This window comes from Apium graveolens, chromosome 3 (genome assembly GCF_009905375.1).
Source record: "Apium graveolens cultivar Ventura chromosome 3, ASM990537v1, whole genome shotgun sequence".
NCBI lineage: Eukaryota > Viridiplantae > Streptophyta > Magnoliopsida > Apiales > Apiaceae > Apium > Apium graveolens.
Genome location: NC_133649.1, coordinates 12,454,654 through 12,526,497, shown reverse-complemented (window position 1 = coordinate 12,526,497; position 71,844 = coordinate 12,454,654). Strand labels below are relative to the sequence as shown.

The 71,844-nt window shown below is 35.7% G+C and overlaps 6 protein-coding genes across 7 annotated transcripts; 4 read left to right on the top strand and 2 right to left on the bottom strand.

Moving 5' to 3' along the window:
- Window positions 1-28,158: 28,158 nt before the first annotated feature.
- Window positions 28,159-34,865, top strand: LOC141711709 (kinesin-like protein KIN-12F). Its single transcript, XM_074514358.1, has 16 exons — window positions 28,159-28,553; window positions 28,742-28,879; window positions 29,386-29,469; window positions 29,561-29,686; window positions 29,794-29,853; window positions 29,953-30,006; window positions 30,084-30,176; window positions 30,289-30,384; window positions 30,740-30,888; window positions 31,249-31,398; window positions 31,698-31,827; window positions 31,909-32,808; window positions 32,986-33,084; window positions 33,164-33,301; window positions 33,420-34,190; window positions 34,319-34,865. The coding sequence occupies exons 1-16, from the start codon at window positions 28,284-28,286 to the stop codon at window positions 34,571-34,573; spliced, it is 3,513 nt and encodes a 1,170-aa protein (XP_074370459.1). The 5' UTR covers window positions 28,159-28,283; the 3' UTR covers window positions 34,574-34,865.
- A 257-nt stretch (window positions 34,866-35,122) lies between these two features.
- Window positions 35,123-37,632, top strand: LOC141711708 (chloroplastic import inner membrane translocase subunit TIM22-2-like). The gene is made up of 5 exons (XM_074514357.1): window positions 35,123-35,453; window positions 36,268-36,332; window positions 36,456-36,528; window positions 36,611-36,664; window positions 37,125-37,632. The coding sequence occupies exons 1-5, from the start codon at window positions 35,243-35,245 to the stop codon at window positions 37,361-37,363; spliced, it is 642 nt and encodes a 213-aa protein (XP_074370458.1). The 5' UTR covers window positions 35,123-35,242; the 3' UTR covers window positions 37,364-37,632.
- A 577-nt stretch (window positions 37,633-38,209) lies between these two features.
- Window positions 38,210-41,167, top strand: LOC141711707 (small ribosomal subunit protein eS8). Its single transcript, XM_074514356.1, has 5 exons — window positions 38,210-38,341; window positions 38,479-38,551; window positions 39,197-39,527; window positions 40,348-40,517; window positions 40,897-41,167. Exons 1-5 carry the CDS (start codon window positions 38,338-38,340, stop codon window positions 40,973-40,975), a joined length of 657 nt encoding a protein of 218 aa, XP_074370457.1. The 5' UTR covers window positions 38,210-38,337; the 3' UTR covers window positions 40,976-41,167.
- A 798-nt stretch (window positions 41,168-41,965) lies between these two features.
- Window positions 41,966-49,380, bottom strand: LOC141711706 (glycerophosphodiester phosphodiesterase GDPDL3-like). The gene is made up of 9 exons (XM_074514355.1): window positions 49,093-49,380; window positions 47,838-48,131; window positions 46,807-46,919; window positions 46,214-46,715; window positions 45,119-45,157; window positions 44,682-44,960; window positions 44,009-44,151; window positions 42,833-43,316; window positions 41,966-42,528 (listed from the first exon to the last, which is right to left on the bottom strand). Exons 1-9 carry the CDS (start codon window positions 49,196-49,198, stop codon window positions 42,230-42,232), a joined length of 2,259 nt encoding a protein of 752 aa, XP_074370456.1. The 5' UTR covers window positions 49,199-49,380; the 3' UTR covers window positions 41,966-42,229.
- Window positions 49,381-57,722: 8,342 nt separating this feature from the next.
- LOC141713892 (putative lipid-transfer protein DIR1) lies at window positions 57,723-58,031 on the bottom strand. Its single transcript, XM_074517457.1, has one exon. It carries the CDS (start codon window positions 58,029-58,031, stop codon window positions 57,723-57,725), a length of 309 nt encoding a protein of 102 aa, XP_074373558.1.
- A 2,181-nt stretch (window positions 58,032-60,212) lies between these two features.
- Window positions 60,213-62,294, top strand: LOC141710600 (rho GDP-dissociation inhibitor 1-like). 2 transcript variants are annotated; one of them, XM_074513171.1, is made up of 6 exons: window positions 60,213-60,362; window positions 60,885-61,069; window positions 61,145-61,205; window positions 61,318-61,533; window positions 61,637-61,761; window positions 61,966-62,294. In XM_074513171.1, exons 2-6 carry the CDS (start codon window positions 60,887-60,889, stop codon window positions 62,041-62,043), a joined length of 663 nt encoding a protein of 220 aa, XP_074369272.1. In that variant the 5' UTR covers window positions 60,213-60,362; window positions 60,885-60,886; the 3' UTR covers window positions 62,044-62,294. The 2 variants fall into 2 exon arrangements, with proteins under 2 accessions (XP_074369272.1, XP_074369271.1); XM_074513170.1 differs by having other exon boundaries at window positions 60,214-60,362; window positions 61,315-61,533.
- Window positions 62,295-71,844: the final 9,550 nt, after the last annotated feature.

Here is a 71,844-nt window from a genome sequence, read left to right as displayed (position 1 = left end):
AAGTAGATTTCGGCCTGCAAAGAGAACCTGCGCCTGTCTTAATGATGACAGTTGTCCTGTCTCGAAACACCCCAACCCCATTTTAACCGATGAATTCCAAACGACTCAATCTCCACCGTTGGTTTCAAAACCAACGTCTCTTGGATCGTGGATCCCAAGGTTCCCTTATATATAATTACCTTCAATTACGACATTTTCCTTTACATTTCTGTGTAACTCCAAACTCTCTGCAAAAGTAACAACTTCAGGCATCCAATCACGGGTAATACGAGATCAAGATTCTGTCAACAGCCTCCACACTTTCCAAACACAAGTAAGCGATTCTCATTTTACTTTAATGTTCTATGTTTTCTGTTTTTTGCTTTTGGGGTATACGCTTTACATGTATTTCTTGTGGTAGCGTAGAGTATTACCGATGCGTGTTTCATGTCCCTTTTCTTCTATATTTTTTTCCTTTTACCCTCCCTCTCAGTTGAGTTAGTTTTAGGATAAACTTAGGTTTAGGAGGCTTCTTAGGGAAGGCAAAGTGGGTTGTTTCTAGGCTTAAACATTCTTCGACGTCTTTAAGCCTTGGAACAGTCCTCGGCCTTTAGAACATACTTCCGCGTCTAGGTTTTCACTTCACCTTTTCTCTTTCTTCTTCTTGTTCTTCTTTTATTTTTCACTTGGGGAATTGTCGGGATTTAAAGATAGCATGCAAGCATGTTGTGGGCCGTGGGCATCCTTCAGGATGCCTAAGCTTCGGAACATATCCTGGGAGCCGATCCCTCGAGTCCCCAAACCGATCCTGGCATGTTGTACTCGGCCGCCTTCACACAATTTTTACTTTTCTTCGATCATTTGGTCCGAGTACACGACTGATGTTCCTCATCTTCGAATGCAGGATTATGCATCGGATATCTATTAGAGGTCCTCCGGTACCTAGCGGTCCGACCCACTTCAACGATATTGCTTCTTTCTCGGCTGCAAACAACCCCACGCAGCTGAGGTCCGCAGACATATAGACGTTCTACAATAAGTACCAAACTCCGAAGGGGGCTTACCATCTCTATCAGCCCAAAAGTTTGGACCGTATCTTCAGCTGCCCCCCATCCCTTCACAGTGCAGAGGTCGTGCCCCAAAGTTCGCGTTTTTATGTCAGGTCGTTCCCTGGGAGGTTGTCATAACCGACAAAGTCCTGGATGCTCAGGCCCATATGAGGGCGGCTAGTCAGCTGGAGACTAGGTGTACTAAGGCCGAGGAAGAGTTCGAACAAGAGCATAAAGCCTGAGAGGTATCTGAAGGTCAGGCTTCGGCCCTAGCTACAGACAAGCGGAACCTGAAGGAGGAGGTGGCCCGTCTCAAGAAGCGTGTTGAACAACAGAATGCTAGACTGAAAGCCACAGGAAGATGTTCAGCAAGGAGAAGAAGACGGTGGAGCGAACGGAGGAACGTTGTTTTCAGATGGGCTTTGACGAGGCTGTTATCAGGGCTTCTGACAGGGGTTGGGAGTACAAGCTTCTGCTTGACGTCGGTATGGAAAATTCTGTTGGGAGGACTGGGGGCGACGGGCCTCTGGTTGTTTCCTCCGATTCCTAGGAAGACCTTTCCGAATAGTCTAGTTAATGTTTAAGTTAATCATGAACTTGTTGTCTTCGGGTTGAATTACTTTCGCCTTCGGGCAGGATTATTATTGCCTCCGGGCGGATTGTAATATTTGTATTTTCGATGTTTCTCCATTCTCTTTAATATCTTTAATATTGTCTTTATTTTCCGTAATTTATTTTTTCGGCCTCAAGTCGGGCCTTAGTAAAGTTTTAATATTTACTCCTTTGGCCTCAATTATAGTAACTTGTGATATGAGATCTTCTGCCTGATTGATTTCCCTTCTAACTACACCTCTGCTTGGTCTATTAGAAGGATCATCTTTATAAAGTACTTGAGAAATAACAACAATATCAACATTTGCTGTCTTTATGGAATTCTTGCAGTCTTCCTCAATTTACTTTAGTTGTTCAAGATCAACTCCGGGATTTTCTTTTGCAAATATTCTGCTACTCACCTCAGAGTCAAATAATTGAATCTTTAGATCCTTGTAAGGATCTGACAATTAAAGTTGATGCTTTTAGATGATTTAGCATATCAGGATTTGTAATCTTCTGTTTTGCTGTTTCCAGATGTGCAACAACTTGTGTTCTGGAAATAAGATATGTATTGTCTTTCCAATGAGCATTCCAGAGATTATCAGAATAATCCTACTTTTTCTTAGCATCTAACTCTTTCATTTTCTGTTGTCTGACATGCATAGGCATATTTTCAGGGAAGAAAAGATCATCCTTAGGATCTATAATAGCATTAGAAACATTAGCTTCTTCACCATTATTAGATTCTTCAACAGCAACCGGATTTTGCACTAATTGCTGAACTTCATGACCAGCTTCAGCATGTAGAATAGAATTAAAATTTGGTGCAATATGTGATCCAGGTAGCTTCAGAAGCTTCCACATCTTCAGTAGTTACTCCATATCTTCAAGTATTGTAGATAAATGAATTGGAGCTTCGAGATTAACTTCCAGGACTTCAGTTCTTGTCGAATGTTGTGGTGATTCTGAAATGGATGAAATTTTATGAATGGACTGTTGTGCTACTACCTCTTTAGCAACAACAAGGATTTCTTCTGATGATTGAAAAGTAGAGTAAATGGACTATTTTTTTAACAAAAATATGGATTGTACCATGTGGTGGAATAGTAAAATGTATGGACTATAAGAAAGTATCAGTACTTAGACTTGCAGGGAGATTAATATCCCTTAGTACATCAGAGTTTTCTTGATGTTCAACAGACTGTTATTCAACATCTTTTTCTTTAATACTGTGAGCATATAGCAAATAAAACTTAATCTCGCTATTCTTTTAAAGTAGTCTCACTACTCCTCACACCACACATTTCATGAATTTTAATAGTCAGAGCTTCATCACAAGGATTACTAAATCCTATCTCTCATCTACTTCTACTTTTTCCAGGAAGGATCCTGCTTCTCTTAAATTTTATTTTTCTCTCAATCTTTTCACACATCTTACAAAAAAAAGCTCAGAAAAATTGTCCTACAGAAATAAGAGGTGGCTAAAGAAGGGTGATATGTGGTCATACAACTAGAGATAGTCCTTAAATAAGGTCTAGGAGTAGGCATGCTAACAAGATTTTATATCATGAAAAATAAAAGAAATGCTGAAAGAACTAGATCAATATTTAGAATAAATGATGATAAAGTAATAACAATAATATATCTTATATGAATACACAAATAAACTCACAGTTGATACTATGGTTATGACAGTTGTTGTTCATTAATAATGAGAACCTTCATTTGAATTGGAGAGGATTTGATCAGGTTACTGTGATGTACCATGATCTCAAACCTTGTTCTTCTTGCAAAGAACTAACATTTGAATGTGTTTATAAAAAGCTATCACAGAGTCTTCAGTAAAGACTGATGAAACCTCTCTGTCTCTGTTAGTATCATTAAGATCTACCTCAGCAAGTAGTCTATAACCAACTAAATGTTATTTCTGAGTGGTGAGCACAATTCAAGAATTTTGTCACTTGATTTTTGACAACATTTGAGAAAAGAATTCAAGTGTTTCAATTGTGAGAAGAAATTTAAGATGTAAGATGTGTAATGTTAAGAAATGAGTATGAACAACTTTCTTGATGAGAAAACGAAAGTTTCAAAGATTCTAAATAGAATGTAACACCCAAAGATAATAATCCTCACTGACTAAGAATTAAATCTTCAATAAATTTATTCTTTAACAACAGTTACCTCCTGCAGTATGCTCAATCTGTACTGAAGTGATCACATGAACTTAAACAGAGATTAGTTTATTCACATGCACTATTAAAAATATCTGAAGTTTAGCATGCATTACTGATTTGGATATACCATTTAAAAGCATTCAAGCACACACAAAAGAAAGTAAATAAATAGTCACGAAAAGAATCAAAGAAGATAAAATATTTCATTAATCATTAAGAAGCAGAGTACAAGATTTTATAGAATTTTTAAAAATAAAACCCTAAATAATTTAACTTAAAATTCATTCTTCTTTTTTTCTTCCAACTTCCAATTAGTTTATGGAAGATACGTGACATAGAACCTGCAAGAGAAACGATATTCCTCCTGGAGATACCGTTGTGCAACCACATCAGCTCGTCTCATCTTTTCAAAGCGGACGTCTAGTCTAAAGAGATGAAGAGACTGAGTGTCATCTGAGTTAAGTCGATCAAGAATTGACTGTGAAATCATAAAAAGAGGATAATCTTGGTCGTGGAAGACTACCCTAAGCCGAACGATGTCGAAATACAATCTTCCATATTCAGGAATCACTACTGGACGGTAAACTCCACGTGAAAGAGAACAGACAGTGGCCATAAATTCTGAATGAAGATATTGAGTATGCTTGGAATTTGTGTGTGAAAAGGCAGTGAGAAATTATGAGAGTGGAGGGTTGTATTTATAACCGAGAGGTTTAGAAACTGAAGGGACTTGTTAGGAATATATGTGCATTAGTTTGATGATATGTTTAACAAAACACTTAAGTAGAAATCTAGTGTTTGTAGCCTCAACGGATAAGACCACTTTGGCTATCCGTTGATGGTGTAGCTTTACTTAGAAATAAGTCTAGTGTTGTAGCACATTTCAGTCTCTGAATTTGAGATATAATTCTTAAATGTTGAGGGAAATTATAAGTCATGGTGACTACTAAAGGATATGCAGATAGGAAGGCCAATTGTAAATATTTCATGCCTTGTAATTTTGTATAAATGAAATGGTGTCAACGGATAACTTAAAGACCTTCAACGGATGAGAAACAAAGCTTCAACGGATGTCTCTAAAGCTTCAACGGATAACATCCTTCAACGGATAGAGCTTCAACTGCTAACACATCAACGGATAAAGCCATCAACGGATGAAGGCTTCAACGGATGTTCTGTTAAATAGCAGTTGACAAGTGGTAGTTGTACCTACAAACAGAGGCACATGGGTTGACAGAGACAACTGAGATGTGGTAGCCTATTTCAGGAACATCAGAAAAAGCAGCCGTTCTACTCTAGTATAAAGAGGCAATAGTCAACAATGCACTGGAGTAAAATGGAGAAGAAACAAGTGGAGAACTTATTTTATTATTGTACTTTTTATCTTTGTCTTCACTTGTAAACTTGGTGTTATATAAACCAAGTAGCAGCTAGTAATTAGAATAGAATTTTTCCAGAGCTGTTTAGAAAAATCTTGAGAAAAATTATCTAGTTTGTACTAGGATGCAGCTGTGATCAACTTCTTGAATCACAGATTTTCTGAAATACCATCTCTGGTGGAACAACAAATCCACCAGAAAAGTTTTTAAGGTCTGTTGTGTTCTGTACTTTTGTGCTTGAATATATATATCTGTCTGTATTAGCTTAAAGCAATTCACACACTTGTTTATCTTAAACACACAGCCTTTGAAACTGCTCAAAACTTGAAAAAGTTTTGAGATTTACATTCAACCCCCCTTCTGTAAATCTCATTGTTAGTTCACTAGAAATAACAATTGGTATCAGAGCAGGCTCTTGACACACAAAGAGTTTAAAGTTCTTGGAAACTAACAAAGATGAGTAAGAAGGATATTGGAGTAAAAATCCCAGTTCTTGACAAAGACAGTTATCACCATTGGAAGGTGAAAATGCACCTTCATCTACTCTCCCAAGATGAAGGTTATGTAAACTGCATTGAGAATGGTCCTCACATTCCCCACAAAGTAGCCACAGTTGCTACAGCCACAATTGTTGTTGGTCAATCCATTCCAAAACCTAGAGCAGAATGGACAATGGAAGACACAGAAGAAGTCCACAAGGATAAGAAGGCTATGAACATTTTGTTTAATGGTCTTGACAAGGATATGTTTGATAATGTGATAAATTGCACAACTGCCAAAGAGGTTTGGGACACAGTTCAACTACTGTGTGAAGGTACAGAACAAGTAAAAGAAAACAAAATGCAGCTTCTCATTCAACAGTATGAGTATTTTCATTTTGAAGAAAATGAATCTTTAAATGACACATTCAATAGATTCCAAAAGCTGTTGAATGAACTGAAGCTGTATGGTAGAGTGTACCAGGTGAAGGATTCAAATCTTAAATTTTTAAGATCCTTGCCAAAGGAATGGAAACCCATGACTGTCTCCTTGAGAAACTCTCAAGATTATAAGGACTTCACTCTTGAAAGATTATATGGAATCTTGAAGACTTATGAACTAGAGCTGGAACAGGATGAGGTATTGGAGAAGGGAAGAAAGAAAGGAGGTTCAGTTGCCTTGGTAGCTGAAAATGAGAAAGAATGCAGACAAGAGACTGTGAGATCAACATTAAACTCCAAAGATGGCACAAGCAAATCAGAATCAAGCAAGGGTAAGGAGCAAGTTGCTGAGAATGAAGACAACTCCAGCCAAGATGACTCTGATGGTATTGATGAGCATCTTGCATTTCTGTCCAGAAGATTTGCAAAGATGAAATTTAAGAAAAACACTAGAGCCACTAAACCTCATAAGAACATGGTGGACAAATCCAAGTTCAAGTGTTTCAATTGTGGTATAAGTGGACACTTTGCAAGTGAGTGCAGAAAGCCAACTTCTGAAAAGAAGAAATTTGACCAAGTAGATTACAAAAAGAAATATTTTGATCTGCTCAAGCAAAAGGAGAAGGCTTTCATTACTCAAGAAAAAGACTGGGCAGCTAATGGAGAAGAAGAGGATGAAGATGTGGAATATGTCAACTTGGCTCTCATGGTTGATTCTGAGGAAAATGAAGTTAGTTCATCAAGCAACCAGGTAATCACTACTGATTTAACACAGCTTACTAAAGAAGAGTACAATGATGCTTTTAATGACATGTCTACTGAATTGTATCACTTGCGTGTGTCTCTTAAATCTCTTGCTAAAGAAAATAGTAGGATTAAAGAGAACAATCTGTTTTTAAGTAATAGAAATGCTGTGTTAGAAGATAAGTTGATTGACCTAGAGAAAACTAAGCTACATTGTATATCTGTTGAAAATGAACTAGCTGAATCTGTTAAGAAAGTAGAAATACTTTCTAATCAATTAGAGAAAGAGCAAGAGGTGATTAAAGCCTGGAAGACATCTAGGGATGTTAGTGCTCAAATTGTCAAGGTCCAAGGAATTGAATCATTTTGTGAGACTGCCTGGGATAAAAACAAAAAGAAAATGGAATTAATTGATGGGCTTTCAACGGATGTGAAATCAACGGATGATGAAAATTATCCGTTGAAGGAAGAAAAGGAGCATCCGTTGAAGGTTCCTCAATTAAAACAGGCAGATGTTTCTAAAAGTGAAAGTCTAAAGAAACTCAACAAAAAGTATGGTTCAACTTCCAAGAACTTTGTCAAAGAAGAAGCAAGCACATCCAAAGATTTCAGTAAGGTGAATATAGGACACATGACCTTAGAACAGTTAAAGAATAGGCTCAAAGTGGTTGAGGATAAAAAGGAAACTAAAAGGAAATCTAATAGAAATGGGAAGGTAGGGGTTAACAAACATAACAATTACACACCTGATAAGTATGCTCCTAGAAAAAACTGTGTGCATTGTAATAGTGTTAATCATCTATCTGCTAATTGCAAATCTATTAAGAAAACTCCCATACCTGTACCCTCTTCCATGCCTAATATGTCTGCATCACCTCTGCATGCTATGCCTGTTATGTCTCAACAGAATCCTTATGCACATTTTGCAAACATGCCATATTTTAACAATCCTTATCTTGCTGCGTTTAGTATGTCTCAAATGCCATACAATATGCCTATGTGGAATAACATGTTTGCACAATCCATGCCTTATCAAATTCCAAATGTGCTAAATGATTCTGTGACTAACCCTACACCTCAACCAACTACATCTAAGATCAAGGTTGACTCAAAGTTACCTAAGTCTAAAGATGCAGGAGGAATGAAGTATAGGAGAAAGGCTAACATGAATGGACCCAAGGAAACTTGGGTACCAAAATCAACTTGATTGATTTTATGGTGTGCAGGGAAACAGAAGAAATCTATGGTACTTGGACAGTGGCTGTTCAAGACACATGACAGGAGATTTCTCCCTGCTCACAGAGTTTAAGGAGAGAGCTGGCCCTAGCATAACCTTTGGAGATGACAGCAAAGGGTTTACTATGGGATATGGCTTGATTTCAACAAGGAATGTCATCATTGATGAAGTTGCATTAGTTGATGGTCTCATGCACAACTTACTGAGCATCAGTCAACTATGTGATAGAGAGAATACAATTTCCTTCAATTCTGAAGCCTGTGTTGTCACCAGTAAGAAAGACAACAAAGTGGTTCTAACTGGAGTTAGAAAAGGAAATGTGTACATAGCTGACTTCAACTCTACTGATGCAGAATCTATTACTTGTCTCTTCAGCAAAGCAAGTCCAGTTGAAAGTTGGCTATGGCACAAGAAGCTATCCCATTTGAATTTCAAGACAATAAATGATCTAGTCAAAAAGGACTTAGTTAGAGGAATTCCTCTTGTTGAATTCTCAAGGGATGGTTTGTGTGATGCTTGTCAGAAAGGCAAACAAAGGAAAGCATCATTCAAAAAGAAGCTTGAAACAACAATTGATGAACCATTACAGCTGCTACATATGGATTTGTTTGGACCAGTCAATGTATTGTCAATTGTAAGAAAAAGATATTGCTTAGTGATTGTAGATGATTTCTCAAAGTTTTCATGGGTCTATTTTCTTGGATCAAAGGATGAAGCAAGTGAAATCATTATCAATCACATCAGGCAAGTCAATAATCATCCTGACTTGAAGGTTAGGAATATCAGGAGTGACAATGGAACTGAGTTCAAGAATTTGACAATGAGGCTGTTCTGTGAAGAAAATGGAATCATGCATGAGTTCTCAGCTCCAAGAACACCTCAGCAAAATGGGGTAGTTGAAAGAAAGAACAGATCTTTAATTGAGGCTGCTAGAACAATGCTTGAAGAATCAAAGTTACCAACATATTTCTGGGCTGAAGCTGTTAATTGTGCCTGCTAGACTCAGAATATTTCTTTGATCAATCAAGCTAAAGGCATGACTCCTTATCAGTTGTTCAAGAGAAGAAAACCAACTCTAAACTTTCTTCATGTCTTTGGATGTAAATGCTTTATACTGAGAAATCAATCTGACCATAAAGGGAAGTTTGATGCAAAGGCTGATGAAGGGATATTTGTTGGTTACTCAGCTGGAAAATCTTATAGGGTCTACAATCTAAGAACCAACATTGTTATGGAATCTGTGCATGTTGTGTTTGATGATAAAAAGATTGATGGACTAACAGATGAGGGACACCATGAGAGACTCAAATTTGACAACATTGAGATATATTGTGATGATAGTGAAGAGGAGACTGATGGAGATGACACTTCAAAAGGGATTCAAAATATGCCCTTGGATAATGCACAAAATTCTGCATCCGTTGATAGAGGCAATGCAGTATCCGTTGAAAGACATAGTGCATCATCCGTTGAAGTACAAAATGAAGCATCCGTTGATCATAGTTCATCAACGGATAATCGATTTACATCATCAGTTGATAGAACTCCAAGTTCCCTGCAAAGGACCAACAACTCAGGGGGAGTTTCAACTAATCAACACTCTGTCTCACATCATGACAATACTGAGGCCACCTCATCTAGAGTATATCTTCCACCTCAAAGGAAATGGACCAAGAATCATCCCTTTGAACTGATCATTGATGATGCATCATCTAAAGTGCAAACAAGAAAAGCTACTCAAGATGAATGTCTTTATAGTAGTTTTCTATCTCAGGAGGAACCTAAGAAAGTGGAAGAAGCTTTATTGGATCCAGATTGGATATTAGCTATGCAGGAAGAGCTGAACCAATTTGAGAGAAACAAAGTTTGGAAGCTGGTACCCAAACCAAAGAACAAGAGTCCTATTGACACAAAATGGGTATTCAGAAACAAGATGGATGAAAATGGCATTGTCATAAGGAATAAAGCCAGATTGGTTGCTAAAGGCTATTCTCAACAAGAGGGAATAGATTTTGATGAGACATATGCTCCTGTTGCAAGACTTGAAGCCATCAGAATTTTCTAGCCTATGCAGCCCATGCCAATTTCAAAGTCTATCAAATGGATGTCAAGAGTGCATTTCTAAATGGGAAATTGGAGGAAGAAGTTTATGTAAGTCAACCTCCAGGGTTTGAAGATCCAAATTTTCCAAACTATGTGTATTATCTGTTGAAAGCACTCTATGGACTGAAGCAAGCACCTAGAGCCTGGTATGAAACCTTATCAAAATTCCTTTTGGAGAATCACTTCACTAGAGGTACTGTTGATAAAACTCTCTTCTTTAGGAATGTTAATGGCTCTAGTATACTTGTTCAAATTTATGTAGATGACATAATATTTGGATCTACAGATGATAAGCTTTGTAAAAAGTTTGCTAAGCTAATGCAAAGTAATTATGAAATGAGCCTAATGGGAGAACTAACCTATTTTCTTGGTTTACAAGTTAAACAAGTTAGTGATGAAATTTTCATTAGTCAAACTAAATATATTTATGATCTTTTAAAGAAGTTTGACTTAATAGAATGTTCATCTGCAAAAACTCCCATGGCCACTGCCACCAAACTTGAATTAAATAAGACTGAAAGGTCTGTGGACATTACAAGTTATAGAGGCATGGTTGGTTCACTTTTATATTTAACTTCCAGTAGACCAGATATAATGTTTTCTACATGTCTCTGTGCTAGATTTCAAGCTGACCCTAAAGAATCTCACTTAGTAGCTATTAAAAGAATTTTCAGATATCTCAAGGGGACTCCAAATCTAGGAATTTGGTACCCTAGAGAGTCTGGTTTTGATCTAATTGGCTACTCAGATGCAGACTATGCAGGTTGCAAAATAGACAGGAAAAGTACAACAGGCTCCTGCCAATTCCTGGGAAACAAGCTTGTATCATGGTTTAGTAAAAAGCAAAATTCAGTCTCTACTTCTACAGCTGAGGCTGAATACATTGCTGCTGGAAGTTGCTGCTCTCAAGTGTTATGGATGAGGAATCAACTTCTTGATTATGGACTACATGTTGATATAATTCCTATTTTTTGTGACAACACAAGTGCCATAGCCATAACAGAGAATCCTGTGTAGCACTCAAGGACCAAGCACATTGATATCAAGTACCACTTCATCAGGGAACATGTGATGAAAGGTACAGTGGAACTTCATTTTGTTCCAAGTGAACAACAAATTACAGACATATTTACCAAGCCACTTGATGAATCAACATTCACAAGATTGGTAAGTGAGCTAGGTATGCTTAATTACTCTTAAAATTCATGTCCTTATTGCAATTTGAATTGAAGCCTGAAATGTATTAGCTGCAAGAACAAATTTGATTTTTAACATAGATTATTCCATCAACGGATATTCCCTATCCGTTGAAAGTCAAAATTGTTCTGTCAACGGATGTTCATTATCCGTTGAAAGTCATATACATTTCTGGAATTTTTATCCGTCAACGGATAAAACTGAAGTGCTCTTCAACGGATGACAGTTTACCTTATCCGTTGAAATATCACATCAGTCGATTCAAGTGTTTCACAGCCGTTGATTCTATTGTCTTAACCGTTGATACTCATACATACAGCTGTATGTATTTGTTTTAAAGGTAGTTTTCAGAATACTTACAGTTTATTCTTAAACGGCTGAAATTCACTTACACATATTTATTGTTTAATCTCTTATTTATTTATTTTTATTTGAGAAAGTATATAAGCCCTTCTGATTTTTCATTTTTACTTTACGCTTTCTTGAAATTTCAAAGCTTTTACCATTTTCTCTCTGCAAAACCTTCAAGTTATTCTCTGCAATTTCTACTCACAACAATGGCACCAGTAGTAAAGATTATGTCTCAATCTGGGTTCATCTATGAGAAGAACAATTTCATAGCTTTGGTAGAAAAGAATGAAGCCCACTCAGATTATCACAAAATGATGGACTTCATCAAAAACTGTAAACTTAGCTATGCAATGCTGGAAGCCCCAACGATTTACTGTGAAGTAGTTGAGGAGATTTGGACAACTGCTGAGTTCAACTCCATAGATATGACTATCTCCTTCACTCTCAAAGGTAAAAATCACTGTGTTAACTGGGATGACTTACTAGCATGTTTTAAATTACCTGAGAACAATGCCATGACACCACACACTGATAATGATGTATCCAGCATGTTAGATTCCATAGGTTATTCTCTTAACTCTGCTAGTTTAGGGAGTATTAGAAGAAAAGGCCTTAGGAAAGAATGGAGTTTTCTTGGGGATGCCTTTATCAAGGTTTTCTCTGGGAAAATTAGCAATTTTGATGCCATAACTTCATCTCTTGTTAATATGCTCTATATGCTTGTTTCTGATAGGTATTTTAATTTTAGCAACTATATTATGCTAGAATTGGGTACTAGATTAGGTAACAAAGCTAATAGACCTAATAACATCTATTATGCTAGATTCTTTATGTTATTGGCTAACCATGTTGCTGAAGGTTTGGTCATTACGAATGAGAATAATAAACTCAAGTGCTGGGCACAAGAGAAAAGAGTTCTTGCAGATTTATTGAGAATGGATCTCAACAGCAGTGTGCCATTGGTATATTTACCAATCATGAATGCACCACAGGTAGGTGAGGTAATTGCTTCTACAACTCCTACTTCTTCCAACCCCTCTATTTCTTTATCTTCTAGTGTGGCCATGGAATCTCTGACAATGCCCCAACAGATTCCTACCAAGGTCATCAAAACTAAACTTTCAAAATCAAAGACAAAGAAAACCACCTCTGTTGTTTCTCAAAAGACAACAGTTGTAACACCTACCATTAACCCTGAGGGGAGTGAACAGGGTGTGAGTGGTGAGGGGAGGGGTGAACATCAAAGAAACCCCCAGGATAAGGAAGGAGAGACAAGTGCTTCCCAAGCTAGCCAAGCCACAGTTTCTCAAAAAGTTGTGGTGGTTGAAAAGGTTACTAGCATATCCCTAGCTGCATCCTCCCAAAAGGATGTAACTATTGAAAATCGTTCCCAACCAGGAACACACAAACGAGGGAGGGACACTAAAGCCAAACACTCACCAACAAAAGCCTTTATTAGAAAAAAGAGAGCTAGAACCCAATCTTCTATACAGGGTGCACACACTGCACAGATACATCCATCTGTATCTATGCCTTCTCAAACTCAGTTTGATGTGGCTCCAATAAATGTGGAGTCACAGCCCCATTCTCTCACAATTAACACACATCAATCACCACACACTTCTTCACCATCTCTAGATGTGGATATGTTATTCCCATCAATTCCTGATTCTCCCTCTTTACAACTCAGGGAGGAGCCCCACTCAAATACAGGTGATCATCATCTTTTAGATGATTTGTTGGATCACCCGCAAATTCTTTCAGATGTAATTGAAGGATCTGTGTCACCAAAACTCATATCAATCTACACAGATTCAACAGTTATATCACTTTCAATTTCTACTTCTTTTCCTTCTTCAACGGATATCACCCATCCGTTGACAAGTGGTTGTTCTTCAACGGATAAGCTTAACAGCAGTTATCCGTTGATACCATCAGTTTCACCTTCAACGGCTATTCCTCATCCGTTGATAGTCTCTACACACACAACTGAAACAATTCCAAGTGTAGAAGACTTGATTACTGTACAATCACTTCTAGGACTGAGGGAAGGGAGTGACAATTTGAGTGAGAGGCTGGGTTGCTCCCAGGAAAAAGGAGAGATTGAGAGCTCAAATATGCATGCTATTTCTTCCAGCATGGCAAAAGTAAGTGAGAGGAGTACCACCTTAGTAGGTGAAGGTGAGGGAGTGAGTTGTGTGAGCCAGGGGGAGCCCCTGATGCAAGAACATAGAGAAAATGAGAGAAAGGCAAGTACAGCAGATATAAGGATGGATCCAGCCATTGCTAGTGAGTCAATGATTGTGAATGATGCTGAAAAGAAAAGACAATTTCAGCAACATTACAAAGCTGTAATTGATAACATTTCCTTGGATGCTGACACTTTTACTCATCCTGTTTCAGCCTATCAAGTATTGGCTGTATAGGGCAATGTGGAGGCAGAAAAGACACTACAGCTAGTACATACAACAGCATCTCTTCAAAGGGACAAAACTGCTATTAACAAGATGCCTTCAACAGCTGGTGAGTCATTTGAAGAATTTGGAGTAAATTCTGATGATGATGACTTTGTTTCTTCTGATGGAAGCATGAACTTAGAGGGAGATGAAGGCCCTAGTTCTATTCCAAATCTACCTGAATGGGCCTTCACAAAGGAGTCTACAACAGGGCAATTCAATGTCTCCTTAGTCAAACAAATCAGTACTATCAAACAGGCCATTCAGAAAACTTCTCATGCTGGTACAAAGGCTATCCTTACAGCTCACTTGGACTCACTGCATCTCATGAAGTTACAGCAAGTAAGACAGAATCTGAGTGTGGATGAACTCAGAAAGGATATTGCTGACTTGAAATCTTACAATTCTGAAAAATTGGATTCAGTCATGCCCTTTGGTACAATGCAGGACATTTTGTTGAGATTGAAAAAGGAATCACATACTGAAAAGAGGCTGGCCAAATTGGAAGACAGAGTTCAAGTTATTGAAGATTCTGTGGCCACCATTCTTCACAACCAACAATCTCAAACAAATCTACTTATGCAGCTGGCAAAAGCACAGGGCTTGACCCCTCTCCTTGATGATAACAAAAAGGGGGAGAGTAAAAGGGAAGGGGAAGGAGAGCCATCTACAAAAATCCAAATATCTAAAGTGCTAGTTCCTGCCATCACTACTTCTCCAATCATTCAAATCAAAGGAAAGCCTGATGGAATTGATTTAATCCAGCTAGCAGCAGCTGAAATTCAAGTGAAAGAGCAAAGGAGGAGAATTGATGAAAGGATGCAACAGCTGTTTGGCTCAACACAAGATAAATCAATATCTGTGAAACATAGCACAAAGGTTGAACCAATCAATATGGAGCACAAGCCAGAAAGGAGAAATAAGGTTGGAGAGACTTCTTTCAAGAATCTAAAACCTATGGTTCTCAATCCCAACACCAGATCCAGCAAGGACTCCACAAAGAACCCTCTAGACTTTACTCAGATGAAAGAAGTGGACTTTCCTCTTCCAAAGCCTGATGAAGACAAAGTTTTGGGTACAAGCATCATAAAACACAAGGAGACCATGGATGAGGCAGTAAGGAGAAACATGGCTATTATCTTTAGAGAGGGAAAGAGCATATATGTGATGCAAGGACATCCCAAATTCTCAATAGCCAAGAGGGAAGAAACCAAAAGGTTAAAGAAAGAAGCTGAAAAACTCAAGGCTGACAAAAGAGCACAAGCAAAGCTTGAACAAAAGCTGAAGTCAAGTCTAGTTGAAAATGAGAAAGGAATTGAAGTCAGAGGTGAAGACAAGATTGCAAACTTAGATGAGGTTTTTGGGAGTATATTTGGTGAAAGCATGGAGGAAAAAGAGGAATGGCAGAAGGGAAACAGAAGAAAGGCCAAGGCACATAGATAGAGTGAAGGCAACACTGAAGAAACTAAATCTCTACCTTTCATACCTGAACCCTTTGTTGCTGATCACACTATAAACATCCATGGTGAACCAATCATCCCAAAAGAGGAACCTATTGATTGGGACACCATCAATTTGCCTACCTTTTTAACCACTCTTCCACTTCCAAAGAAACAGAAAAGAAAATCCAAATCTACACCTCCCCTAAACTCTAAGAAATTCACTCAAAAACATAAACCTAACCCTAAGCCACCCATTTCTAAAGATGATTATGTTCACATCTGTGACATAAAAGAAATTTCAGACATTGAACTTTATCTGGATGAGCTGGAGGATGTAAGGGGAATTGCTGCTTACAGACAGCTACCAGAGAGATTGGTGTTCAGATACAAAGGAGCTGGGGAAAGAACATGGCCTCTCTACAGGATTCTGAATGAAGGCTACTCTACCTTGATCAGAGTCTTTTCAGCCATACAAAAGGATTCTGGCTTTACCAGGACTGCCAAGACAGAAATTCTCAACAAGATTGCCAACATAAGGAAAACTTGGAGGGAGCCCAATATTTTGCCCAGAACCTTACTCATTCAAGAAAGGGGAACTACAATTCATAAATCACCTCATTGGTTGATGGAATTCAGAGATGATAAAGGAGTCAGAAGATTTTTCAGACTTGAAGACCAACTCAAGATTGCCAGCAATGAAACTCTCAAAGAAATGCAATCTAAGTTGGATATCAGTGATGAAGATGAAGCTGAATTCTTCAGACAACTCCAACTTCAAATTGAGGAAAATGACAAAGGGCTAGGAAAGAAAACCAGGGATCAAAGAATAAAAAGATGATTTGCTCAGGCTAGTGGAGCACCCTTGGAAACACTGTAAATCTTCAATTACCTTCTAGTACATACACTTTTGCAGCACTTTTAAATTTCTACTTAGTTTCAGTTCATATATTTGTTAAGTATTTTGTTATCATCAAGTTAACCTTGAATTTATGTCTACAATTCTTATAGACATAAATAGGGGGAGATTGTTAGGAATATATGTGCATTAGTTTGATGATATGTTTAACAAAACACTTAAGTAGAAATCTAGTGTTTGTAGCCTCAACGGATAAGACCACTTTGGCTATCCGTTGATGGTGTAGCTTTACTTAGAAATAAGTCTAGTGTTGTAGCACATTTCAGTCTCTGAATTTGAGATATAATTCTTAAATGTTGAGGGAAATTATAAGTCATGGTGACTACTAAAGGATATGCAGATAGGAAGGCCAATTGTAAATATTTCATACCTTGTAATTTTGTATAAATGAAATGGTGTCAACCGATAACTTAAAGACCTTCAACGGATGAGAAACAAAGCTTCAATGGATGTCTCTAAAGCTTTAACGGATAACATCCTTCAACGGATAGAACTTCAACTGCTAACACATCAACGGATAAAGCCATCAACGGATGAAGGCTTCAACGGATATTCTGTTAAATAGCAGTTGATAAGTGGTAGTTGTACCTACAAACAGAGGCACGTGGGTTGACAGAGACAACTGAGATGTGGTAGCCTATTTCAGGAACATCAGAAAAAACAGCCGTTCTACTCTAGTATAAAGAGGCAATAGTCAACAATGCACTGGAGTAAAATGGAGAAGAAACAAGTGGAGAACTTATTTTATTATTGTACTTTTTATCTTTGTCTTCACTTGTAAACTTGGTGTTATATAAACCAAGTAGCAGCTAGTAATTAGAATAGAATTTTTCCAGAGCTGTTTAGAAAAATCTTGAGAAAAATTATCTAGTTTGTACTAGGATGCAGCTGTGATCAACTTCTTGAATCACAGATTTTCTGAAATACCATCTCTGGTGGAACAATAAATCCACCAGAAAAGTTTTTAAGGTCTGTTGTGTTCTGTACTTTTGTGCTTGAATATATATCTGTCTGTATTAGCTTAAAGCAATTCACACACTTGTTTATCTTAAATACACAGCCTTTGAAACTGCTCAAAACTTGAAAAAGTTTTGAGATTTACATTCAACCCCCCTTCTGTAAATCTCATTATTAGTTCACTAGGAATAATAGGACTCTTTGATTAACCATGTAATAATTAACCATAATGCAAATACACGATTACACTTATCTAGGTAAACAAAAAGTAATCTCTCTCTTCAGATTTCTATTCCTAATGTAAATACTCAAGTATTACAAGATACTTGCATCAGTAGCTAACCCATTTAAGCAATTAAAAGATGTTCCACTATCTCACTGTATAATTAAAAATACTGCTTAACAATTTATTTCGAACAAGTTCAAAATAATCAATGAAGTATAATAATAAATCAAGTTTTGATCATTATCAGTATTTTAATTACGAATATCAGGACTTATGAGTCAAAACTGGGTTGACCAATTATCAAATACTGACAGAACCTATTAGTCAAAACAAGTTTAACTAATAACAGAGAATTTAAGCATATCAGTAGTTCAACATGCAATTTTCACATAAAATCAATTAGCACAATTTGCATGTTATCATGACATCATCATTTAGCACAAGAATCAGTATCTAACAAGTACTGACAAATAATAAGATACCATGCTTCAATAATATCAGCAGACTTAATTATTAGAGTTTGAGAATTGTCCTGAAATCATTTCCAACTCATTCACCAATCTTGTGAATGTAGCTTCACAGAGATGTTTGGTGAATATATCTGCTACTTGTTGATCTATTGGAACAAAGGCCCATTTCACTGTACCTGCTTCCACATGTTCCCTTATGAAATGGTACCTGATACTGATGTGCTTTATCATTGAATGCTGCACTGGATTTCATGTCATTGCAATAGCACTTTGATTATCACAATATATAGGAATAGAAAAATAGTCTAACCCATAATCCAATAATTGATGCTTCATCCATAGAATCTGAGAACAACAACTTCATGCAACAATGTATTTTGCTTCTGCAGTTGATGTGGAAATTGACTTTTGTTTCTTGTTATACCAAGAAACCAATTTGCCACCAAGAAATTGACAGCTTCAATAAGTGTTTTTCTTGTCTATTTTACATCCTGCAAAATCAGCATCTGAATATCAAATTAGCTTAAAGTTTGAATCTCTAGGATACTTAAAAATTCTTTTCACAGCTAATAGATGAGGTTCTCTAGGGTCAGCTTGGAACCTTGCACATAGACAGGTAGCATACATGATATCAAGTCTACTAGCAATCAGATATAGAAGTGAGCCAATCATACCTCTGTAGTTAGTTATATCTACCGAAGAACCAATATTTAAATTTAACTTGGTTGCAGTGGCCATAGGAGTTGATGCAGTTGAGCAGTCTTGCATTCCAAATCTTTTGAGTAAATTCCTGGCGTATTTGGATTGATTTATGAAGATCCCTTCATCAGTTTGTTTAACTTGTAACCCCAGAAAATAACTCAATTCTCCCATCATACTCATTTGATACCTCAACTGCATTAGCTTTGCAAATCTCTCACATAGTTTATCATTAGTAGATCCAAAATGATATCATCAACATATATTTGTACTAATAACAAGTCCTTACTATGGTATTTATAAAAGAGAGTTTTATCAATTGTACCTCTTGTGAAACCACTTTTTAGCAGAAATAGAGCAAGTGTTTCATACCAGGCCCTTGGAGCTTGCTTCAGTACATATAGTGTTTTATCCAGTAAGTAGACATGATCTGGATACTTTGGATCAATAAACCCTGGAGGTTGTTCAACATAAACTTCCTCTTCAAGTTCTCCATTTAGAAATGCACTCTTCACATCCATTTGGAATACCCTAAACTTCTTGTGAGCAGCATAGGCAAGAAAGATTCTTATTGCCTCTAGCCTTGCAACAGGAGCAAATGTCTCATCATAATCAATGTCTTCTTGTTGTGAGTAACCCTTTGCAACCAGTCTTGCTTTATTCCTTGTGATAATGCCCTCACTGTCAGTTTTGTTTTTGAACACCCACTTTGTGCCAACTACAGATCTATTATTTGGTCTTGGCACAAGAGTCCAGGCTTTGTTCCTTTCAAATTCATCGAGTTCCTCTTGAATTGCTGTGACCCAATCAGCATATTGCAGAGCTTCTTCAACCTTCTTAGGTTCAGTTTGAGATAGAAAAGAATGGTAGAGACATTCATTCTGAGTGGCTTTTCTTGTTCTTACACCACTGTCAGGGTTTCCAATGATTAAGTCAGGTGTGTGTGACTCAGACCATTTTCTTGCAGATGGAAGCTGACTCCTTGAATGCGAACCTCCCCCTTGATCCGTGAATTCTTTGTTATTTCTTTGTTAAGTACCACTGTTATTTCTTGATGCTCCCCCTGAATCAGTGTTCCCATTGTTATCAGTATCTGACTCATCAGATTTTGAGGAAGATGAGTCTGATGATCTCTCTACTGATGTTTCTTGAGTTGAATCACTTGTAGTAGTCTCTGGATTTGAGTTGAATCACTTGTAGTAGTCTCTGGATTTGAGTATTTGCTCATCAGATTTTGCTTTAACTAAAGAGGGTTTCAGTTTATTAAAATCATAATATAAACTGTGTTACTCTTTACATGTATAAATAGAGTGCCAAACACTGCCACGATGAAAACAAGGATTCTGTGATTTATATCTAACTGTTCTATTCCTAAACTCTAATTTGGAAGGAACAACATTCATCTCTTTATTCTTCCTACAAGAATTAGCAAGATGATTAATGCTACCACAGTTTGAACAAGTCTTTCTAGGTACATTAGGAGGAGTCACGTGATTTCCATTCTTATTAGCACCTACCTTGTCATTCTTATTTTTCCTAGACCTTTTCCTCTTGTCTTTCATGTGTAACTCCTCCAGCTATTGCTTAAGCTGTTTCTGAGTCATTGAACCAATATTTACTGAATTTGTATGAACTTGTTCACTCTTTTCAGTAATTAAGTTTGATATAGGTGCAGAGGTAGTACCTTTCTCATAGATTGATTTAACAGTATTAACACTTGGATTAAACTTAATGGTCTTTATTTGAACTTGCTATCAATTTTTATTGGTTCTGTTTTCTCAGTTTCTTTTCCACTTTTCTTATCAAAATTATATCTAGCTGAATATCATAATCCTGATCCTCAACAGCCATTCTCTGAAATTTGATGAGTTAGTCCAAATTTTAATAACTTCTCTTTCTTTTGCTAGATCATTCTCTAGATAATCATGCTTTTCTAATAATTTTTCTTTAACTTAAACAGCATTATCTCTTTCTTTTTTAATTTCTAGCATGGACAACAACTCAATTTTTAGGTGATCATTCCTTTTCTTTAACTCATAGTTTTCACTCTTGTATCTATTATTTTATAAGGTTTGATCCTTATAACTAACATGCAGAGACTTAAAAAATAATCTTAATTCATAGATATCATCAGTATCAAACGCAAGAGTAGTCTGAAGTACCTTTAATTCAGCATTGTCAGCCTCAACATCAACATTTTCCATGAGAGCATAATTGATCCCATCATTTAAATCTGATGAATCATCCCAGTTTTTCTTCTTTGAGATCAAAGCTTGTTTCTTCTCAGCTCTGGGTTTTCTGCAGTCAGCTACAAAGCGTCCAAGTCCATCACAGTTGCAACATCTCTCTTTTGACTTGTCAAGTTTTCCAGATTTAGATTCCTTCCAATCAACATTTCTTTTGTTGTTTCTTTTATCAAAGTTTGAGGAACTGGAACTTTTTCTGGAAAATCTTCTCCCTTTCTTGAAGTTCTTGTAGACCATCTTCTTGAAGCTTTTAACCAGTAGGGCATCCATTTGATTCATATCTTCATTTTTGTTATGATCATTGTCAATATCTGATTCAATATCAGTATTTGAGTCATCATCAGAATTTGATGATTCAATATCTGACTTTGCAATAATGGCTTTCCCCTTGGAGTAACTTTTCCTCCTAGCTTTCTCCTTTGGCTTCTCTTCAACCTTGAGTGCAACTGGTCTAGCTTTTGATTCTTTCCTCTTGCTTCTTTGCTTCATCTCTAGTTCATGAGTTTTCAGAATTCCATAGATCTCATCTGGAGGTGTGTTGTCAAGTTGATAGTTATTCATTATTGATGTATCTTTAAAGTCCCACTTTTCAGGGAGAGCAAGTAGGAACATCAGGTTTGAGTCCTCCAAATCATATTCTTTATTGACAAGGGATAAGTCATTCAGCAACTTCTAAAATCTGTCATAGATCTCAGTTAAGGACTCATTGTCCCTTGAGTCAAAGCGCTCATATTCTTGAGTAAGTACTGTCCTCATGTTCTTCTTGATAGCGGTTATACCTTGACACTTTACTTCTAAAGCATCCCATATCTCTTTTGCTGTCTTACATCCAATGACTCTATTGGACATAACACTATCAAGACTGTTGTGCAAGATGTGTCTGGCCTTAGCATCCTTCATGATAGATGAGATATCTTCAGAAAAGTAGTCCTTCCTTTCTTTGTCTATCATCTTCTCTGGTTCTCCTACAAGCGAAACAACTACCTTCATTGGTCTATGAGGACCATCATAGATCTGTTCAGATATTCAGCATATGTGGCTTCCAAGCACATGACCATCCCGACTTTCCAAATTGGATATTCATGTATCATCCGGATAGGCACCTTGATTGCTTCATACCTACTCATGTTGCTGCTTATCTGTGATGTGGCTTCGAATTCTGTGTTTCTTCTTCTTTGTCTGACATGGTTAATTGATTTTCAGATTTTAAACTATTTGTACTTTAACAACAAGCTCTTATACTAATTTTTAGGCCCTTAATCAAATATAGAGGGGAGTAAATACAGTTAATACAATCAAATCGACAAAGTTTCAATAGAATCAACAGTTTTTATATTAAATGATAAAAAGTTATTACAAACATACTATCTCGAAATGATGAAAAAATATCCTTGAGAACTGCTAGGTTATGCGAAAGATATAACAATGTCGCAATGCATATAGCATGAACCTAATATGTGCTTTATATAGAGCACAACTACACAATGTATAAGGAATCCTATTATATCAACAACAAGGAAACCTATACAATTGCTTCTGAGATAAAGTCCTTCACCGCCTTGAGTTCTTGTTTCCTTTTCCTTATCAAAGATTAACTGATGTGATAAATATTGATTTCATCATCTGTTGACATCATCATCCGTCGATTATCAACATCCGTTGATGTCCTTATTCATCGATATCAACATCCGTCGATGTCATCATCATCTGTTGATGTAAGTTCTAATATGAACTTCTGACAGTTTCTGCTTGATATCATCAATTACTCCTAACATATCTTCCACATAACATTCCATGTTGCGGCCAATTTATTCCTTAAAGACCTTGTTCACCATACGTTGGAAGGTTGCCGCCGCATTTTTAAGTCTGAAAGGGATTTTAATGTAAGCGTAAGTTCCCTTCGGTGTAATGAGGGCTTTCTTTGGAATGTCTACCGTATTCATGGAAATCTGATAGTATCCCCAGAAGGCCTCAAGGAAGCTAAGAACTTGGTGGCCAACCGTGGCATATATCAGCTTGTCAAAGCTCCGTAGGGGTAGTGATCCTTCGGACAGGCTTTGTTGAGATCGTGTAATCTACACACATCCGTCATTTATTGTTTGTTTTCTTTACCACCACTACATTGGCGAGCCAATCTGGATAGTCAATTTATTCAATAAACTTGGCTTCTAATAGCTTCTCCACTTCGGCTTCAATAACTTTCTGCCGTTCTGCGACAAATGTCCTTTTCCTCTGTCGGATGGGCTTAACCTCGGGCTTCAAATTAAGACAATGTTGGGCCGTATTCGGATCGAGCCCTGACATATCTTCAGGACCCCATGCGAAGACGTCATGGTATTATCTTACTACTACGATAACTTTATCTTTCAGGTCAGGTTCCATATTTTTACCTATACGGACCATCTTTCCCGAACACCCAACGTACAATTCGATCTCTTCCACTTCGGTCGTGGGCTCGGCGATGGGGCATGACAAGCCGACCCCGAATTTCTCCAACCCAATGTTTAGAAATTGTTTATTCCCACTAGGTTTGGCTTCCAAACGCTTTCTTTTCCCATTTAAATTGATGTCTTCATACTCTTTGTCTTTGTCCAGATCTTCGAGCATAATTATCCTTGTTGTTTTCTGATCACCCCTCATCTCTCCTACCCCCTTTTCTGTTGGGAACTTCAGCTTCAGGTGGTGTATGGATTCCACAGCTTGGAAGGCAGACAAGAATGGTCGGCCGAAGAGTGCATTATACTGGCTATCCACTCTCACAATGTAGAATTTAACATGTTTTTCCAGCAGTATAGGACATTTTACCAATAAGAACGGGTAGAGTGATTGTACCTTCACAAGGGATGTGGTGTCCGCCGAAGGCTTCGAGCGGTGCCTCCCGGAAAGGATCCATTTCTTGTCCTGCCAAGTTCATCTTGGTGTATGCTTGATGGAATAGTAAATTTTCCGAACTGCCTCCATCGACCATCACTTTCCATATCTTGTTCTCTTCAATTACAGGGTTGATGACTAAGGGATCCTCATGAGGTAGTATGAAATCCTCATAGTCTTCTTCAGTGAATGGGAGGGGCATGGCATGTCTAGCAGGGCTGAACTGAAACAAATTATAGACTTGCCGAGCATATCTTTTTCAGGCATTCTTGCTGTCCATACCAAGGGCGCTGCCTCCCGAAATAGTCTTCACCTCTCCCCGATACCTTTCTTCGGGCCTCGGGTTTCTCGTGTCGGTCTTCCCCAATTTGTCCCTTAGATCTCTCAAAAATTTTTTTAGTTCTCCCGCTTTAATCATTCTCTCTATTAACTTCTTCAGATGGAAACATTCATCGGTGTTATGTCCCTTATCTTGGTGGTAGTCACAGTACTTGTCTGCATTCTTCTTGTGATCGACCATTTTCATTTTGGCAAGGTGAACGAATCCTGGCTTGCCTTTGATCTCATGGAAAATCTTTGAGATCGGCGCGTTAAGGGGTGTGAACGCAGTCGAATCTCTATCTCTTCGCCTTTCTTAGCCCTTGTCAGTCTGCTTTTCCCTTCGTTTCGACGGTCATCCCTTCGGTCGCTGTTGGACCCTCAAGAGTAGTCAGAACGTCCGGATTGCCTGTTTTGATACTCTATTCGGGGCTCTCTATACCCCTCCAGAATCTCCATCTTTCTTCGGATATTCTCACCCCTCACATATATATCATTAAGGGACTTATGGGGATAATCATAAAATTAGGACAAGAGTTTCTTACCTTTGGTCGTATCCAGTCTTGTGGTCAAGTATCCCATAGCCTTGGTTTTGTTCAAATTGGTCACCATTCCTGCTTCCTCCTTGAATGAGTTGAACCTGGCTAGGTAGTCGCCTAGGGACTCATTCGCCCTCTACCGGTAGTGGATAAGGGTTTCAATGTCCTTCTCTCTAAGACACAGATGTGAGTAGTGCCTTATGAACTTTCCCTCCAGCTGTTCATATAAGTGAATCGATCGTGGCCGAAGTGATTTGTATTACATCGACGCTGCCCCCTTTAAGCACGTTTTGAACATTTTATACAACATCATCTGGCTGTGACCCATGCCAGTCATTAATAGTTCATATTTGTCACAATGGTCTTCGGGATCTCCCCTCCCATTGAACTCTGTCATATTCGGAAATTGTTTCTCCTCTCCCGGGGGTGGCCGATACGCCTCAATCTCCTCGGTAAGGACTGGTTCCCTGTTGAACCTTCTGTCCCCAAACATGGCCTTTTCTAGCCTGGAAAGTCTAGTGCCGGATACGTTATCGTCTTCCTCCCTATCAGAGTCCGATGTCAAAACGACCTTCGTTCTCCTTCTCCTGTTGTGTGAGTCAGAGCCCGTGGACTCATCTTTCTCAACATAGACTCGCTTCTCCTTTCGAGAACTCTTCGCTCCTTCGGTTTCCTCTGGCGACGCCCTAAGCGCCTTCTCCTCCAGTTCCAATTCTTCCATTCTCAGCTTGATGGCCTTGAGCTTCAATACGTCGACTTCCCTTTTTCTAGCCTTCGCCTGTTCAGCCTCCTCGGCCTCTTTCGATTTTCCCTTCTCCTTGGCCATTCGCTCAGCCCTCAGCTTCCTCAACATGGCATCGTTGCCATTATTTAGGCCTCCTCATCGAAATCCGTCTCCAAATTCCGAGGGGTAATAACAGATTGCAAGGTGTGGTTGGGTTTTGGGTCGGTGAATCCCGGAGGCCCCTGTTCATCGTTGCCGTTAGTCATTGTCTAATATCTCAGTACTTAATCCCGTATTCCCACAGACGACGCCAAATGTTATAACATAATTTCTGCCGACCTCGTCCTCGTCCAGAGAAGTAGACTTCGACCTGCAAAGAGAAGAATGCGAGGGATGATCCCCCGATTCATCTCCGGTGTGAGAATAAGTTAATCGGTTTTAGAAATGGGTAATTAAGAATACGAGAGAGTAGTGATGATTGTGTGTGTAAATTCTAAACCTCCGTTTGTGTATATATTCCCCGTTAAGGTAACGGCTCTGCCCATTATATTCGGCCCGTTCCCATTCCACTTCGGCCCAACATGAAGCAGGGGCCTATCATTGTGGGCCTTCAACAGTTTCATGAAATGGAAAGAGAATCGAATAACATAACGGACAATTCACGATTCTCCGGCATCAACATCCGGGGATTGAGATTTTTGTAAAGTAAAACAAGGAATTAGCTTTTAAAGACGAAACAATATTCAATGAGCGAGATTTATTTTCTACTATAATATAAAATTATTATATACGAGACCCCCTTCTAGAAGAGAATTGTAATGTCATTGGTAAATGCACGACGTTGAAAAACAAGTCTTCACTCTAAAGTTATAATCTGATCCTGGGGTACGCCGCCGCCGCCGCCGCCGCCACCACCACATACCACTATACCAGTCAGTCCCGAGCCCGCTGGATTAAGCCGAATGTAAATTTTAATTAAATGGGTTTTTTTTTATAGTTGAATGCACTTTAACTTTTTGAGAAAACGAGTATGTTTCGCTTTGCTTATAATTTAATTTATTTTTTAACTTTAAATTTAAAGTACTCCCTCCGTACTTTTAATTTGTTATCAAAATGATTAGACACGAAAATTAAGAAATATATATAAAGTAGTGAAAAAAGAAAGAAAAGTGGGTGAAGTGGCGCGACCCATTGATTTTTAATGTATAAAATAGAAATAGTGGGGTAAAAGTAGTGTGAAAATGAAGAAAAAGTGGGAAAATAAGGGAAATCATTGACTATTTTTGGTAAGTTTTGAAATGTAAAGAAATGAATGGTACATTTAAAAAAGGAAAGTGTAAAGAAATGAAAAAAAAACAGAGGGAATAGTATTTTTGGGTAAAACTATTTTCGGCTTTACTTCTAATTTTATTTTAGTACTTTTTAATTATAAGTCGGAACATATATGTTTGTATTGTCTAAATTCAAAACATTCACTTCTAGCTTGAAAGTTTTTTAGAAGTATTATTTCAACTCGATTATTAAGATTTCAAACAAAAAATTTAACTTATATTAAAAATAAAAATTACTATCACTATCTAAAGTCTCATTATTTATTAATTTCATACAGAACCAAAGGAAATGGATACATTTGTAACAAGGAAGTTTTGTTCTAAAAATCATCGATTTTATCGGTTAATCGTTTAAATATGTTTTTCCGATTCTATTTTAAATCCAATTAATTATTGCACTTTGTTCTTAAATAATATATTTAATTTAATAAATTAATTATTTTATATTTTATTAAACACATCTAATTAATTAATCCAATTAATTACCAATTATCCGATTAATTACTGAAAAGTTGCTCTATCAAACAATAACGAGTTCCGTTTTTTTGACCATGCACGAAAGTAAAGCTGGTTACCCCTCGAAAAAGAAATAACAAAAGGCTCGTTAGTCCATGGGCCTGAGAATGGCTCTTCACAGCCAATTTAATTAAATGCTGGGTCATACATATTTCATATTATTCGATAACAACTTGCTTATTGAACGCTCCAATAAGCCCGTCTGGCTTGGCTTCAAGTTCAACTCCAGGTCATGGCCTGTTTGACATCAATTTTAAAAAAGTCAAATTTTCAATATAGAATAAACTTATTTAACGTTATACATTGTTGGTAATAATTTTCTACTAACCTATTTAAATTTTATGATTTTTTGAAAAAAAACATGTACATGACAACCTGTATAATTTATTCAAAATATTTCAATTTTTTATTTTATAGCTCATAAGATGCATTTAAAGTAAATTTCTTTAAACGAATAATAACTTAAAATTTATAATGTAACTTATCAATTAAGGAATTTAAGTCATATTTTTTTTTCTTATATTCGATTAGTAATTTTGTTCCCACAATTATATCCGCTAAGCTAAAATCTTCCATCTACATTACTAGTAATATAGCAATATCAATTTATTAAAAAAAATGTACTGTAAAAATAAAATAAAAAAGAATTCAAATTTAAGTGAGTTGTCATATTCAAACCGTCCAAGGTTAAATTTCCCAACGGTCATCCAGTTTTAGAAATAGATCAACTCATCTCTGTCTTCCCTCTCTCCTAAAATTCAAATTGAGAAAACATTCCCAATCTCTCTCTCTCTCTCTCTAAAACCCTAGTCTCTCTCAAATCTCTCTCACTCTAAACTAATCTAATGAACTCAGAAATGTCAGAGAACAGATTCATGGGAACTCTATCAGCCTCCTCTATTCGTAATCTCCTTCCTAGATCACTTTCGAATAAGCGAAAAATGAGCAACAAATCGAGTTTTAACTCCGAAAACACCCCTCCGCTCTCCGATCCAAACATTCAGTCCTCCAATTTGGCCCCCACAATTAAGAAGTCTCCGATTAAGGTTCAGAATTTGCGAGACCGAGTCGTCGAATCAGATCCAGTAGCTGTAGTCTCAGATCCATCTGTTAAGGTATAAATTATGATTACTTTATAGATTTATGTGTATTTATATAATTTGTAGAATTTTTATGATTGATGTTTGTTTTGTACATCTTAATAATTATAAAAAGCCGAAGAGTACTTAATTGTACAATTATTATTAGTTGTCTCAATTTGTAATTTGTGGTTTTGTTTTACTTAATTATGGTGTTTGAACAGGTTATTGTGAGAATTAGAGCTGCTAATAGTAAAGAAGGACTAGGAGATTTCTCGGTGAGGAACATCTCCGATGATTCAATTTTGGTTGAGGAAAGGAAGTTTAAATTTGATTCGGTCCTCAATTCGAACTCTAAACAGGTTAGCTTCTTTTTACAATAACTACTTGATTTTTTTATGTGTGATAATTTGATCACCAACATGTGCTGGCTTTATAACGTGTTCTGGGTTGAAGACGTCGAAGAATTCACAATGTTAAAATTGCAAACTTGGTAGTATGTAACATGATTTTTTTTTTCATGACTGTTTTGTCTCAAATGAATGTGTGTCCTGCATAGTTCTGTAACTATTCATTTGAGTAGACCCTAGTCCTGCATATAAATTTACCATGTATCAAAGACATGAAGAATTCACAATGTTAAAATTGCAAACTCGGTAGTTGGTAACAAGATTTTATATTTTCATGACTGTCTTGTCTCAAATGAATGTTAGTCCTGCATAGTGCTGTAACTATTCGTTCTAGTAAGTAGACCCTAGTCCATCATATTTTTTCAACATATATGCTGTTCTAAACTAAAATATAACGTTTTTAAATTGAGTTCTTGATATCAAGGCCATGTATAAGCATTTTGATTACATTTTTTCAGGAGGATGTTTTTGAGCTGGTTGGAGTACCTCTGGTTAAGAACACCTTAGCTGGTTACAATACATCCATTTTGGCCTATGGACAGGTAGATTTGAACTTTGTTAGCAGCAATATTTGTAAAAATTCAATTCGATGTCATGTCCTGAAGTGCTAGCTTGAGATATGTTTCTTACTAGACTGGAAGCGGCAAGAGTTACACGATGTGGGGTCCACCAAGTGCAATGCTCGAGACAAACATTGCTAATGGTCAGCAGGGTGTTGCTCCGCGTATATTTCAGATGTTATTTTCTGAAATTCAAAGAGTAAGTTCATTTCCTTCCCTTTAGTCCGTATAAAATCGTAACTTGAAGAAAGAAACACCGCCATATAGATATACTAATGGTACTTCTCGATCTTCTGTTTCCTTTAGGAGCAAGAAATTTCTGAAGACAAACAGATAAATTATCAATGTCGTTGCTCGTTTCTTGAGGTATGTGCCTTAGCGTCATCCATAACTGTTTTGACTTTTGAGTCTGTGCTTTAACTGCATTATAAAATGTTTATGACCTGCTTGATATGTTGTTATCAGATATACAATGACCAGATTGGAGATTTACTTGATCCAACTCAGAGAAACCTAAAGGTAGCATGTTACTGAAGTACCTCTATGTTTTCCTTGTTTTGCCTTTTATATGTACTTAAGTGGCTGAGCTCTGGCAGATAAAAGATGACATTAAAACTGGTTTTTACGTTGAAAATTTGACTGAGGAATATGTTGGAAGCTATGAGGATGTGACCCAGATTCTGATTAAGGTGCAAAACACGTTCTCAATTTTAGCAAACTGTTTATTAGCATAAAGAGCTGCAAATGAGATTTTTTTCAATACATGCAAAGCTTTGCCGATGACATTTTAATCTGACGCAGGGGCTCTCAAGTAGAAAGGTTGGCGCAACGAGCATAAATTCAAAGAGTTCAAGATCCCATGTAGTGTTCACATGCATCGTTGAGTCCTGGTGCAAGGTAACATAAATACCGATTTTATTTGGAAAATGGAAATTATATACGACTCGTATTGAGGTTTAGCATAGATGAGAAAATTCATCTGTAGTCTATATAAGTTCTTTTTTAAACATAACTGGTGGTATATTCAATTTTATAAAATGCCCATATAAATGTGCATAAAAATGCATAAAGCTGATCATTTAATGGGGCTGTCACTGTCCAAAGGTCATATTTTTAATCCCAACAATTGACGCTGAAAAACATCCTAAACACTGAATTTCAAATGGTTCTTGTAACATGCAAGTTCTCTCGACTTGCTATGTTCTTGTTATCGTCACATGACTGCAACTGAATTTTTATGATTGTTTTTCAGAATACTACATCGAAGTGCTTCAGCAGTACAAAAACCAGCAGAATCACTCTTGTTGATCTTGCTGGACTTGAAAGAACTACACTTGATGATGCTGGTAAACAGTGCATGAAGGAAGGAAAATATGTAAAGAAGTCTATATCACAGCTTGGGTATGATACCATGATTTTACCGATACGTATCTTTTATATTCCAAATGAAAACAATCAAGCTGCAGTCAGTTACTTTAAGGCAGCTTTTGTGATTCTTGTGCGTCCTATATTGTTGGTGTATTTGTTAATAAAATTTGAACTTGTAAGATGCCACTGATTCATTAATGAATTGGTTTGTGCTTATGTCCTTTGAGAAAACACAACTCAAATCACTTCTTCTTCATTGACGTTTTCTTGCACTTATAATTCAATATATTTCCAGCAATGATATGTATCTCTTATAGCGCTTGCTTTCATGTTGTACTCGTGCACAGTTATAAGTAACTAGCACACTAAATAACTTCTTTCTTGATTTTACAGGAACTTAGTAAATATTCTTTCTGAAACAACTCAATCCAGCAAAACTGAAGCCATTCCATATGAAGGTTCCTGTTTAACACATATACTAAGGGAATCGCTTGGAGGCAATGCCAAACTCAGCATTATTTGTGCCATTTCCCCAGATAACAAGTACATGTTCTATCTTTTGCACTCTATACTAGGGTAGCTTTAATGTAGATATATATACTTATATATTTACACACACACATGCATCTGCAGTCTTTTTGGACTTGGTGCTTAGCTAAGAACTTAATTCTGCAGTCAAGTTGCAAGGTAGAGAAAATATTAAGATGTGTCTATGATACAGATACCAAGTTGTAGTTGGGTTTTTGTGACAATATAAATAAATCAAATTTTACTTACATACTTGCTCTGATCTCTTTCTATTGGACTCTTTTTGAAAGTAGGCATTTGTATGTAAATTGCAGGTGCAGTACTGAAACAGTAAGCACGCTTAGATTTGGAATGCGGGCTAAATCTATTTTAAATCATCCAGTGATAAATGAAATAACTGAGGATGATGTAAATGGTCTAAGTGATCAGATCCGCCAATTGAAGGTAATGAATCCCTACAGAGAGGTTTGCTGTTTGAGTATCTTCAAAGTTATAGTTTTGAATAATCATGTATGTATGTTTCAGGAAGAACTTATAAGAACCAAGTCAAATGACTGTAAATCACCTTCTACTAACTACGGAAAGTTTGGAGGAAACAGTGCACGGGAAAGCCTAAATCAATTGAGAGTTAGCATTAATCGCTCATTGATTCTACCTCGCATAGAAGATGATTCTGAAAAAGAAGTTCACATTGATGCAGATGACATTAAAAAACTCAGTCTACAGCTTGATAATTTGCAAAACTCAATGGAAGATCTGACAAGTGAACAGTATATAAGCTGCTCTGAGGACAGTGAAAAAGATGAAAATAGTTCAGAAGATTTCCAAACATCATATTCACATCAGAACAGCTTTACATCGTTTGATGGACGTGAGAGTATTGCTTCTATTAATGCCTGTCGCCAGTCCCACTCTGCAGTGCTTGAAGAGCCTGCCCTTTCAGATTCACCTAAAATCGGAAATGCACTTAGGAGAAGTGTCATGTTCTCCTCAAGTCATTTGGCTGGTCCAGAAAATCTGTCTGACAGTTCAAAGTTCACATCAGACATTTCGAGGCAGTCACGCGTAGGAGGTGACCACCTTCATTCTTCTTTGAGATCCAGTAAAATAATTTCAGGTACCGAGTCCTTGGCTGCTAGCCTCAAGAGAGGCGTAGAGATTATTGATTTACACCAGAGGAACTCGGCATCAATAAAAGACTCCGTTGAATTTTCGTTTGAGCATTTTGCACTCAAATCTTCTCAGACAATTGACAAGGCCAATTCTTCTGTTCATACCTTGGCTGAAGAGAGACAATCGTCTGACAGATCCTTAACCCGTTTCTTATGTGCTGCTTGCAATCAAACAGTAACCAGTGATGTACAAAACAGCTTGAACACATCTCTTTCGAGAAAGCCAAATGAGTTGGCAGATCAAATGTCGATGGTGCGGTTAGCTTAAACCTGTTTAAATTGAGCTTGTAACATCTGTTGTGTTTGCGCATTCCTATCTTATTTGTACTATATGATTTCTTTTCTATCAGGCTACAGACACAAAACTAGCAACATCTGTTGTGTTTGCACATTCCTATCTTATTGTACTATATGATTTCTTTTCTATCAGGCTACAGACACAAAACTAGCAGATGCCAGTAAAAGAGAGAAGGAGCTTGAGACCGTCTGCGAGCAACAAAAAGCTGAAATTGATCAGTTGAAGCTCTTGGTATTATATTCATGTCCTTTATTTGGATTGATATGTACTAATCCCAGATTTCGTGTTTCTAATATAAAATACTTGCCAGGTAGAGCAATTAAAAAATCAGACAGCGCCTCGTGAGAGCATTGAACATGGTAATGCTCTTCCTCTTGAGGTCTTGAAGAATGAAATATCGCCCATTCAAGAGCCCCAACCCGGACAGGTGCCAAACAATGAAAGCAAGGTTAGTCTTTTTCTCATATGCCTATCTTTCACGCAAGTAAACAACTCTCATTCTTAATCAAGTAATCAGACGTGCACCTAATTAGTTTATTATTTATTCATATACAATCTGTTATCAGGAGCTCTTAAAGCAGGTCAGTTGCGGAAACCAAGAAACAGACATGGTAAATGAACAGTGTGATCAAGATTCTGTTATATCCTTTGATAAAGATGAGAAGGAAGCGCTTCTAAAAGAAATTGAAAGCTTAAGAAGCAAGTCGCAGTCGGACAGTGACGCATCTGTACGGAAGTCTACTTCAAGATTAAGATCATCATCTTTGTTATTGCAATCAATACAGATGAGAAAGAGTGGCACATATTCCTCTCTAGGTAATAGTGAGGAAGAACTTGAGAATGAAAGGCAACGATGGATGGAAATGGAGAGTGATTGGATTTCCTTGACTGACGATTTGAGAATTGATCTCGAGTCTATCCGTCAACGTGCAGAAAAGGCTGAGATGGAGTTGAGATTAGAGAAAAAGTGTACTGAGGAGTTGGATGATGTACTTAAAAGATCCGTACTCGGGCATGCTAGAATGATTGAGCATTATGCTGAACTGCAAGAGAAGTACATGGACTTGGTCAGCAAACACAGGTCAATCATGGAAGGAGTGGCAGAGGTAAATAGAGCAGCTGCAAAAGCAGGAGGTAAAGGTAAGTCACGTTTTGCCAAGTCCCTTGCTGCTGAGCTTTCAGTCTTGCGAGTGGAGAGGGACAGGGAGAGAGACTCACTAAGGAAGGAGAACAGAAGTCTTAAGATTCAGCTCAGAGATACTGCAGAAGCAGTTCATGCTGCCGGAGAACTTCTTGTCAGGCTGAAAGAAGCTGAGGAAGCTGCTTCAGTTGCAGAGGTAAATATCCAAATTTCACTTTGCAACAAAAAACATTTCGTGTCTTGATTTTGCTTGGTGTTGAATACATTTAGTCCATTTTTAGTAATTCTTTAATAATCAATTCATTCTTACATAAATATCTGTAGGAAAATTTCACGAAAGTGGATGAAGAGAATGACAAGTTGAAGAAGCAAGTAGAAAAACTCAAAAGAAAGCACAAGATGGAGATGGTTACCATGAAACAATACCTTGCCGAGAGCAGATTGCCTGAAGCTGCATTAAGACCACTGTTTAGAGAAGACTCTGATTTAGCACAACATGATGACATTGCCTCGACAACGCATGACGATGATCAGGCATGGAGAGCGGAATTTGGAGCAATATATCAAGATCAGTATTAAGTGTGTTAAAGATTCTTTAGTCCCTGTCAATAGATTGTGGTTGACATAGAAGTACCCTCCCCCAGGTCACAGCAATATGGTTTGCATCACACCTTCCTTGGGTTTATGCAAATATACAAACACCTCTCAGTACTGAAGCATTTGGTTCTTTTGTCATTAGCATAGCATCTATTGTCTTTCAACAAATTATGTTTTCTTGTTCTTGTTTTTTTCATAGACCTAAAATTCATGTTTGGTTGACAAATAAGTTTGTACTGATTTAAAACAGTTAACCATATTCTTTTCCAGTCTATTCTATTTGTTCCTGAATTTTGTTTTCCTATGTGGTTTTTAAATTAAATCATAAACCTGTTTATATTTCCTTCAGAAATCTAGAATTTCTCAACATATTTAGATTATTATAAATTTTATAAATAATTAGTTTATCTGTAAATATAAATTCGCCATAAAATAAAATAAAAAAATTGCGAAATAAGAATTAAGAATAATTAAATTAAAATATATATAAACCTCCGTCAGGTTTGGGCAAGAGGACAAAAGAGTGCCCCCGTATACTAATACACTGTATACAAGACCAAAGTTGTTTGTACTTTAAAATCTGGTAAACACACGTCTCGAGATTCTAACATAGTTAGGGTTTAGTTTGTAATTTTATCGTGGATAAGAAAAATGGGTTCTTCGCCGCCGGCAGATTCTCCGATCTCCGACTCTGACCCAGAGGTTGACACAACTCCTTTAAGCCCTAAATCTAACCCTAACCCTAAGTTAAGTGTTGATACATTGGCGGTCGACAATTTATCCACATCTCCACTCGTTTGCGTCTTCAGGTCTGCCGGTGATGCTGCTGGTGGTGCTTTTATGGGCTCCATTTTTGGATTAGGTCTCTCTCTCTCTCTCTCTCACCCTCCCTCCCCCTCCCCCTCCCCCTCTCTCTCTCTCTCTCTCCCTCCCCCCTCCCCGGCTCCCCCTCCCTCCCCCTCCCCCTCCCCCTCTCTCTCTCTCTCTCTCTCTCTCTCCCTCCCCCCTCCCCGGCTCCCCCCCTCTCTCTCTCTCCCCCTCCCTCTCTCACTCTCTCTCTCACCCATTCTCTCTCTCTCTCTCTCTCTCTATTTCATTTGTTTTTTTTCTAATTATCAATTTAGATGGCTCCTTGTCTAAATTATGATTCTCCTACTTAATTATATGTAGTTTAGACTGGGAGTTATATAGTGAGTAAAGTTTTATCTTTAGATAATGTTGTGTGAGTTATATTCTGTTAAGACCCCATTTGATAAAGAACCTGAGGATTTTATTCTCAACTAATGAATAAAAAATTGAAATTTATTTACACATTTTGATGCAGAAGACTTTTTCTTTTAAACAAAGGGCTTTCTAGTTCTCAAGTTACATGAGTCACCATTCAAACCAAGACCGGTATCCTTTAGCTCATTACTACCTGCTTTCAAGTCAAGTAGACATGTATTGATATCAATATGCCTTTGCGTTTCCGTAATTAGATTCCCAGATAGTTGAGAATTGGCGTGTTCTTGATATATTAAGTGCTCTAATTTATATCACCAGTAGTGAAAAAAACTGGAGTAACTGTTTGGTGTTTATTGCATTTTCTCTTTGTATGATCAAGCAGATTGTGTGATCTGGTCCTTTCATGTGTTTTTTTATGTTACCGTATTGATGGCTTTATGCTCTTGTATCAGGCTCTGGATTGATTACGAAGAAAGGATTCAAAGGATCGTTTGGAGAGGCGGGTAAATCTGCTAAGGTATAGTAATATCTGTTTCCAAAACTGAGTTGGAGAAATCATACTTGTAATTTACTACTTAACAGACCCCTAGACTAGTATTTGTTGGTGTGTAACTAATCGTATTACTTCTGCCTATGCCAGACATTTGCAATTCTGTCTGGAGTCCACAGCTTGGTTGCGTGTCTTTTGAAGAGATTAAGAGGGAAAGATGATGGTAAAGCATTTATATTCTATAGTTGTGTACTTCTGTAACTGTTACTGTTCTTAAATTGCCTGTGTTCTTTTTTGGGGCACAGTTATTAATGCAGGTGTAGCGGGATGTTGCACTGGTGTTGCAATGAGTTTCCCAGGTATTGCATACCTCTCTTTAATTGTTCTTTTGTGTTGTTTGCAATGTATTTTCATACATAAAAATGAGTACCAGATGTACTTAAACTACTTATAAAGTTGGTTTCGTTCAAATTTAAATTCCCTGAATTGCCTGTTCGTTAACCCTGCACGTTAATTCCACCTTATCTGTATTGGTTGTCTTGGGAGTGAATCCATGTAAGTTCATATGTTTAATCCATAAAAGTTCGTTTTTTTAAGGGAGAGAGGCATTGTTCTAGAATTAGTTTTTGCTAATGCCTTTTCTGTCTTATCCATCTAATTGAATTTTATCTTAGAAAGTGCAATCTTTGGGTGTCTGTTGTTCTTTTACCTTAAAGCATAAACCAGGGATTATTTTAATGCTCTACACATCCATCTCTAATGTCGAATACCTTTTAAATTAATAAAGAATTCTTAACTTCTATGTTGTTTATGTTACAGGTGCACCACAGGCTCTTCTTCAGGGCTGCCTCACCTTCGGGGCATTTTCCTTCATTATTGAAGGCCTTAACAAGCAGCAACCAGCTTTGGCACTTGCATCTTCCCGCCGGAGGACCAAAGCCAGTCATCATTATGGTCCACTTCCTCCTCTGTCAATTCCCCTGCCAAATGAACTCAAGGAGTCTTTTTCTTTCTTTGTAAAATCCCTTAGCAAACGAGATGTCGGAGCCTCGTATTAATCAAGCTGAACTAGTACTTTAGTAGTTTCTTTGGCATGGAAAATGTTGAGCTGAACCTTTTGAATGATAACTAAAAGGCCTTTGGAATATTATGTTATCTTCAACAAAAAATTTAAATTTTTTGTTTGTAGATACAATGGCCAGCTGAAACGGGGGTTCAATAGTTATTTTTGATCAATGTTCCACATATGTGTGCGAATATATATACCAGTGTTTTAATCGTGCAACTTATTTATTGTTTAGAAGTTATTTTCTATCAATTATACATATATGTGTGTGAATTTGTATCCATCTTATGCAACTTTTGATGTATAACACTGTATTTGAGAAATGTTCGCATATGAAAGAAGAATGTATTTTTCAAGTTGAATTGTTATTTTCTTTTTTAATATTTTTTAAGCTTAATCGAACAAATAAGTTTATCAAAAAAAAAAGAGAGATCATAAAGTTGTAGAAACTCATTGAGGTTGCATCAAGTCGCAAAAAATTATATTTTTGTTAAAAAAGATTAAAAATAACATGTAGACAATATTTTTAAAAAATGACAATATTTTTAGACTTACATATTTTTGGAAAAACCCTATTTTCTTTCTGAGTTTGGCCAGTGTGTGCCCATGAACACACATTAACCAGTAATTTTTATAAATTTTGAGCATTTTTATTGGTGAAATTGATATAAATGTAGAGGTTAATTAATAATTATGATGGAAGGACCAATCAAAATTTGACACATCAATTGGAAAATCCGTTTCTTTATTTACAACATTTGAATAATTGAATAATGTTAAAATAAAATAGACAGGGCCAGGGGCAGTTGGACTTGTAATTGGGCTTTGTGTTAAAATGAAGGCCCAAGTAAAGTAGGGTTTAGGGGAAGGGTAAAAAGAGAAGAAGAGGCAGCTTTTGTTTCTGCACTCTTATAATTTGTTGTGTTCTGCCGCAGCTGCAGATTGTGTATTCTAAGTTTCGCAAACATGGGTATGTGACTAATTCTCTCTAATCAAATCACTCGCATTGTTTGTTTACTGTTCTTATTGAATGTTCGTTGATATTAATTAAGATGATGATGATGATGATGATGCTAAATCTTGTTGTAAAATGGTAATGAAAAACAGGTATTTCTCGGGACTCTATGCACAAGAGGCGTGCCACTGGTGGCAAGAAGAAGGCCTGGAGGAAGAAGCGAAAGTAATCCCCTCTCTCTCTCTCTCTCCCTCACTCTCTCCCTCTCCCTCCCTCTCTCTCTCTCTCTCCTTCTCTCTCTCCCCCTTTATATTCATCCTCTCTCTATCTATATATTGATGGTGGTTTATATGAAGTCTGTTAATTGATTTACATTGCTAATTGCCTTAATGATTTTTATACAACAGTTTTTGCTGGTTTGACGAATATTTGTAATTTATTTGTAATGTACTGATGTGAAATAAGCTTATAAGTTAGTTTTACTTTTAATATATTATTGGCTGGTTTCATTTTTTGTATTTGAGATGATATAGGTTCTGATTTTCAATTTTTATATACACTGAATTATTGTTTTGTTGATCTGACTTTCGATGTTGTACACAAATGTTTGCCGGATTCTTAACATTTGTAATTATGGTAATGTTAATGTGAAACAAGTGTATTACATTGGTCTATTCTTTTCATAATTGGATGGTTATTTTTGTGTAATTTTTTTGTGTGAGCTGTGAGCAACTGATTGTTTTTTTAGAAGAGTTAATTAAGGACTTAATAGTAATCTGGTGTATGTGTGGGTGATAGTGGGGCATCAGAATCAGATCTGTAGTTCTATAGTTTTGGTGGTTGAATTAAAGGTTGGTTTTGTTATGTTAGGTATGAGTTGGGAAGACAGCCCGCAAACACTAAGTTGTCCAGCAACAAGACTGTTAGGAGGGTGCGTGTTCGAGGTGGAAATGTCAAGTGGCGTGCCTTGAGGTTGGACACTGGAAATTACTCTTGGGGTAGTGAGGCTGTCACACGCAAGACTAGAATTTTGGATGTCGTCTATAATGCATCCAATAATGAGTTGGTCAGAACACAGACTTTGGTCAAGAGTGCCATTGTTCAGGTTGATGCTGCACCATTTAAGCAGTGGTATCTTCAGCACTACGGTGTTGAAATTGGTCGCAAGAAGAAATCTGCTACTACCAAGAAAGAAGGAGAGGTATTGATCTTTTTACGGTTATGAGTTGCAATAATTGTGGTGGTTTCTCCTAAATATTGCTTCGGATATGTACTTATGTTTTACGCTTTCATTGAAGTCCAGATAGCATAGGTATCTCAATTCTTTAATGTTGCAACCTATTTTGTTTGATATTAAGAAGTATGAAGGACATCCTAGGTTGTAGTTTTTGTGCTTGATGGAAGAGAAGCAAATGTTTTCCTTATTTAAAACTCTCTTATTTGTATAGGAATTTAAAGGTTCAACATGAATATCTAAATACACTGAACATTTGCTGTCTACATTGATATTACCAGTGAGTACCGGCTAGCTTGATTACTAACCAGCTGATAATTTGTTAGCAAACAATACAATTTTATAGCACTCAAGGGGCAAGTGAAAAACTTCTGATAAGGTCAAATACTATGAGTTTCTCTTGTTTTTTTATCTAATCATCACATAGATTTTTTTAATGAGCGGGTAAACTGTAAGTGGTTTCCCCTGTGGAGATAGTACCACTTTCTCTTGCAAGCAAATATGTAGTATGAGCCCTGTGCTAGGTTTGCCTACAGGCTTGAACAGTATTCAGTATTATTCATAATTCACACGTCACCATTACCACATAGATGTGCAACGTTTGGTTTAATCTGTTTAATCTAATGCTATAGATGCATTTGTTATATGCATGCTTTATGTATCTTAAAAAATTGATTTAACAGTTTTGTGCAACATTTATTTGCCAATATGACTTAACATTTTTGTTAGAAATTAAGATGATTTAATCCTACTGATCACTGCCTGATGATGCATGACTTTTTGATAGGAGGGTGAAGCTGTTACCGAGGAGGCAAAAAAGAGCAACCATGTTGTGAGGAAGATACAGAGTCGCCAAGAAGATCGCAAGATTGATTCCCATATTGAAGAACAGTTCGGAGGTGGTCGATTATTGGCTTCAATCTCATCGCGACCCGGTCAATGCGGTCGTGCTGATGGGTATGTGAATTTTACTCTTGCCTTCTGTTTATGTCAAGCAATTTTTTTCTGTTGGTATGATTTAGCTATGTGAACATTATTGTGACTTCTGAGCTTCTGATGGGACTATGCAGCCCATTCATGTTCATGTTACCGATGGTTATTTGATGAATGATGGTTTGTGGCTTTTTGCATACCCAAGTCAACCTTTCCCTTGAACTTTTTTGCATCTAAGAAAAATACTGTGGAAAAACAGAAAGCATACATTTGTAATTGTTATGACAATAAGTTGTTGTACTGATAATGTACTTTTGAAATCAAGGTATATAGTTTTATATTCTGTATTTATTAATGAACTTCTGATGTCTGCTAAAGAGTTCTAATGACTTGTTCCGAACAGGTACATTTTGGAGGGCAAGGAGCTGGAGTTCTACATGAAGAAACTCCAGAGGAAGAAAGGGAAGGGGGCAGCAGCCTAAGTGGAGTTAGATTGAGAATGTTTTTGCATTACTTTCCTTTTTGTACTTTTTTTATTGTATGGAACCTGAGAAATATTCACCTCGAGGTTGATTTAGATGTTGTTTCTCAACTATTTAACTAGAATTTAATGTGTTGGTGTGTGATGGACTTAAATTACATTTACTTTCCTATATTGCAAGTTTGTTCAAGTAGACGTGATTTGTAATTTAGCATTGATATTATTAGGTGTCAATATTATGCTTATGTCAGATGTGCACAAGTTACAAGTACTGAAGCACACCTTGAATTGTCAACTAAACTTCAAGTTAAAATGTATTCCTTGTCCAGTACATTTTTTACATTTTCCTTTTATGTTTCCTTACATTTCAAAACCTTTCAAAAAGTAGCAAAATTTCATAGAGTTTTATAATATAAAAATTACTTTCAACCATTATTTTTTTTCTCTGCGCACAATTTATACATTAAATATTGATTGGTTTTTAACCTTGGTGTCCAAATTCAAGGTAAACCACAAGTGAGATAGAGGGAGTAAGTTTTATTATTTGTTGAGACTGTAAGATTAGTTTCTTTTTTATTATCTAATGCAAGTGTCTAAAAATCACATTTGCCATAGTACTAAATTCTGTACCTGGTGGTGAGAAAAGTATTGGATAATCAGTTTTAAAATTGAGAATATGTAGTGATATTATTTTCAGCCTACGTTGTGCAAAGCTCACTTGGAAAGGCAGGAGTTGGATCCGTTGAATCCGTATCATATTTTGTTGACTGTGTCCCCAAATCTTTCAACGTTTTAGTGGCAGACTAGATTGCGAGTTACGGAGCCTCAAGAGAAACACAAAAAGATAGCGAGTTAATGCGGTCTGTTACAAAACGAGTAAAACATGAAATGAAAGAGAAGATTTAATTGGATGAGCTAAATAAGTACCACACAGATAAAATATGCAAACTTTAGTGCTAAACAGATTCATAAATAAAAAAGGCTAGGAAAATATTACAGAACCTCGTCATTATAGTACTTAGTAGCAGTGATGCTCAGGCTAAAGAGTTCCTGCAGCAGAATACTACTGTGTCATATTCTGATTACAATGGAAGGAATAGATTGTACATATTATCTAGGGTGGACAAATCTTCCACACCCAATGGATAATTTGTTATTTGATGAAGCTCTGACCATCTCATAACTTTACACAATCATATTTGGAAACATAACATATATGCAAATAATGAATGTCGCAAACTTTGTAGGCTTGTCTTCAGAATAGTAAAATAATAGAAAGAAGCAGAGGCTGGCTGGACAGTATAACATCCAGAACTAGTTTCGATTGTCCATTTGGTTGACTGGCTGGAGGTAATGCTGTTGCATTATTTTTCTCGGTAGTTGATGGTGTAGGTTCAACAGAAGGCAATGGTGGCTCTAACACGTCGGACTCAGACAATACCGGACTGGGAGCTTCAGCTGGTGGCTGAGCCACAGCAACTGTTAAGAGACCATCAGGCGCTACTGGAGCCATGTAATTTGGTGTCTTATTCCCTAACCCTAAACATCGGTTTCCTGTTGATCACCAAATTATATCACAGGTAAGAGCTCTGAGCTTGCAGTACAAACACAACACTTAAAAGAGCCGTATCAGCTCTGCTATTGCATAATACTAACAATAACAAAGTCTAAAATCTTTCCACCAGAACTTTTAGGGGTGCTTAAAGGGGAAAACAGAGAGGGGGGGGGGTGTTGTCCATCAAACCGGAAATTATACGTAATTACATAGACATGTCTGAACTTTATAATAGAAAAGAAAAAAGTTGAATAACGAAAGTAGTAAAGATAATTACCATGTACACACAAAGAGGGAACTTACTTCTATATAAATTGGCAGTTTTGGGGAAGTCAGTTATGACACCATCAATTTCGGCTCCAACAACGAAGGAATTCAACTCCACATGCGCATCTGAGAAGAAGTCCCATGATTGAGGAAAGAATTCATTTTGGAAGAGTCTTACATAGACAGGTAGCTTAAATGCCTTTAACTTTGGCACGACATTTGTGACACCAGTAAGGAACCCGAGACCATCTCGACTGAAGACAGACTTTTTATTGATCACAACGGAATCAGCAAATTTCTTAATGTCCAACATCGTTGAATTCAGAGCATCACGTATAACTTCATCAACTTCATAAACAAATTCAAACTTTCTTTTCTCCTTGATTTTAATAAGCACTGCACTATTAGATGACTGAATCATTACTCTTTTTACTTTCTGATCATCATAACCGTTTTTGCTCAAAGCATCAAGAACAGCATCTGTCACATCCAAACCCTGCTCTGCTAGAAAAGATGCTTCCTATAAGAGGAGAAAAAAAATGCTTTTCTATTAATTAACAATCGAGCCAATGCACCAAGAAGTACATGCAACATATCTTGAATGTACCTTACAAGAATGTGAAACTTTTGAAGGACAGTTGTTAGATACAAATTATAAACCAATGATTGGTCAAGTGTTAATTCTCATTAGCAAGCTCTTCCCTTGTGACAGAAAGAAGCTATGAAGTGAGATAGGGAGGAAGGTTAAATGCACAGTGATACTCATACAGTCCTGGAGTACAAGTTTGCAGAATATTCAATAATGTAAAATGGCTTCATCTACTCAAATACCAGATAAATTATGTTTATATATATTCGATGTGAAATTCTTTGCCCCTTCACTTTTGGCACTCGGAAATCCAAATATGAAATATAAGCCTGTTTATGAACTTCTCAATGTTAAGCAATGGTTACTTATTTTCTACTGCCACTCTCGCCCACCATGCTTTTATATCATCAAATCAGCTTAACATAAAGAAAACCATCAGTTACTTTATGAAGTCTGTGGACAGTTTTCTCATGTAGTTAACCTCGTCAAAGAAAAGTTACATAGAAACGAAAAAATTGAATGGAGACATTTTCTTGATCTTTTAATTTTAAATTAATAATGATACAGAGGGGAAATAGATTGTTAAATTGTTTTAAAAGTTTTAAAAAGTAGCACAAAATCACCTGAATGCGAATCACAACACCAGAAACAGAAGTTGCGTTATAAGCCAAAGCCAAAAAGTCGGACAATGACAAGAGCTGTCCCTTATTCTTGTTGTTTTGATTCCGGTACAGTTTCACCTCTGTAAATGGGCTATATATCACCGCTGCCATAATTTTCAAAACATCAAGATACAGGAAAATTATTCATATCACTTCAATACTGGAAGGACATAAGACAAACTAATTAAGTATCAAGGATTTATCTTGGGTGATGGAAGGCACTTAAATTGTCAGAAGGGTCTTAATAGTTTATCACATGCAGTGATTCTTCAAGATTTTTCTTTGCAGTTGCAGGCCATTTATATATTTCTATACAGGTACCAGACTATCATGCATTTACTTGGCACACATTATTCTACCACGATTTTTGTATTCTAATGTGAAATATGCACACAGAAAAATATAGATACTTTTCAAGTTTTCCTAAATGGGGATCGTAACAACAAAAGTTAGATTTCGACTTCTCAACACCTTACTGATTTTAGAGCCAAATGTAAACCGAGCTAAATTTATGACAAACTATTGTCTGTCTCCGTTACAATGTACAGAACCTGAAGCTCTTTCTAAAAATATATGGTATACCAAAATGACTAGACACCATTAGCATCCAGTGCATGGAGATATATAGACTTACGTTTCAATGTGAGAATTTCTTTCCATGTAAGATTAAAGGAAAATATCCCAGCACTATCAAGTTCAGGAATGTTTGTAGTAAGCTGACTGTAAACTTGAACAGCATTTGTTCTATCTATAAGGTTTATAGAGCCCAAACAGATAGGCACTCCATCCTTCGTCATCTGAACTGGACAGTCAAGTATATCAGCACCATCTGTGATTGCTGTTTTATATGCCAAATCAGTACAGCCTGGATAGTCTCCACTTGCTCCTTCATGAGTGATAACCAAAGGTTTCACTGTATCAAGTGTAGCCCACATGAAATAAAACACCTTGACGTACTCATTAGTTCATACAAAAGAATATCACATTTAGGCACAGATGTGTAGCAATACTTTTAAGTAAAAAAAACAAAAGAAAAGCTGCCACCAAAAGACACACATAATATGGACATACCTGGACGTGAATCATTTTTATCCATATGGGAGTAACAATCTACAAAATTGCAAGGAAATAACAATCAGAAGGACTGAGTGATGCATAACTAATAACTTTCAGATGTCTAGAGGTCAGCAACATAGATAATATTCATTTATGCAGTGATGTATAAGAACACTTTGGAGTGATGCATTGTTTCATAGTCGTAAAAGAGTAAAACTGGAGTAAACTCCACACAAAATTAAACTAACAGTACTAAATCAGATTTTTTTTACGGAAGCTTTAATACTTTTTGTTCCATTGTATTGCCCAAATTCGAAATGGATTTGTAGTATAAAATATAAGGAAGTTTATGTAGCAATTCATAATATAAGTTACTCAAACATTTATTCTAAACGAACGAAAATAAAGCATTCTTGTTCATAGAAACTTCTATCGGTGTGCTACTGTCACTGTATATGAATATACATATAAAAATATGGTGAAACAAATTAATTGCTGAACAAATATCAAAATTGTATGAAGCATGTCCATATTAATTCATGAACGAAACAAGGGGAATCATCATGCGAGAGATAACTGCCTTAATATATCAGATATCCCTTTAGGTTACTAGACTTCGCCTACTGAAATCTACTGTATAATCCATTAGTTATCTTCTCGACTTAATAGCCTCAGGAATTTCCAGTCATTATAGCTAGACATCTAAAAGCCAAATGTTTTTTTCTGGTTATTATCTGGCTTAGACTTTATTCAAAATACATTTCCTAGGCTGTAATACCTAATAGGGACTCGATACTCATTACTCAGATGAACTAGAGCAAGCTACTTGTCCAATTATCTGATCAAGTAATTTGCCCTCAATCACTACAGTGTACAACAAGAGTTCTCACAGATATAGTTGCATGCTGATAAGATTCATTGATAGACTAGGAAGTTTCTGGGCCCAGTTTGAAAAACAGTAGTTCATAGCTGTTGGCCTGTAGCCTAACTGCCTAACAAATTCCATTTTATTCTGACAATAAGGGGTTGAGGGTTCAGCATGGGTGTCCGAGTATTATAATATCTGGAAATGACCATTTTGCGAAAAGAATAATAGTTGATAAAACATACCTATAGCTGCTGATGGAGTTATTGGAAAGTCAGTGAGCACACCATCCACGGAGAAGTTGCCGTTGTCAATAAATTGTAAATACTCTGCTACAGGGTCGTAACTGAAATCATATGCAAGAGGTACATCATTTGAAAAATCTGCTGCATATATTTCTAGCCCCTCTTTGTGAGCATCCAAAACAACTGAAGTAGATGACTGCAAATTTAGTTTCGGATCCACAGGCCAAATGTAAGATTTTGGGACTAGAATTCCAGAAGCAAATGTTTTAATAAATTTCAGGTTCTTTAATAGAGAATCATAAGTTAGGTTAGTTGAAGGCTCAATTTCGTTCTTCCCTAGAAACCGGAAAACAAGCTTTGTTGGGGTTGCTTTAAGTCTTGCCACGATACTTTTCAGAAAGTTCACCTCTGGGGATGAAATATAATTCACAATAGAACTTCTGGTTGTAGAAAGCACAAAACTTCTTGTGTCTAATTTATGTTGGTCGAAGAAAGCAGCATGCTGCAAAAGCAAATGGAAATACAAAAGTTTAATTAAAGACAATGGTCATCTAGTAATTAGCCATTGATAAAGAGGATGTGTTCAAAATTACCTGGATATTTAACCAAAATCCTGGTGGTTTTAACTGTGCCACATCTTGAATAGTCATTACTGGAAAATAATTTAAATCAAACAGATATGTCCGTGAATAAACTCCCTGGGTTACTGCACAGTGTAAAGAATAGCTTGTTAGCATGCATAACCAATTGCAGTAACACTGATGATCTCATACTATCGTTTCTATGATTGTAGGCTTGTGAACTTTCCTTTAATTACCATTCACAAGTTATAAATATTTAGGTACCATCTGAAAGCTTTATGGCATTTTTCTATCATAAAGGGAAAACATTTCTTACTGTAGCATTAGTATTCATCTGGCGAAAAGTAATAAGCAAGATGTTAAAGATTGATGAATGCAACAATAATTATATGTTCAGCTAATTGACAAGTATGTCAATTTACAGCCTAAAATGACTTTAGGCCAAGGTGTTGGGAAGTGTTAAATTGAGGCGAAGAACTTTTGACTTGACTCCAAAAATCTATTCTTGTCCGCTTAAACCTCATCATTCAAGAGATACCGATTTGGAATAACTGTAAAAGGATCTACTCCGACATGTTGTTCCATCCCCGTAGATCTGATGATTGCAGAACTGTTATGCAAAAGAACCACGCATGCAGCATATCCTATATTGCATTTAAGAAAAGAATGCAGACATGAAGCTTTCTCTCTCTGTTATATCATGTCATTTGCTCCGGTGTTAACACACTGATAAAGGTTCAAATGTTGAGCTCAATATGCAATTGCTATAGTATAATAATTTATATTTATCCTTGTAAAGTAGCATAATATAAGAGGAGGAGTGATTTTAGAATGAGAGTCCCTTATTACTCCTCAAATAATTTATTAACTTAAGTACTTAACTTGAAAGGGAAAAGTAAGAAGACTAAAACAACCAACTGCATTGAACAGATGGAGTATTTCAGATGTCCTTTGTCTCTGTACCCAAAAAATCTCTAACATAATGCTTTTTGATAATCAGATCCTTATCGATGTATTAAATTTAAAATGAAAATCATACTTACAAGAGACGTTTAAGAGGTCGTTTAAGGTGAAATCCACGGTAAAAAGTCCTGTTGTGCTGATACCGTTCACAAGGTAGGTTTTATTCTTGTTTGCAAAAACATCAGCAGTGTTAGAACCATTGTTAAGCAAAAGGTCCGGAAGGCAGACCCCGAATCCATCACTTGTTAGCTGTACGTCACACCACAATACAGTGTTGGGTAAACCAGTTTGTAATGCGAAATTATAAGCATAAGAACTAGAATGAGGAAATATTCCAGAGAAGCCTCCATGTGCTATCACCAAAGGTGCATCTCCTACAAACCGAAAAAATATATAAATTGTGTGCTCAAAATGACTTATATATAATGCTTATAACAGAATAAATTGACAGCTTTTAAGTAAGGAATAGTGCATTTAAAGAAACAAGTTTCAAATTGTCCTTCATACATAAATAGACGTTGTAATTTACTACCTTCTAGCATTGATCAATTAAAGCAAGTTAAACTTGGGTGCTACTCTAATTAAAGCATATGATACAGTCAATCAAAGTTCTTTCTCAGCACTTAAGATTTAAAAAAGTCTTTAACTTAACACGATATCAGAACTATGGTTACGAAGAGGTCTACCACTCTCGATTTTGAACCCACATCCAATATCCTCAATAATTTAAAAGTTGATATAGAAAGAGAAATGTGTCCAACTTGGACCTACTCTTTTTTCTTTTCTAATTCATTACACACACATAAGTCGAACTTTTGACCTCCCGCAAAGAAACTTGCACCTACTTTTCTTTTCTAATTAATTACACGCGCACATATTGAGAGTCGAACACTTGACCTCCCACAAAGGAACTTGCACCTACTTTTTTTTCTAATTAATTACATACGGACAACTCTTGACCTCCCGCGGAGGAACTTGCACCCACTTTTTTCGTTTTCTAATTAATTACTCACGCATATATTATGATTCGAACTCTTTAGCTCCTGCATAGGAACTTACACCTGCTTTAAGCTACCTTACACCTGCTTTAAGCTCACTTACCTCACAATCATATTTAGCAAAGAATAAACACACAACTTAGGCAAACATTAATTGCAACATTTAGCAAAGAAAATAAATATATTAATTGCAACAAACATAAACAAACAAAAAAACGTTTGTTCCATGTCTTAAATCATACTATATAATTTTACAATGAAAAAAACATGTATGCTACTTAAATACTTCTTGTTGCTACTTAAGAAATAGTTTTAAGTAATACATTTACACACACACCTTTGAGTGTCTGCCATAAGCTGGGCTTTTTGGTTGAAGGTTGAGCAGCTGCAGCAGCAGTAAATGCAGCAAAGTAAAACAAGATTAAAAGGAGCTGCTTCCACATTGCCGGAAAATTAACCGGCACAGGGGAAGTTAGTTGAGAGAAGCTTTTGAAATTTGTTTTTGAGTGGAGAAAATAGTGGCAAAACAAGTGGTGTAGTTAGATAAGAAGAAAAAAATACTAGAATAATAAACACAGACACTTCGCAATGTGTACATGTGAGTACATTCGGACACGACTTGACTTGACTAGATAATCATAATTCATAAACCGCCACAAATTTATTCATGTAAGGATGCAGTAATTACATACACAACACATTCATGGTTCTGAAAATGAAACTGCTAGTAACTCCCTCGATCTGTCATATTTTAATTCTGACAATAATGCTACTGCCTTTATAACTTACCCCTTTTACTTGTCATGTTTTACATGTTTTACATACACATTCATGATTCTGAAAATGATGTTATTAGCTTTGTAACTTCTTTGGTATTTTTACAGTTATAACATTTTTTTATTGGTCAGACTAATTTTTGACTAAAAATTAAATATTATTTTTATATTAAAATAAATAAAATTTACTTTCATTTTTTTGGGTCAAAATCTAATTTATAAAACTACAGATACAGCCGGAATAAAATCAAACGAAACTTGATAATTTTTTTTTATTTATTTGAACTTCAATTTGATTCTCTTCTTTAACTATTTCAAATAAATAAACATAGATTAAACAAAAAATAAAACATTCGTGCATTGTATGCCGAAGAATTAAAAATATGGTACTCAATCACTCGATACTGTATTTGGATTTATAAAATACACAAAATTGTTTTATGTTAATCATGCTACTTTTTAAAATCTAAATAAAGATAATTTGCCGGTGTAATGGTCTTGTAATAAAATAAATTAATATACATTATTCATCTTAGTTAAAATAAAATTGTATTATTAGTCGGGCTTAAAATAAATTTAAAATCAAACTGGGTATAATTAGGGGTGAAAAACTAAAATGCCCACCATTTGGAAAAAATCTGCCCAAAATACATATTGGTCGGATATTCCGTATTTTTTAAACACTGAATACGCATGTGGGGGATGCAGATTCTATTTTTAAAATTTTAACAAAGATTACGCATGTTCAACATGCATATTCACTTTTTATTTTTTTGTGAATACGCATGTTGAATATGCGTATTTTTTGTAAAATCAAAAGTGAATATGCATGTTCAACATGCGTATTCTATGTTAAAATTTAAAAGGCTGAATACGCATTTCTGAAATGCGTTTTTCGTGGGTATTTTGGACGACTCACGCGCATCTGGACATTTTGGGCATTTGAAGGTGGAAAGTGGTGTATTTTGGGCATTATTTCTATAATTAGTTGGATTTGGTCGATATAGTGGATTTTGGGATAAAACAAAATACACTAACAAATAATATTGATTCGGTTGAAAAATTATATTATCGAACAGGTAATTCGTCGATTGGTATAATAACGTCGGGTTAAAATAAATTAATATATATTATTCACCCATGCTAAAAATTATAAAACTGATCCATGATAAAACAAAATTATATTTAAAATAAAATTCGACCAGTTAAAATTAAATTATATATATCATGCATTTAAGTTAAAATAAAAGTATATAATTGATTCTTTTTTGAAAAAAAAATAATCAAACTAAAGACATTTAGTTGGATTTGATCTGTATAAAGATTTTTCAAATAAAATCAAATTAAATGTGATTCATATAATATTGATTTAGGTCAAAACTTATAATTTTAAAAATAATTATTTCGTGAGTGCACATAGTAATAACAATAATACTTTATATTTTAAATAATAATATTATTATTTATCAAATTTAAATACATATAAGTAAAAGTATCAAATTAGATGTGTATGTTTATAATTATTATCGTATCATATAAAATTTTGAATAAACAAATTATGCATCTTAAACCTTTCAATTTAATTTATATTTGACCAAATTATATAATTTAGAAAAAATCGTACACCGTACGGGTTTCAAACTAGTAATAATAATAAGATCGGTGATTAAGTGCATACTATTAATAAAATATAATTTTTTTTAAGAAAAGTTGCAATTCAAAATTAATAGAAATATTTAATTATGATATATTGACTTAGTTTGACTATCATGTATCCCTAAATCCTAAACTCTAATTATTGAATAATTTTTTACAGTTGAATTACTTTTATTTCTTCCGAAAATTTACTTGATCGATTCATTTCTTTCAAAATCTCGTGTAGTATCTAATTTATATACAGTATGTACTAACTTTTTAACTACTAAATAATGAGTATTAATTATTATATATAATCCAACTATAATAAAATATGTATATATCACTAAAATTTAAAATATGAACTAATGATATGTGTTATTATTTGTAAATATTATGAAAACTTAATGAAATTGAAATAAAATTATATATTATTATTTAATTAATTAAATTGCTTACAATCAATACTGCGATTAATTACTGATTATCCGATTAATTACTGAAAGGTACCTATAATATTAACATATAAAAGGGATATTCTCTATGGTAGCTTTTCTCGCTGGTACCATCAATTTATTGGCTTTCACCCGTGATAATAATGTACATTTGATTTCTCATTTCAGATACCCTTGTGTTAAGTAAAATGTAATAAAAATTGGAAAACAATTTGTGTTTGAAATCTTTGCAAAAATACTCGAAATGTGAGATGCCCTCCGTATCCGGGATTTAGATTTAGGAGTCACTAACCGATAAACAATACTATAATATGCTCAACGGAATAAAATAATAAATATGACCCCTTGCATACAATTGGATAGATCACAGGTTATAGGATGAAACATGCACTACTACAAACCAAAGTTATTATAACCCATAAACCAAAAACTATTTACAAGCACACAACTCCTGATCAAACCTAGAACTCGGGCTAATAATAAACAAGTAAGAGCGAATGAAATGTTCAACAAGCAGTATATAGATTATAATTAAAACAACAACCACAATATTTCTGAACAATAGAACTGATCAGTAATATTTGAGTAAAACCAAAAGTTAATATAAGCTTTAATGTTTAAACAACATTTTAATTAAACTCAATTATACACTATGTTGTTTCTGATGATCAGTCCTGAAACAGCTCCGGTATCCATCAGCCATACCATAGCACCGGTATCCCTCAACAATACCGGTAAATATAAGATATCCTAAAAGGCATATATTCGTCTTGCAAGATATTACACTTTTATATAATAACTTGCGTTGGACATGTGTCTCGGCCTCTTACGTTAACCAATAATCAATCCATAAAATATTTTTATTAACAGAGTCGTATCAATGACATCCGTGTCAATTTAACTTCCCGTTTCTCATGGTCCGAAGTAATCGCAACAACTGATGGCGGAATAACTATAATAAATAGTTATTATTTAATCTCATAACAAAGTTTCACTGTATAGTATATATCTTGATAGTATAGTTATTCACTATCTATCAAGTGGAAGATTCGTTTTAGCATAACAATTACTAGAGTAAAAGAATTTCATTAAATCACTGACTGTTTGTATGTAATGCATCACGAGAATATTTATAAATAATTATAATATTTTGAATATCTAAAATAATAAACTATTCTAGAATTATAATAGACAAGACATACTTGCATAATCATAATTAAGCAATCTGATATGTAAAACGTTAAACTATTCTGAAATTAGAATATTATAGAAAACTTGTCTGGTATGCACAATAACCAGTGTTCCATAAATCGCTAGGCGTGCCAGGGCGGTGAGGGTACCTTCGAAAGATTAATCGGCAAGTCGGAGATTAATCGGACCGATTAATCGGAACATTAATCTGAAGAATATAAATATTATTTTTAATTTTTATAATTATATAATGATCAATATGTCAAATATTTGTTTGAAAAAAGAAATTAGAATGATATTAAACAATATCTACACATTTGACATGCGTTATATACTAATTATTGAGTTTACAATATTAACTATATTTTAATTCACACTTTTAAATTAATTATAATATGTTAATTTTATATTTTAAGTGAGAAAGTAAATATATTTAATTACTTGTTACTTATTACCAATACTTTATATTAGAAATTAACATGATATTGTGTGAAATTATGAAATTAATGAATTAAATTATTAAAAGGTAAAAAAAATATTTTTTTTAATTATTTTCCGCCTAGACCGCCTAGGACCGATTTTTGACCGCCTAGCCTGCCTAATCCCGATTTTGACCCGATTTTTTGAAAAAACGCCTAAATCACCGCCTAGGTCCGAGTCGGGGCGTTTTACCACCGCCTAGCGCCTAGGCGCCGCCTAGGCGGCCGCCTAGACCGATTTTTAGAACACTGACAATAACTCCTCACTATAACCTCAACTTATAACTGACTGTCTGTATGTAATGCATCACGAGAATATTTATAAACAATAATACTATTTTGAATATCTAAAATAATAAACTATTCTAGAATTAGAATAGATAAGACATAGTTGCATGATCATAATTAAGCAATCCGATATGTAAAACGTTAAACTATTCTGAAATTAGAATAGTATAGAAAACTTGTCTGGTATGCACAATAACTCCTCACTATAACCTCAACTTATAACTGCTGGCTACCAACTCAGTCTAACACCTGACTGCGCTCCTCGTTACTCGATTCTATAAACAAAACTACTATTTCAATTAACAAAACTAAACTTGATTGACGTAACAATACGTCTCGACGTCTACCTGATCGTTTATATCTAATCATGACATTGAAAACTGTAAACAGATAGCAGGCGGGTCACATAGCTTGTAATCATGTTCATGTAATACGTAAACACATAATTCATGTAACACATAAGTCAAATCGTCAAAAGACAGGGCTCGGTACTTTTAAAACTGGAATCAGATCAAAAATATGATTTATCGATCAATGGTCCGACTCAGACGACTCGAAAAATAAATGACCTTTCAATATAAAAGGATTTAGGTCTCGAAAGTATTTTTATTAGAAGCATAATATTTTTCTGAGTCTAGATGCGTTCGTTTCGTATTTAACGGATAAACGGTAAATTTATTATGAATAAATACGAATAATTCAATTAATAATGATATTGATTGAATATTCAATACCTAAATATAATTTTAAAACGCCAAAATTAATTTTTAGGAAATATTTGGATTAATTATAAATATTATTTTTTTAACTATTTATAAATTAAATTAATTGATTAAATAAATTAATTGATTAATTAAATCATAAATAAATAATTAAAATAAATTATAAATAATTAAATCAAATTTATATTTTGAAAAATAATAAAAGAAAAAAATATTTTTTTTGAAATTAAAATAATTTAGTTAATTATTTAAAATAATTAACTAAATTATTTTTGAAATTTAAAATAAATTTTGAATTATTTTTAAAATAAAATCTGCATAAACATATTTTTGAATTTGGAATTGCTGAAAACGGGCAAATGGGTTGTTCAATAATAGGGCGGGTCAGTCATGAACCGTCGAAAAATCTGCAATTTCAGGAGAGCTGCAGAAAAATCCGGCAGGTTTTGACAAACCCGCTGCAACCCCGATTAATCCAAAACAACAGGTTTTCTTGAATCCAAATTCGTTCAACAACTGTTCAACAACAACAAATACACAACAACATCATCAAACAGATCACAAAGTTAAAAATCAGGCCAAATCTCTATTAACTCCTACGAAAAACTCGAATAATCCGGCGAAACACTAATCGATTCAATTCTAAACCAAATTTAATAATCCATATATGAAAATAAAGGCTATAACTCGTACAATTCAAACCCATTAACAAAAACATCCAACAATCAGTACATTAAACCAGAAAATCGAAATTAAAAATTAAAGAAAACACAAAACTCGAGTATCCAATTCACGTAATCAAATCGATACAAACAATACATGATTCGACTCTAAACGATCCCATAAATCTTGTTATAGCATTAAAATCAATCAACAATCAATCAAAATCATAAATCTGAATTCGAATTCATATTGACGGAAATCAAAATCACAAAATACACAACCTTATGCCGTGATTCTGGTACCAAAATGAAGTGGACACTCGGAACTTTGATTTGGTATCAATATCGTAAAAAACTGATGATTAAATCCCCTTGAATAGGCTTTTTGCTCAAGAACAAACCCTAGCCCCTAATTTCCTATATTCTATTTTTTTCCTAATATTTGGATAAATATGAAAATTAAAAATTAAAATTCAGCTATTTATATTTTTGAAAAAATAAATACTCCAAAATTATTTAAGCGCGTTTTTATCCCTTAATTAAAATAATTAATTCAAAAATAATAATTACGAGAAATATTTTTTAATCGGAAAAATATAATTTTTTTCCAAAATTCCCCAAAAAATATGAATGATTCAAAAATGCAAAAATAATGGATCTTTGAAATATGCATCATTTTATAAAAATAAAAAATATGAATTTTGTGACTTTTGAGGTCCCAACAGGGTCCTGACCCGTTGATTTTTGAAAAACCGAAACATTTCTAAAGTAACAGTAAACCTTGAAAACATGTATAATGCATGCAAATACACACAAAACAAAACAAGTATCTCGATAAAAATGCTAATAAACACGCGTACATATCACGTATTCTTTCATACGATTGTATTTTAAACACGTAACAAATAATCGAAAAAATTTATGATCATTACGGGACCACAAATAACAACTACCGCATGTCATATCATGGCAATAAACATTTTAAGTTATACAAACACATAATATTTATTTATCACAAAATGTTAACAAAATTTTTACGAATATTACAAAATGGACCTTTAAATCTTTTAAAACAGAGTTAAAATTGGTGATATATATTTAAATTTCAAAACCAAACTTGCCTAATAATATTTCACTTATACTGAATTAAAAAATCTATTTTATGCATTTTTCACAAAGAATTGAAATATACAATCTATTTTCTAACCGAATCCAATTACATTAGATTTTACCTAATATGAGGGTATTTGAAACAAAAAATCAAATATATACCACAAGTAAAAAGTTAATAAATTGATAATATGAGCAAGAAAAAACATTTTTATAATGATATCAACTAGAATATCCCAATATAAAATTTAGAGCGGTTAAATGCAAGTACAATAGTGCTGAGTGGTCCTGCGTGACCTGGTACCCAACAAGGAGCGTCCGTGTTGATAAGTGTTAATCTGTGCTGAGCCACACACTCATAACAGTGACTTCACTCCCCACATCAATTATGTAGTACGTTTTTATCTACAAATCACGAATAAAAACAATTTGGGTTTACTTCACTACGCAACAATTTACATTTACAAAGTCTCCGCTGATTTTCAATTTCTATATTTTGATCGATTTGTTTTATCACTGTCATCTATAATATTACGTCAGATGCATACATTAATTCTAAACTCATGCATGACATGTATAATATATAGAGCACATTTGGCCATAACTTCCCGGACATGATACGGAACGTATCAAATATATTTATTTTTTCTATTCATTTTAATATTATGCTTGATTTTTACTCATAGTTTAACGTGATTTAAAAGAAGTATTTATTCTAAAAAAATTCGGGACGAGACAACGTGAAACTGAATACATGATCTATAACGATAAATGATATACTCTTAATCATTTGAGTTATCTAATTGTGCTAAGGGCTATTATTTTTATGAAAATATTTTTTTTTAAAAAGTAAGTATTCAAGTTTGTTTATAATATTGTCAAGAAATGGGTGAATATTCGGGGAGGTAGCAAGTCGTACATGAATTTCCCGTCTGGCCGAATTTTAATATCATGTCAAGAAATTAGTGATTTTAAAATTTTAAGATAGGGTAAAGACCCTTTATAATTTATAGCATTATAGATTAGCATGTTAACAAATAACTCAAAGTGGGAAATACACAAATTTACATCCCACCAACAATGATTGGCATGTCCAGGCATGGAAGTCTTAACCGTGAATAATCTCGACTCTCTAGCTCACGCTACCTGCTCTGAGTGACTGTGTCTGATGTAAGAGACAGCTAATGATAAACTCATACCTGACTCACATTGAAGTGATCAGCCCATGCACGGCCCATTCTATCTTTTTGGCTGGCCCGCTAATATCTTGCCCAATCTATATTGTTTTCCTAACCAACTTTTCTGTCCCTTTTTAGCCTGTGAAAAAGTTTATTCAATTTATTTTAAATTTTATTTATTTTTATTTTAATGGTTACGTGGTAAACTAATACTTGCTTCAACAAATACAACTGACATTGATTCAAAGGACTAATTCACAAACAATTAAACATTACACTCAACCAACCTCAAGAATGTTTAGTACTACAGATTACACAAATGTGATACTGTGAGAATATAAGCAAAAAAACACTAGTTATATTTTATTTTCACAAACACTTTGGTTTTAAGGTAAAAATATCGAAAAACATGAAATTTTTCAAGACCAAACAAGGGTAGTGGCAGGCTGAAATGCGAGCGCAACTTCAAAATTAGCCTCGGCATTGTGCAGGGAGTTTAAGACCACACTTCTTAGGCACTGCCATGGCATTTTTCGGACTTATTCCGTACTGCAGAAACTTGTCCTTGTACTTGCACAGACATGGCAACTTCACCTTGTGCATCACCTTGCAACACCCTTTTGTTGGCCATGAAGGTTTGTTGCCTGTGATTGCTGGCAGACATTCGCCAAGCTCGGAAACTCTCACGTTGCATATGGTTGGAGTTTTATTCGCAGCCTCCACTGCAGCTAGTACCACCATTGCCATCAAGAAAGACATCATAATGCCAGTGGAAGCCATTGTGTTTGTTTGGTTTTTTCTTACTGTAATGCTTAGATTTACAAGTATGCTTTGTAATGCTAATAGGGTGTTAATTTATAGGAACTTTGTTTTGGACTTATTCAGCATGTGAACTCTGGTTACTCTTTGTTTAATTCTCTTAAGACTAAGAATGTCTTGTGAGTCCAGTCACGGGGAATAATGTCACGTAAAGGAATGTTAATCTATGCTAATTGCTAAACAGCTCGAGTTGAACTCAAGAAAAAAAAGAGAAGAAAATGATTAATCAAATCTCATCAGCATCACACATCTGGTAATTAGTCTGAATATTAGTTTATGTACAAATTCGGGATGCTGATCACTTGCAAACCTAGATAGCTCTTTTTCGGATGATTGAACCTACCTTGCTCTCTGTTTCTTCTTTTTCTCTCCAACTCTGATCAATGAAATGCCTGCGATACCAGTAAATGTGCAACTGTAGCTAAACTTGAACAGATAAATCGACTTTTTGTCAGGTCGAAGTTGAAGACAGTATGTATTAATCAGACTAAACCTGAACACTGTAAGAACTGAAACTTCAAAAGTTTAGGGTCAGCCAAATTAGTCAATAGTCTATGGACTATGGACCTAGACATATTTGGATCTGATCAATATTAAGAAAAAACAAAATGGTGTTTTGGCCTTTAGGATAGTGTAGAACCAATCATTCAAAACTGTGATTTGAGTATTGAGGGAAGACATGTGAATCCACATTGTCAAAGTTGGTCTATCTGGAAATCAGGAAAGGAAGAAGATCTCATTTTCATTATTCAGATTCGGATTGATCGAGCTGTAGAAAGCATATTTGACAGTTTCAGATGAAAAATAGCATTTTTCTTCCACGGCAATGCTAAATAACATAATATCTTTTATGCCATTATAATTATCTTTTAGAAATTAAATCATCATCCAAACCGAAATTTCAGAAATCTATTAATTCTGGCGATAACAAATGAAAACCAGTGACATAGTAGGGCTGGGGGTGGCGTGGGGTTGTTTGAAGGGGAAAACACCAATACCTAAAGATGCATTATCTCTTGACAGCATTAGCATCAGGCCACAGCATCAGATTTAAAATTCTGGTTATGTTTTCCTTCGATTTTTCTAAGTTCTGCTACTTTCCAGGTGTAACAAACTCCCAATGTATGACACTAAAATTAAACCTGGAAACCATCTATGTAGTAAGTTGTCCTAATTCACACCAATATTTGTTGTTATACACTTCTAATGTTGACATTCAAACAGTTGCAAAATGGAATTTAACTGTCTCTTTCCAAGTGTTTGAGATGATTAGTAAATCTCTGATCACTGTGTAGTTAGCTTCTTCTTTTTTTCAAGCAATGACATTATATTCTAGAGAGTAGAGAGTAAGCAAATTTACAGAAACAGATTAACTTATTAAGCATATTTGTGAAAATTTTGCTTCAAGTACAAGTTCCAAAACGATTTTGTGTAATATGACTCTGCAAAGTTTCAAATCATGTACATTAGTTAACTTTCAAGAAGTGATCCAAACTTTTCTGAAGATTTATTACATTCATCTTCTTCAAAGTCACATGCGTTAAGTCCTCTTCCACGCGAGATTTAGGAGAGCCGGTTATGTATCACTCCGTTAAAACTCATTTCAGAGACAGAGGACACAAGTTCAAACCTCCAAAATCTAAATTGAACAAAGAAGTTAATTAATTAACATGGTTTAGAATGATCCTGATTTCCCGCTCCTGAGAACAACACATATAAAAGTTCCAAACACCACACCACTTTGGGCTCAGTGGCTCACAACTACAAGTCCACAACTTGGGCTTACAACTACAATTTAATTTCTTGATCCAGATATATTTTCATGTGACTTTAGACAAAGTATTTTTCAATTTGATTTCGTTCTACTATTTGCTTTGTTAATGTCTCTCGTAAAATCATGCATGAGATTATTTAGATGAGTTGGTTACTTAACGATCTGACGTTTATATTTGTAAACCTTGAAGTGGTACGAAAATAGAAAAAAAACAGTCACACGATCAAGCAAAATGTAAGAGATTTAGGGAGTATAATATAATTTCTTAAAAAAAATCATAATATATAAGTGTTCTACATATAACAACTTCTTCCCTTTTTTCTCTCTTTCTATCCCCACATAACTATCCGGATCACCATAGGACCATTTCTTCTTCCACTTTAATTGTTCAAACTATCACTCTTATTTACATCATCATTTTTCACCCCTCTTAAAGCTCTTCTTTCTTTTTTGATGCATTGTTCCTTATAGACTATTTCATGTAACTTATCATAAATCTTTAAGTCTTCATCCATCAGGTACATTGTTCACCAACTTAATATCTTCCAAAAACTGTTAATTTTGTACCATTTTTGCAGCTTTGTGTGTAAAATACCATTCTTGCATTTGCAATTTTAGAGCGTTGCATGTGCATGATCAAGCTATCATCGTATGGAGAGAAAAAAAATCATCACAGAGATAACTATAGCAATCATGTCAGATTGATTGATCAGCCCAATTCCTCTGTAAATGTAACAGTGTGTAGTGAGTTTTGTCCATCGTCTTATAGTATAGCAGATACTCATCTTTCACCGTAATAACAAAAAAAGAAAATCACATTGAGGACTAGGATGTTGAGGGTTTCAGAGTATCTGAGATTCTGAGTATCTAGTTACTTAAATTTTGATTATCTGGGAAAAAGAACTTTTTTCAGTATCTATTTTTCTTACAATATTGTATACTTGATACAGTAGATTTTTTTAAAAAAAAACCGTAAATCATACTTGGATAGTGCAAGATGATGATTGCTAAACATAGTTTTCAATCGAATTGTTTGATAGGAATGGCGACAGATGAAAGTATGGCTACAACATCGATAAACTCAGAGGAGGCCTCTGACACAGAAGGAGGAAGTTTAAGCAGGCAGCATAGTGATTCATCTATATGTCAAACTGAAGATGAAGAAGACCCGAGGGTACTATTAGGCCCCAAAATGAGTATCAGACAACATCTTGAGATAGACAAGGTCAGTTCCTTTAAGCATCCTTAGTACATTTCCGTATTTTCAGTTTTTTCAGTTACAAATAACTATGTGGTTTAGGATGATGATAGTCTAAGGAGGTGGAAAGAACAACTTCTTGGAAGCGTAGAGGCAACTGAAGGTACTTTCACAAGAACATTATATGTTTCTCACACACAATACCCAAATTTGTCATTCATGTATTATTAATCTTCCTTTTTGATACATTTTTGTATTGTTGATTTTGTTAGAAGTTCAAGAACCGGATGTGAAAATCCTCAGTCTGGCAATCGTTACTGCTGATAGACGTGATCTGGTTCTAGATATACCAGAGTCCGGGAACTCAAATGGCCTATGGTTTACGCTAAAAGAAGGTAGCAAATATCGCTTGAGATTTTCTATCAAGGTCAGCAATGATATTGTTTGTGGCCTCAAATATACCAACACCGTCTGGAAAACTGGTGTCAAGGGTAATCTTTCTTTCAGTTACCATCCAAATGTTCATAGTTTTCGTGTAAAACCTATGTTGATCATTACATCTAAACAATTATGTTGCGAATTACTATAATTTAGTTGACAGCTCAAAGGAAATGATGGGAACATTTAGTCCTCAAGCAGAGCCTTACACACATGTAATGCCAGAAGAAACTACCCCGTCTGGTTATTTTGCACGAGGGTCTTATACAGCAAAAACCAAGGTAATTTTGCAAAATTAATCTTAGGTTTTCCATGTTAAGTAACCGGTTACTCCAAAACCTTAAGGTGTCGGAGGAAGGACCCAACACAATATTATGTTATTCAGCATTCCATTGCCATTTTAAATTCCTATAATCATTTTACTTAACTTAGCTGAAGGTAACATAAAATTTGTCACTCACAAATATTGTTCTTGATTTAATCAGTTTGTTGACGATGACAAGAACTGTTACTTAGAACTGAACTACACATTCGATATCCGGAAAGAATGGCCTGAAATATAGTGATGAATTCAAGAGTATGATGAGCTGCATTGATACGCTGTACACACTCGGACTGGGGACACTGGAAAATCTCAGCAAAAAGTGAAGGTCTAATGAAGTTAGTACAGCAATGGCACAGGATTGCAGGAGGCAAACAAATTTTATGTCTAAGCGTTTATCATTTGAATTCGCAGTTTCTGAGTTTTTTTTTAAGTTGTAGTTGAAATTTGACAGGTTGATCATCTTTTCCTAACAAATTTCTTTCCAGATAATTCCTCTGTTTATAGAGTACTTCTTCCAATTTTTCTTCTTTATTTCTTTTGTCACCCTTAAGTTTTTTTAATGATTGGTTTTTTCAATCAAACACAAATGATAAACGAGGTTCAAAATGAACAAAAAACAAACCTTTTCAACGCCTATCGCGTTCTTCTCAATTCATTTTATTAAAAAAAGACTAATTTACATTTTACATTTCAAAACTTTGCCCACATCTCATTTTGATCTCATTATTTTTAACCTAAATAGTTTATATCCTAAACTTAAAAAATGATGACTTTTTGCATCTCATTAATAATTTTTACCTTAATTCAAACGTTAACGTTAATTGTCAGAAGGACATTTTTGGTGAAATTTTTATATTTCAGTTTGCATCCTATTTTTTTTTCAAATCTCACTTGCCATCCTAGAATTTTGTAATTCATATTATCAAAAAATAATTATAATATCCCATTGCCAAAAAATAATCGTGTTATATTATTTTTAATATTCACGTTAGGATTTTAAAACTGGGATGCTGTTATGGATAAAAACTTACAGTATATTTATTGCTAGGGTTCGTGAGTTTCGATACTCGATTTGACTGCTCTTTTGTTTCGTGACTCAATCTGCCTTAATAAGATGCCTACGTACCTTGTTGTATGCCAAAGATCAAGTCAACAAACGTAGTTCTATTTGGTGGGGGTGAGACCCTATATATAGGTGTTGAACACCTTGAATTAGATTAGATTTAGGAGACTTGGTGGGCAAGTCTCAGAATTAGTATGGACTTTGAAGTCCCAGGAAATAGGAATCTGATTCCTTATACTATGAGACCTCTTGGAGGCGAATCCACAAGGTTTCATACCTTTATTAGGACTTTCCTTAATAGCTGATTTTTCCCATATTTACTAATTACGAAAATAATAAATATTCAGGGCTATTGGGTCTTCTTTGTTCCATCAGGCCTGGTCAATGTGTTAACCTTCTTGGGCATGATCAATGTGTTAACCTTCTTGGTCTGAACGTCATACATATGACCTTCTTTAATGGGCCTTGCAGTCCTAGATATAATTAATGCAACATTAATGACGTAATTAAGGTTTATTTTATACCCTATCATTTGCCCCCAACTTCTGAGAAATCGTATTGGATTTCGTTGAAGTTAAGCTCATCTAGTCCCTTCAGGGTATCGTTTTTAACGTGAAGTGTGGAGCGACTTACATATTCACAACGATGTTCGCCCTTTTTAAGGCTTCATGATAGTTATCGGGGCTTCCCTAGTTTTCCGGGATTTTTTATGTACCCTCGGGTATTTTTTTCCTCAATTTTCCAAGGAATATTTTGTCAATTTTTTTTTAATATTATTTTATAAATTTCTTGAATTTTTGGGAATTTTTGGCTATTTCCATAGATAAAATCGACCAGGATTCAGGCTGGATCGACCAGGATTCCTGATCGAAATCAACCAGGATCATGGTCGACTTATCTCCAATTCTGTCACTCTGGTCGACAAGGATTTCGACCAGGATTCCTGATCGATATCGATCAGGATTCTGGTCGACTTATGCTCAATTCCACCATTCTGGTCGAAGTAAAATTCGACCAGGATTCTCCTTTCATCGATCATGATCCCTGATCGATTTCGATCAGGATTCTGACTCATCTTTGGTCAATTTTAACCTTTTGGTCAAGGGACAATTCGATCAGGATTTTGCCATTGTAGATCAGGATTCCTGATCGATTTCGATCAAGACTCTGATTGAACTAAGCAAGTTTCTACCACTCTAATCGAATGAAGATTTGATCAGAATTCTTTCTTCATCGATCAGGACTCTGATCGACTCAAATGATTTTCTACCCCTCAAATCGAATGAAAATTTGATCAAGGTTCCCTTCATCATCGATCAGGACTCTGATCGACTTAAATATTTTTCTCCCACTCTAAATGAATGAAAACTCGATCAGAATTCATTCTTCATCGATCGGGACTCTGATCGACTTAAATGATTTTTTACCCCTCTAATCGAATGAAAATTTGATCAAGGTTCCCTTCATCATCAATCAGGACTCTGATCGACTTAAATACTTTTCTACCACTCTAATCGAATGAAAATTCGATCAAGGTGACCCTTTTTTAGCCGAAATTCTGGTCGACTTTTGACCTTTCAGATTCTTTTTCACCTTCTAGATTGTCCTGGAAACATCTTTTCTAGTAGGCTTTCCTTGATTGGGCCTTGCCTTCATGGGCTTTTAGTCGATTCACTTTCCAAAACTTTGGCTATATAAGTGTGGTGAGAAGTGAGAATTCTCATTTCACTTCTCACTCTCAAAATCTCTCAAAATCTCTTTACTTTCTCTCTAAGAAAGGCGATTTCCGGCGAGTCCCTCAGCCGCAACTCCACCGTTAGTCTACCTTCTTCCTCCTTTTTCTGCATTTCAAGCTTTCAGCCCAAGAATTTTAATGGTTGATCGTGATCTTGCTCGTTTGGCAAAGATGAACTCATCCAAGAGAGGTACCACTATTCATATCCAATCTCCTTATACTTCCCTCATAGACATGACAAATTCTAGGGGGGATGAACATCCCTCCCTTTCTGATTTAGATTCTTACAATCACGGTAATATATTCCACAAACTTGATGGTAGGATAGAAAGTCTTAATAGCACGTATAAACTCCCCCCTGACCTTAGAATTACTCCGGCCGCCTCTGGGGATAGGTATTGTAACTAGGTGGGGGATACCATTTTTATTTATCGAGGAGCCCTAACTGCGGGTCTAAGGTTCCCATTTTATGAGTTCATCCCCCATCTTTTAGCAGATGTTCAAGTAAACCCATGTCAGCTTCCCCCAAACGCATGGAGAAATATTTTATGTTTCATGGTCTTATGTCTTAGGAACAAGTTCCCCCTTTCCGTTGTTGTTTTTAGGAAAATTTTCCAATTCTATAATAGTTCTTTAACTCAACCGGGCTGGGTTTTTATTCGCCAACGGCCCACAATCCCTCATATTTTTTTATAGTAACTCCATTGTGGAAAACAACCCAAAATGGAGAGACGAATTTGTTAGGTTAACGTTGGCTGGAGGTGATTGGGCTACCCTTTTTCGTAGGCCCTTTTTCAAGGTAGTAGATGGTAGCCCAACTAGTATTAGGCTTACCGACGAGGAGGAGGCCGTTTATCAAGCCCTCATTTGAGATAATGGCCAAACAGACACATGGACTCTTGTAGAGGAGTTCTTTTGAAGAAAGTGGGCCTTTCTCAGGCCAGTGATAGGGGTAATTTAATCTGTTTCCCTTGTTTTTCTTTTATAATCTGTCAACATTTATAATTGTTAACACTTTCCTTCTTTTATTTCAGCTTGCGAGGACATTAATAATATGAACAGGCCTAAGGAGGGGGAATTGGGCCGCCGGAAGAGGGCCAAACTCGACAAGGACCCTAGGAGCAAACCTGATGGGCCTTCTTTTCTTAAGCCCCATGTTCCGGTAGTGGAACTGGGAGATGATGTGGATCCTCCTCTGAATGCGCACTCTTTTAGGCCCAATTGGGGCTTTAGGAGAAGTTATACGGTGGTTGGATCCACCAAGCATGCTAAGGATTGGTCCTATCATTCCATCACTCCCCACAATTTTATTGATATCATGACGGGGAGTGACATAGAGACCATTGAGCTTCTAGGTTCGCAGGCCCAAGCTTCGGTAATATTTCTATCTTATCTTTTAATTTTAACTTTTTTTTCTTCTATAAATCTTTGTTAAATCCTCCTTTCTTTGTGCAGAGTAACACTTAATTCCAGGAGACCCTTCATCAGGCTAGGTCCTGGAAGGAGAACTCTGATACTTATGAGAAGGATATGAACAAATGGAAGGAGAGGGCCGAGGTCTTAGAGAAGAAGCTGAAGATGAAGGGGGAGGAGCTGTCAAAGGCTCATGTTGAGCTGGTTAAGCTCCGGAGTGATAAGGAAACCATCATTGATAACAACATGGATTTCCAGAAATTTAAGGATCTCACGAAGATTCATGATGAGGGTCTTTATCCTCTTCAGTTTACTCAAGGGTGGGATGCAACGGTGAAGGTAGTGTTTGAGAAGCATCCTGGCTTGATAGAGGCCAATGACTTTATCAGTCCTGAGCAGCCAGAGACTTAAGATAGCCTGAATGCTCTCTTCAATCCTCCCCGAGATGATGATCGCATCCTAGATCCCAGCATTACCTCTCCTCCAGCTTCTCCTGCAAAGGATGCCGAGCCTTCTTCCAATGTTGAGAAGGGAGATATCGAGAAAGAGCAAGGGAAAGATGGCTCCAACATGGAGGAGTAGAAATTCTAGTCTTTTCAGACTTTATGTTTATTATTTTTATTCTGATGTATTCTGAACTTATTTCCCTTCGGGGACTATTTATGTTATTTTAAGTTGTTTGTTTGCTTTTTTACTATTTTTTCAAAGTACTTGTACTATTTTATGGGAGTTAGATAGTTTACTTGCCTTTTCGTAGCTTTTTCTTATATTTCTTCGTACTTGTACTTTAAAAAAATGGATAAGCAAACTAAACCACACATTTCTAAGATAAGATGAACCATTAGATAAGTTTATGGAAGCTTTATAAATTGTAAACTCTTGGGATTCATCCCTTACATAAGTCTTTGCAGAGCTAGAACTCGAAATAATAGTCTTAAAAAACTAAAACATGAAATCCTAAGAAAGCAAAGCTTCAAGGTGCTTTTCAACCTACTTGTCATTTTGAAAAGCGAGAATCTTGTTCATCCATCTTACACATAGTAGGTTTTCAGGTTCTGTACGTGCCAAGTCCTTGGTATTTCAAAACCATCCATAGTCTCTAATTTGTAGGATCCTCTTCCTTGAACACTCTTAACTTTGTACGGTCCTTCCCAGTTTGGGGCGAGCTTTCCTGTCTTCCCTACTCCAAAAGCTTCCACCTTCCTTAGGACAAAATCTCCTTACTTGAATAATCTCTCTTTCACCCTTAGGTTGTAATAAAAAGAGGTCTTTTTATGACATTCCACGATCTTTGCATGCGTCGCATCTCGTACTTCATCTATTAAATCTAGGGATAATCTTTGCCCCTCCTCATTTTCCTCAGCATTAAAAGCTTGGATTCTGGGAGATGGGTACGATATTAATACAGGAACAATTGTTTCTGCCCCATATGCTAACATGAAAGGAGTTACTCCGGCAGTGACTCTACAAGTAGTCCTGTAAGCCCAATATATTGGGAGTATTTCATCCACCCAATTATTCCCGGATTTTTCAATCCTCTTCTTCAACCCATCTAAAATTATATAGTTTTCCACTTCCGCTTGCCCATTGGCTTGTGGATGAGCTACGGAGGTAAACCATAACTCGATCTCATTCTCCTCGCAATACTTCCTGAACTCTTCATTATTAAATTGTGTTCCATTATCGGTGACCAGGATACGGGGGATTCCATATCTGCACATGATGTTTTCCCACAGGAAATTGTGTAACCTGCTTGGTTGTGATCTTGGCTAAAGGTTTAGCTTCAATCCACTTAGTAAAATAATCTATAGCTACAATCAAGAACTTCCTTTAAGCAGTGACCATGGGGACAGGCCCAAGTATATCCATTCCCCACATGGCAAAGGGAATGGGTGAATTAATGGAAGTCAACATCTCAAGGGGGGTGTCGAACAACCGGTCCATGTTTCTGACAACGATCACACTTCTTCACATATTCTTTGGCATCGTCCATCATCTCTAGCCAGTAAAAGCCTAAACGGGTCATCTTATGTTCCAGTGCTCTGCCCCCTAAGTGTTGCCTATAAATACCTGCATGTACTTCTTCGAGAGCCAAATGTGCTTCATCAGGTCTGAGACATCTTAAGTAAGGAACCACATAAGATCTTTTATACAGAATCCCATCGATCAAGGAATATCTCAGTGCTCGAACAACCAATTTTCGTGCTTCAGTCACATCGTTTGGCAGCCAACCAGTTTGAATATGGGCCTCAATGGGATCTATCCATGATGTCCCCAACCCAATATGGGCTACAAGTTTAACATCAATGCTTTGTGTTTTCAAAACGCGGAAGTATACACTTCCTGAACTTTTCTCTATCTATGATGAAGCGAACTTAGATAATGCATCTGCTTTAGCATTTTCCTCTCTTGAAATGTGAACAACATGGCATTCATCGAATTGAGTCATCACATCCCTTACTAGGCGGACATACTTAGCCATTGTTTCATCTTTTGCCTCGAACTCTCCCTTGACCTGGGATATGACAAGCTTCGAATCCCCACAGACTTTCAAGTTCTTGATCCTCAATGTTCCTGCTAGGCCAAGGCCATCTATCAGAGCTTCATACCCAACTTCATTATTTGTGGTTGGGAAGTCTAACTTTATGGCATTTTCAATCAAGAACCCATCCGGGCTTTGTAAAATAAGCCATGCTCCACTTGAATTTATTTTTGATGCTCCATCAAAATAGAGAACCCAATATTCCTTCTCTTTAATGCCCTCTTCTTTGTCTCCTTTATTACCTTCTGTGTCTTGAGATATAGTATCTTCCTGCCCCCAACTTCTTGGTTAGGTATGGTATACTCCACCACGAAGTCAGCCAATGCTTGTGCTTTTATTGTCATTCACGGCTTGTACTTGATGTCAAATTCTCCCAGTTCTATTTCCCATTTAATCAGTCTCCCACTAGATTTGGGACTGTGAATGATATTTATCAAGGGCTGATTTGTTAGCACTTTAATTTTATGATCTTGGAAGTAGGGACGCAACTTCCTTGAAGCAATTACAAGGGCTAAAGCAAACTTTTCAACAGTCGAATAATTCAACTCAGCTCCGTGCAGAAACTTACTGACATAATATACGGGTTTCTGGAATTTTAGTTCCTCCTTAACCAATACAACGCTCAAGTCATTTTCTTAAACGGCCAAATATAAGTACGAAGTTTCATTCAGAGTTGGTTTAGCCAACAATGGGGCTTGAACCACGTACTTCTTTAATCCTTCAAACGCCTCCTGAATTTCCTCAGTCCATATGAAATCTTTCACTTTCTTCAAGGATTTGAAGAATGGCAAGCACTTGTCTCTGAATTTGGGGATGAATCGTCCTAGAGCCGCACCTCTTTCAGTGAGTTTCTGAATGTCCTTTATGGAACGTGGTGGTTCCATATCCAGGATAGCTTTTATTTTATCAGGATTGGCCTCGATTCCTCTCTTGGAGACCATCACTACTAGAAAAAGTAGAATAGACATCGGCTAAAAACCGATGTCTATGAACAGAAAAATCTGATATCTTCGTGGGTGATGTTAAAGACCTCCCATTTAACATCAGTTTTAAATTGATGTTAAATAAGACGTATAACATCAGTTTTTAAAGATGTTAAATTTCTAATGTATATCTAATCTTCATATATTATCATAATATGATATTTTTATCAATTTAAACATATGTGAGATAAGAAAAATATTTTTATTTACCCATTAAACTGATGTTACTAATACCGGTAACAACGGTTTTCAAGTTAAACCGATGCAAACATAACTTTTGACATCGGTTCTTTATTTCAAACCGATATCTATTGGTGACAAACCGATGTCTATAAAACTTAATAACATCTGTTTTCTGTTTTAAGATTTTTCTGTATTAGTATTTAACATCGGTTTTAATCAGTATTACTGATGTCAATGTTCAACTAAAACTGATGTATTAAGCTTTGACATACATCATTTTCCACTGTATTGATGTCTATACCTGTTTTATTAATGCACATTTTAAAAATAAAGATGCCAAAAATTTGTCAAACCAATGGACTACCAAAATCAATTGCTGTAAAATACCAGTTATCTATAAATCTAACAACCAATATTCAAACATCCGGTTCAATAAATTCATCTAATCCAAACATCAAGTACTACACATATCCATCCATCTATTCTACTACTGTCTTTACAAAAAATTTGACAAATTACCGGCAATAGCATGAAAATATCATTTAATCATGCCCTTGTTCTTCTGCATCTTCCCACTTCTTAGTAAAGCTCATGTATCCTCTGGTTCCTCAATGAGGACGTATCTGACAAGCTATTGTTCACTTGTGAAATCTGTTCCGCAATGGCACCTATAAATTGCTTATGTCTAGAAATGGCAATTTGCTTCCTTTGAGACATTTCCAAAGTAGCTGCTGCCACTGCCACCTCTCTTTCAAAATCTTCAAGCTATTAAAATGGTAACAAATAATTATCCTAAAACAACAGAAACAAAGAAAAATACCAAAACAAAGCATGACATTCACCTGCCACTTTATTGTCTCAAGACTAGTTGCTAGTTGACGTCTATGATTGTTTACCGACGTAAGTAGCCTATGGTCAGGATTACGGGTTTCTTGAGCAAGACTTTGCTTGAGCAACAAAACTCAAAACACCTATATATTATAAAATTTATATATAAAGACACACAGTTGATATCATTTGATTTTACATTACTAATAAAACAATATGTTTAATCACCATTCAGAGGCGGTGTTTGCTGCAGAAAAGTATTGACAATTTCCCATGATTTGTTAGCACATCGATTACGTACATATGCGAAGGTCATGGACATATAAGAAACATCAGAATTATTAGAAATCCTATAAATCATTACCATACAATTGATGTTCCATTTTTAAATAAGACAAGGATTCTAACCTTCCCGCACAAGAGATCCATTTTTATATACTAGCATTATCATGTAGCTATATGGATCAACGGGATTAGGAAACGCATGCCCTTATAATCATGGTTGATGTTCAGTGGTTATCCCAAATACCTAATAGTAAGAAGATTAAATTGGTAAGAGGGAGTCTCATGTGTTTATTTGCAAAATTATGAAGCACATATATATTAGAAATTATGAAGCACATATATATTAGAAATTCAAAAACCATTAATGTAATTTATTATTAAACTAGTAGCAGGTCATAAAAAAGCAAAATAACAAATTAAATCCAGCACAACATCAAATGCCAACATATTTGATAATATCTACAACATATCATATTAAAAAACGATATTATGCCTCTTTTATTTTATCCAACTAGGTGGAACGGCTAGTCAACAAGCCGGTGACTAGTCTCTCAACTGCAAGCCAACAACAAACTATCTTGTCGGTCAATAATTAGTTATATGATCGGCATAACTGTCAATAGGTACTCCTTTAATGGTTGGATGACTAGTCACTAGTTAGCGACTAGTCGCCAACTAGTTACGTAAATGTCCCCTACTTAAACAACACAAACAGTGACTGGACACTAATACAAGAACATTATATAAATGGAGAGAGACAACAAAGTTGACGGAATAAATGATATTTTGATTGACTGACAACCTTGTTATTTGTCACTACTCACTAGACAGTGGACATGCACTATCTAAAAATCCACATGTCTTTGATGAGAAACCCACGTCCTCTAAAAGCTTAATTTCCAGAATACAACAAAATGACACCAAAAAAAATCCGGATTATAATGTTATATTTTTATAATAATCAGAATTGTAGTATATATTATACCCTCCCCATTCTTTAAGTATCT

Coding starts and splice junctions, on each gene's coding strand:
- LOC141711708 (XM_074514357.1), top strand. CDS start 35,243: ATGGGTTCTTCGCCGCCGGCAGATTCTCCGATCTCCGACTCTGACCCA. Junction 35,454..36,267: donor GGGCTCCATTTTTGGATTAG/GTCTCTCTCTCT, acceptor CTCTTGTATCAG/GCTCTGGATTGATTACGAAG. Junction 36,529..36,610: donor ATTAAGAGGGAAAGATGATG/GTAAAGCATTTA, acceptor TTTGGGGCACAG/TTATTAATGCAGGTGTAGCG.
- LOC141710600 (XM_074513170.1), top strand. CDS start 60,887: ATGGCGACAGATGAAAGTATGGCTACAACATCGATAAACTCAGAGGAG. Junction 61,206..61,314: donor AAGCGTAGAGGCAACTGAAG/GTACTTTCACAA, acceptor TGATTTTGTTAG/AAGTTCAAGAACCGGATGTG. Junction 61,762..61,965: donor CTTATACAGCAAAAACCAAG/GTAATTTTGCAA, acceptor TGATTTAATCAG/TTTGTTGACGATGACAAGAA.
- LOC141711709 (XM_074514358.1), top strand. CDS start 28,284: ATGAACTCAGAAATGTCAGAGAACAGATTCATGGGAACTCTATCAGCC. Junction 32,809..32,985: donor TGGCAGATCAAATGTCGATG/GTGCGGTTAGCT, acceptor CTTTTCTATCAG/GCTACAGACACAAAACTAGC. Junction 33,302..33,419: donor TGCCAAACAATGAAAGCAAG/GTTAGTCTTTTT, acceptor ATCTGTTATCAG/GAGCTCTTAAAGCAGGTCAG.
- LOC141713892 (XM_074517457.1), bottom strand. CDS start 58,031: ATGGCTTCCACTGGCATTATGATGTCTTTCTTGATGGCAATGGTGGTA.
- LOC141711707 (XM_074514356.1), top strand. Junction 39,528..40,347: donor CTACCAAGAAAGAAGGAGAG/GTATTGATCTTT, acceptor ACTTTTTGATAG/GAGGGTGAAGCTGTTACCGA. Junction 40,518..40,896: donor CAATGCGGTCGTGCTGATGG/GTATGTGAATTT, acceptor TGTTCCGAACAG/GTACATTTTGGAGGGCAAGG.
- LOC141711706 (XM_074514355.1), bottom strand. CDS start 49,198: ATGTGGAAGCAGCTCCTTTTAATCTTGTTTTACTTTGCTGCATTTACT. Junction 45,158..46,213: donor AACTCCATCAGCAGCTATAG/GTATGTTTTATC, acceptor GCAATTTTGTAG/ATTGTTACTCCCATATGGAT. Junction 42,529..42,832: donor AACTGCCAATTTATATAGAA/GTAAGTTCCCTC, acceptor GGTGATCAACAG/GAAACCGATGTTTAGGGTTA.